Source organism: Myodes glareolus, chromosome 1, assembly GCF_982192425.1.
Source record: "Myodes glareolus chromosome 1, mMyoGla1.1, whole genome shotgun sequence".
In the NCBI taxonomy this organism is placed as follows: domain Eukaryota; kingdom Metazoa; phylum Chordata; class Mammalia; order Rodentia; family Cricetidae; genus Myodes; species Myodes glareolus.
In genome coordinates, this window is record NC_142026.1 from 57877240 (window position 1) to 57947076 (window position 69837).

The following is a 69837-nucleotide window of genomic DNA, read 5'->3' on the forward strand; positions in this document are numbered from 1 at the left end:
GAAACTGAAGAAGACACAGGCAATGCTTAACAAAACTTAGTAGACTGTAGGACCCAACAGAAGTCAGAGCGGGATAGAATGAAATCAGAATATCCGAGTGTTAGGTGAGAACATTCTTTAAAAAAAAAAAAAGATACATTTATTTATTACATATACAGTGTTCTGCTTGTATGTATACTTGCATGCCAGAAGAGGGCACCAGATATCATTACAGAGAGATGGCTCAGAGGTTAAGAGCACTGGCCAGAGGTTCTGAGTTCAATTCCCAGCAACCACAGGGTGATAACATTCTTGACTCTGAGAAGATGCAATCTTGTAAGCAATGGTACTGGTTTACAGATAGAATGTCCCGCACAGGTTCATGCCCTAGCGCCTCAGTTGGTGGCGGTGTTTAGAGAGGATTGGGAAGCTTTAGGTGAGCCTCCCTGGAGGAAGAGAGTGGTTGAGGATGAGACTATGAAGTTATGCCAGGTACCCACCCTTCCCAGATCTGTGCCACTTAGCCATGTTGAGGTGAACACCCTCCTCTTCCTTTAAAGCAGCAGTTCTCAACCTACGGGTCGCCCCCCCCCCTCCGCATGTGGGATATTTACATTACAGTTCATAACAGTAGTAAAATTACAATTATGAAGTAGCAACAAAAATAGTTTTATGATTGGGGTCACCACAACACGAGGAACCATATTAATTGGTCACAGCATTAGGAAGATTGAGAACCTCTGATCTACAGCATGAAGTGAACACCCATTGACTAGAACTTACTGCCTTCTCCCTGGCACAGAGTCAACAGAGAAAAAACAAAAACAAACAAACAAACAAAAAAACCCACAAAAACCATCAGGCTGAAATCTCTGAAGCTGTGAACTAAAAGAAACCCTTCCTCCTTGTTTTATTTCTGTCGAACATTTGATCACAGAGACAACAGAGTCAGAGAACGGGTACTGTCTCAGGAGCCTGCAAACACCGGAGGATGGGTACTGTCCCAGGAGTCTGCAAACGCGGGAGGATGGGTACTGTTCCAGGAGCCTGCAAACACCAGAGGATGGGTACTGTCCCAGGAGCCTGCAAACGCGGGAGGATGGGTACTGTGCCAGGAGTTTGCAAACACCGGAGGATGGGTACTGTCCCAGAAGCCTGCAAACGCGGGAGGATGGGTACTGTACCAGGAGCCTGCAAATGCCGGATTCGATTTCAGGGTTAGCTTTTGCCACTTTGAGGGGAAGGGGTCTTTCCTTCCTTCCTTCCTTCCTTCCTTCCTTCCTTCCTTCCTTCCTTCCTTCCTTCTTTCCTTCCTTCCTTCCTTCCTCCACTCAGCACTTATCATAAAATCCTGGAAAATGCAACCTGATTCATAAAGACAGGAAGTAGATTGTTGCTTCTAGAGGAAGAGATGCGACGGTTAAGATGTCAAGACTCATCGATGATCTATGTAAAATGTGTGCAGTTCATTGATGTAAATCACACACTGATGCAGCAGCAAGTGACGTTCCAGTGCCAACTCAGATAGGCTATGGGATCCAGTTATCCCATTACACACGCAGCTGGCTGCTCTGGGAGAGGCCTTCCAGAGCCATTAAACCCACAATCTGGGGACTTAAAGAAAGATTAGCCTCTGTCCTCTGGATGGACTTCAGCCAATCAATTGAGAGGCCTTAACGCAAAGCCAAGGTTTGCCTGAAGGAGGAAAATTTCATCTGTGGCCTCTAGCATGGTTTCTCATATAGGCCGAGAGCCTGTGTTATCCCTCTTCCTCTCCTCTCCTGGGGGTGAGCCCAGGGCCTTGAACAGACTAAGCAAGCACTAACCACTGAGGAGCATACAAGGCTGCCTTTTACTCTTCATGTATTTATTTATATTTACTTTTTTGAGACTGGTCTCATGTAACCCAGGCTGACCTTGAACTTGCTATGTAGCTGAGGATGATTTTGAATTCCTGATTCTTTTCCTTCCACCCCAAAGTGCTAGGATCACGGGTGGGGACAGGGTCTCAGGAACTCACTCTGTGTCCCAAGCAGACTTGAACTTTGGTCCTTGTGCTTCAGTCCCCTGAACTGTCCACTGTGCCCCCTCCCCCACTACCACCCTCAATTCATTTTTAAAAACTGTTTTTTTTTGTTTTTTTTGCCTGGCATAACACTGACTAATATACTGAATAAAGCTGTTTTTCAAAATCCAAATGAAAGTCTAAAGGCAGCTAGGTGAGACGAAAAAAAAAAAGATCTCAAGTTCAAGTCCAGTCTGGGCTACAAAGCAAGACTGTATTTCACAAAGCAAGGAAGGGGCCTAGAGAGATGCTTCAACATCCACAGCACTTGCTCCTCAGCCAGGAGCAAGTTCAGTGCCCAGCACCCATGTCAGAAGCTCACAACCACCTGAAACTCCAGCACCAGGGGATCTGCTACCCTCTTCTGGGCTCCAAGGGCACACACAAAAGTAGTATCCACCCACACCAACACATACATAAAAATAAATCTTTAAAAGTTTTTTACATTTATTTATTTGTGTGTGTGTGTGTGTGCATGTGTCAAAATGTACACAGATGGAGGTTAAAAAATATCTGTGGCATCAATTCTGTCCTTCCACAGTGTGTTCTGAGGACCAAACTCAAGCCATCAGGCTTAGAAGCAGAACGCCTTTGATGCTGATGACTCGTGATCGTGTCAGCCCATAAATATTTAATTCTTTTAATAGGGAAGGGGACTGGCCAGGAGGTGGTGGTGCAGACCTTTAATTCCACTCAGAAGGCAGAGGCAAGCTGATCTCTGTAAGTTCGAGGCCAACCTGGTCTACAGAGCTAGTTCTAGGTCAGCCAAGACTACACAGAGAAACTTTGTCTTGAAAAACCAAAGAAGAAGAAGAAGAGGAGGAGGAGGAGGAGGAGGAAGAGGAGGGGGGGGCAAGGTGATGAGCTGGAGAGATGGCTCATCAGTTAAGAGCACTGGCTGCTTTTCCAGAAAACTTTGATTCAATTCCCAAAGCCCACATGGCAGCTCACGACTGCCTGTAACTCCAATTCCAGGGCTTCTGACACCCTCATACAGACACACATGCAGGCAAAACACCAATGGACATACAATTTTTTAAAAAAAAATAAAAGAAAGCAGAGGATTTGTCAGGCATGATGGCACACACCTTTTGTCCCAGCATTCAAGAGGCTAAGACAAGTGGTTCTCTGAGTTTGAAAGCAGTGTGGTCTACATAGTGAGTTCCAGGCCAGTCAGTAATAAAAGAAGGAGAGACCGGAAATGACTCAGTGGGTAGAGTGCTTTCTGGGCAAGCATGAGGACCTGAGTTCAGATCCCCAGGGCCCATGGAGAGAAAAAGAACGCCAATGACGGATGGGGTGTGCGGTAGTAAAGACAGGACAGTAGCTTGCTGACTAGCACATCAACATTCTGGGTTCAGTGAGAGGCCCTGCACCAAGCAAATAAGGCAGAGACAGAGAGGAGGGTACTTGGCGTCTTCCTTTGGACTTGAATGCTCGTGCACATGGGCCCAGGCACCTGCACACTCACACATACACCACACACACACACATAGATGCAAAGGAAATCAGGAAGGAAGGGACGATAGCAATTTCTATTTTTTAAAGATTTATTTATTTGTTGTGTATATAGTATTTTGCCTGTATGTATGCCTGCAGGCCAGAAGAGGGCACCAGACCTCATTACAGATGGTTGTAAGCCACCATGTGGTTGCTGGGAATTGAACTCAGGACCTTTAGAAAAGCAGGTAGTGCTCTTAACCACTGAGCCATCTCTCCAGCCTGATATCAATTTCTGTTACACTCAAACTTTTTTGTTGTTTTTGTTTGTTTGTTTTTCAAGACTGGGTTTCTCTGTGTAGCCTAGTTTCAATGTAAACCAGACTGGCCTCAAACTCACAGAAATCTGCCTGCCTCTGCCCCCCAAGTGCTGGGATTAGTGGTGTGTATCACCACCTCCCAGCACAATCAAAATTTAATTACAAGTAAAAACACCTATGTTAGGCAATTGTTATGTTCTAGGCATGGTGTTAGGCCTAGAAATTCAGCATGGACCCAGTATGTGTCTCTTGCCATCCACATTCTAGTCAGGGAGGGTGAATAGACAAGAAGAACGCTAGTGTGTGTCAGGTAGGGGCTGGCAGAAAACACCTGCCTCCTGGAATGAGTTCGTTCTCCTAAGAGCATGCTGTTCTCAAACAAGGCTTTCTTGTACCCTTGGCTCCTTCTACATGAAGCTGTTAATCTTTCCATTTCTTTCTTTCTTCTTTCTTCTCTCTCTTTTTTCTTTTTTTGGTTTTTTGAAACAAGGTTTCTCTGTAGCTTTGGAGCCTATCCTGGAACTAGCTCTTGTAGACCAGGCTGGCCTTGAACTCAGAGAGATCTGCCTGCCTCTGCTTCCTGAGTATTGGGATTAAAGGCATGTGCCACCACCTGTTTTCCAGTTCTTTGCCATGTTGCGATACCACCAATGGGTCAAATAGATAGTATTCTCTAAACCTTGGCCTTTTAGCATCTAGGACTATAGAGAAAATAAACCTTTTTTCTTTAGCAAGTACCCAGCCTTCAGGGTTGTGTTATAGCCAGAGAAAACTGGCTGACATAGAGAGTATGGATCATGTTTTTATTTGTGTCCATATGGAATGTACAAATAGCTGGGTGGTCTGAGTACATGTGGGACACAGAGGCCACCTGGTCTGCTAAATGGAAGAAAGTAATATGATTATTAAGAAATACCAAGGGGCCAGCCGGTGGTGGTGCACACCTTTAATCCCAGCACTTGGGAGGCAGAGGCAGGCGGATCTCTGTGAGTTCAAGGCCAGCCTGGTCTACAAGAGCTAGTTCCAGGACAGGCTCCAAAGCTACAAAGAAACCTTGTCTCTAAAAACAACAAAAAGCAAACAACAGAAAGAAAGAAAGAAAGAAAGAAAGAAAGAAAGAAAGAAAGAAAGAAAGAAAGAAAGAAAGAAAGACCAAGGGGCAACAGAGAAACCCTGTCTCAAAACAAAAACAGAAGGAAAGAAAGAAACGAGATGATGGGCTATCAGAGTGTGACCAGCAGAGCAAAGTTCTCAGCAACAGAAAAAGATCCCAGGTGCAGGTGGAGCAAGCAAATGGGAGGTGCATGGAGGAGGGTGGCACTGAGGGTGGGGATGGATCTGGGAGTTGGAAAGGACAGCTGTAGGAACCTCGGGCACTTTGGGTGCAACTTGAGCTAGTTGGATAGGATGAAGACTTCCTTAGCCTCCTGATCACATCTCTCTCTCTCACACACACACTCATGCACACACACACACACACATGCACGCTCCCCTTCCACCCTAACATGTATGCACTTGGAGCTGGGGAGAGGGCATGAAAACGGTCACTAGGATAGCTTCTGCAGAAAACGTCTAGACACCCTGTGGCACCTAAGTCTAGAGGGGAATACTCAGCATGTGGGGGTCAGGGACACGGCCAGGACAGCTGCCCCTTCTCCGGTGTGCGTTCCCCTCCTCCCACCCAAAGGAACCACAGAGAGCCAAGCAGTGGAAAGGCCAGAATCCTTGCTTTCTGGTCAGTCACCCTCTATACTGCCGGTGTCCCTCTAGCACCCTCTACTGTCCAGACAGGCTAAGTTTCTAGTCTACAAAGGATAATACACCGGGGTTGGGGGAATGGGGGGTGGGGGTGCAAGTGTGTGTGGCAGAGGCAGGCAGATCTCTGAGTCTAAGGTCAGCCAGGTCTTGTTGGGGGGGTAGGAAAAAAAACAGAAAAAAAAACTGAGATAGAAGGGATGCTGAGCCGTGCATGGTAGTATGGGTCTGTGATTCCAGGGAAGAAAAAGGAGGATCTGAGTTAAATAATGAGACCCTTTTCCAAAAGAAGGGTGGAGGGAGGCCTGGGGAGATGATTCAGTCAGCAAAGTGCTTGCTGCATAAGTGCGAAGACCTGAGTTAGCCCTCAGCCTCCCACATGGAAAGCCAGGGAGGAGGAGACAGGCAGCAGCCTGGAGCTTGCTGGCCAGCCAGCCTATTTGTCCAGCAGCAGGCCAGCGAGAGGCCCTATCTCTAAAAAAAAAAAAAAGAAAAGAAAAGAAAAGGAAAGGAAAGGAAAGGAAAGGAAAGGAAAGGAAAGGAAAAGAAAGGCAGAAACCGGGGAACCAGGGCTGGAGAGATGACTTAGCGGTTAAGAGCACTGACTGCTTTTCCAGAGGTCCTGAGTTCAATTCCCAGGAACCACATGGTGGCTCATAACCATCTGTAATAAGATCTGGTGCCCTCTTCTGGCCTGCAGGCATACTTGTAGGCAGAATACTGTATACTAAATAAAATAAAGTTTAAAAAAAAAAAAAGGTTGCTCTCTGAGTGTGTGCATGTGCTCACACATGGGTCTATAAGAATAAAACCCAGGGCCAACAAGATGGTTCAGCAGGTAAAAGTAGCTAACTTACAAGCCTAATGACTTCAGTTCCACCCCCAGAACCCACAGAAAGATGGAACGAGAGAACCAACTTCACATATATGACCTCTGCATGTGCACCAAGGTCCACACACACCCACACTCACATGCATAAAATGACGCACGAACACATACACAATTAAACTATCTTTATGTATTCGTGTGTGTATGGACAGTTGGGGTAGAGGGTAAGGTTGTGCAGTGCCCCTGGAGGCCAGAAGAGGGCATCAAAACTGACGTTACAGGTGGTTGTGATGGGCATGTCTATACTGAACATGTTGCGTTGCTTTTTTTTTTCAGTTACTTTTGTGTAACTGTGACAAACACCTAATGGCTGGGAATGGGCTCAGTGGGTAGATAGCTTGCGTAGCTGGGAATGGGCTCATGGGTAGGCAGCTCGCCTAGCTGGGGATAGGCTCATGGGTAGGCAGCTTGCCTAGCATGCACAAAGCCCTGGGTTCCAACCCCAGCGCACTATAAACCAGGTGTGTTGGCACGTGCCTGTCTGAGATCCCAGTGCTCTGTAGGTCCAGACAGAAAGAGCTGGAGTACAAGGTCATTTGTGGGTTATCGATTGAGTGCTAGTCAGCCTAGACACCCAGTCTCAAAAAAACAAACAAACAAACAAGCAAACAGAAAGCTAGCAGAAACAATCCCAGGGATGAAAGATTCATTTGGGCTCCTAGGCTGGTAGGGTTTCAGCAACCCACCCGTGAAGGAAAAGGCAGAGTGGATCACCAGACAGTGGGAGCCTGCAGTGACAGCTGCTCACACAGAATAAGATCCGGAAGCAAGGAGGGCCCGAAACTAAGGCCAGACTATAATCTTTAAAGGTCAGCCCCTAGTGACCTGCACCTGCCAGACAGCACCCACATCCTAAAGACTCCATAGCCCCACAAATAGCCAGGGAACAAACACATCAAATAGGAGCTTGGGGAAAACATTCAATTCAAACCATAAGAAAGGTTTTTATTTCTTTTTTCTTCCTTCTTTTCTTCCTTTCACCCAAGCTGATTTCAAAACATGATCCACCTGTCTCAGCCTCTTGCATGCTGGGATTATAGGTATAGACCACCTCATCTCATGTGTGTGACTCTGGGGCTGGAACCAACAGTCTTGCCTACCACTGAGCCACACCCCAGCCCCTCACTGGGGGATTCTAGGCAGGGGCTCTACCACTGAGCCACACCCCAGCCCCTCACTGGGGGATTCAAGGCAGGGACTCTACCACTGAGCCACACCCCAGCCCCTCACTGGGGGATTCTAGGCAGGGGCTCTACCACTGAGCCACACCCCAGCCCCTCACTGGGGGATTCTAGGCAGGGGCTCTACCTCTGAGCCACACCCCAGCCCCTCACTGGGGGATTCAAGGCAGGGACTCTACCACTGAGCCACACCCCAGCCCCTCACTGGCGGATTCTAGGCAGGGGCTCTACCCCTGAGACACACCCCAGCCCCTCACTGGGGGATTCTAGGCAGGGGCTCTACCACCGAGTCACACCCCAGCCCCTCACTGGGGGATTCTAGGCAGGGGCTCTACCATTGAGCCACACCTCAGCCCCTCACTGGGGGATTCTAGGCAGGGGCTCTACCACTAAGTCACACCCAGGCTCCTCATTTATTTCGTGTCTTTCTTCTCAAAATAACACTATATAATAACGATTCACAAAGCATCAGCAAATGTGCTGAGTATTGCACAGAAATCTAAAGTTATCTGAGTGTGCAAAAGCAGGACATGGTGGCACACACCTGTAATCCTGGCACTTTAAGGGTAGAGGTAGTAGACTCAAAAGTTCAAGGGCATCCTTGGCTAAGTATTGAGTTCAAAGTCAGCCTGGACTATAGGAGACCTTATTTCCAAAACAAGAGGGAGGGGAATTAAGGCTGTAGCTTAGTGGCATGCAGAGCACTTGCTAACTTGCAAAAGGTTAAATTTCCAGTAACATATGTGCACACGTGTGTGTACACACACACATACATACACACAGAGAGAGAGAGAGAGAGAGAGAGAGAGAGAGAGAGAGAGAGAGAAAGAGAGAGAGAGTTTGTTTTTAAAAATTAGTTGGAAAAAAAGAATTTGGAGCCAAGAAGCACAACATTGAAAACCCATAACATACATATGCCGCCCTACAGGGATAATATGAGACCTAGTCTTCCTTTTTCTCAGTCTTCCAGAGTCCTGGCACCTGTGAAGTAGTTCTGCAGGCACGTGACCTAGGACTCAGCCAATCATGCACATCCACAGCAGATTGGATTTAAAACCGTGGAAGGGGAGGCTCTCAGGTAAAGTGACACATCTGTAGTCCCAGAGTTTAAGATGCTGAGGCAGCAGAAACAGGAGTTCTAGACAGCCTTCCCTACAGTGCAAAACCCTGTCTTAAACAAACTATAAGCAGGGCATGGTGGGAGTGCCTGAACTGTCAAGCCTTTGGAAATTAGAGGCCAGAACAGGAGTTCGAGGCCATCCTCCACTACCGGTGAGTTTGGGGCTATTCTAGGCTATATGAGCTCCTGTCTCAAAATGCCAGTGTGTGTGTGTGTGTGTGTGTGTGTGTGTGTGTCTATGAGGTGGACCTGTGTGGTGTGGGTGTGTCTGTATGCTGTGGGTCTTTGTGTCTGTGTGTTTGAGCTGGAAGGATGCCTTCACGTTTACAGTGACATTTCAATGCAGACTGCACTGCATAAGTCTATCGTGGGGATCTACATAATTATAGATATAAAATGTTTATCGTGACTGAAGGTTCGGCTAAGTGGGCAAGTGCCTGCCTAGCATGCAGGAAGCCCTGGGTTTGAGCGGGGTGGGGTGGTTCAGGCCTGCAATTCCAGCACTCCAGAAGAGGAGGCAGGAGGATCAAGAATGTAAGGTCATTCCTGACTACATAGAGAGTTCAAGTCCAACGTGGACTACCTGGGGTTTTGTATAAAAGAGGGAGCAGGGAGCTGCTGGTGGCACAGGCTTTTAATTCCAGCCCTCAAACAAAGGGAGAAAGATCTCCGTGAATTCCAGGCCAGTGTTCTACATAGAGAGTTCCGGGCCAGGCAGGGCTCCGGAGTGAGACCCTGTCTCATAAAAAAGAAAAAAAGAAAAGAAAAGAAAAGAAAAGAAAGAACCTAAGGGGAGGAAAAAAAGAAAAAAGAAAAAACCGGCTTCTAGCACATTTCATGAGACACAGTCACCGTCATCATTATTTATTACTGGTGTGTGGCACAAGTCATCCAAACCTATCATCTTTCTCCTGGCACCCCCCCAAAACTCCTACATGTGTCCCCTAAGATTCCAAGAAAGGCCTCCTCCGTGCCCCAATTTCTTTAAAAACATCTCCCTCCTTGCTATGTGCCTTCGCCATCGCTAGAAATTTGGGGTGAGTCAGGGCAACTTCCTATCCTCCCACCATCCTCTGGGTTCTGAGGATTTTCCAATCAGGGTTCCAAGCTTGGCTCCAGTCTCCTGGGTTTCTCTTTCCGATCCGGTCTTCTGTCCGTCATTGTTTGGCCCCGCCCACCAGGCATCTCCCCACCCCTCCCTAACTGACCCCGCCCTCCGGTTACGTCAGCAGAATGGTCTCCTGGCCCCTCCCTGGGGAACTCTTTAGACAGGGATAGGGAACACCTGGGCGACAGTCCCAGAGGCGTGACTAGTACAGTGGCCATACCCCACCTCCAGGTCCTGCAATCCAGAGAAGGCTGGAGGCCTGCCTACAGCACGGACGGGGGAACACGGCCTCAGAACCATTCAGAACTCTCAGGAGCTCAGAGAACGTGCGTGCGGAACAAGATCCCAGGTGACCCACGCGGTGAGAATCGCTGCGGTGGAGAGAGGAAATGGTTAAAATAATTCATGTTCCTAGTGAGGAAGGATGAACCTGTGCCATTTGCAGGAAAAATGGGTGGGACTTGAAAGCCTCGTGTTGAGCGAAATAAACCAGACTCAGGAAGGCAAATATCACGAATTTTCTCCCTTATGCAGAATCTACATTTAGCACTGTATGTAGGAAAGCCATAAAAGCACAAGGGGAATTATTTGGAACAGGAAACAGAACAGTGTGGGGCGTGAGGGGGCACAAGAGAGACATAACCACCTGTAACTCCAGTCCCAAGGAGGCAACGCCGTCCCTCCCCACCACATACACAAACACAACCACATAATTACAATTAAAATCAAGGGCTGAGCTGGGTGGTGGTGGCACACGCCTTGTCTTTAATCCCACTGGGGAGGCAAAGTAGGTGGATCTTTGAGTTCGAAGCCAGCCTGGCCTAAAGAGGGAGTTCCAGAACGTCTAAAGATACACTGATAAACCCTGTCTGGAAAAACCAAACCAAATCAAACAAACAAAGACAAAAAACAAGGGGCTGGAAAGATGGCTCAGCAGCTAAGAACACTCGTTGCTCTTCCAGAGGACCTGGATTCACTGCCCACATTCTCATGGCAGCTCACAGCCATTGGGAACTCCAGTTCCAAAGGCTCAGAGCTCTTCTTCTGACCTCTCAGGACACTGAGCGCATATGCTGCACAGACATGCATGGAGGTAAAACACCCATACACACAAAATAAAAATAAATAAATCCTTTATACAAATCAAAAATAACATATTTTAAAAAATAACAGAATAGAAATAAAGCAAAAAATGACACATGTAATGATGTCATAATGGAACCCATCATTCTGTATACTAACTAAAAAATATTACCTAAGGGGAAACGCCTTCCTCCCCCAAAAGGGTGGCTCACAGACCAACAACAGCAGCATCCTCTGGTGAGAGTGTCAGGAGAGTCTCTTGCTAGGCACAGAGACCAGAAACCTGTCTAGGAAGAAAGGAAGGAAGGAAAGAAGGGAGGAAAAATAAGGTAAAATAAAATAAAGACAAAGAAAAGAAATTCTGGCAAGATGGTTCAGGATCCTGCCACCAAGCAAGCCTGACAACCTGAGTTCAAATCTGAGAACCACATGATGGAAAGAGAGACCTGACCTCTGCACACCACACACACACAACACAAACTCACAAATGTAATTTTAAAAAGAAAGAGAGGAGGGGAGGACACACAGAGAGAGGTGTTGTCACCTGACTGTGGCATCCTATTTCCTCCAGGCGGGTGTGAGAGAGCCCCTTCCTTCCCTCACAGCCCCGACAGAGTCTATCCCTGTCATTAGCAGTCTCCTAGTGGAAGCTCAGCCGGGCTTTGCATTTGTATTCTCACTGATGGTTTCCATATGGCTTCCCAGTGTTCTCTTCCTCCCGTATGTCTGTCTGCTCTTGTCTTCTGCCTGTTTCCTTTTGGGTTGTTTGTTGTTGTTTTGGCACAGAGTTTTGCTATGTATCCCAGGCTAACCCCAAACTCATACTCTTCCTCTTTTTTCAGCTTCCCTCATGTTGGTATTACAGGCATGTGCTCAGCTTGGAGAACAGGTTGTTTTGTTTTGTTTTTTAGTTCCTGTGCGTGTACATGTTGTGTGGTATGCATGTGTGTGTTCAAGAGTATGTACACCTACACGCAGAAGCCAGAGGCTGACGTAGGGTGTCTCCTCCAATCACTTTCCTCCTAACTTTTTTTTTTCTTTCTTCAAGACAGGATCTCACTCTTTAGCCCTGGCTATCCTAGAACTCACTCTGTAGACCAAGCTGAACTCGAACTCACAGAGCTCTGCCTCCTCTGTCTCCCACGTGCTGGGACTAAAGGTGCATCACTTTTCTTTTCTTTTCTTTTCTTTTTTTTCTGAGACAGGGTTTCTCTGTGTAGCTTTGGAACCTGTCCTGGCACTCACTCTGTAGACCAGGCTGGCCTCGAACTCACAGAGATCCGCCTGCCTCTGCCTCGCAAGTGCTAGGATTAAAGGCGTGTGCCACCACCACCTGGTTTAAAGATGCATCAATATACCCAGTCTCCACCTAACTTTTTTACAAAGTTCTCTTTCTTCCATCCCCAAGATTTAATTATTTTTATGTGTATATGCCTGCCTGAGCTCATGTGCACCACTTGTGTGCAGGAGTCCAAGAAGGCCTGAGGAGGACATCAGATCCTCAAGAATTGGAGTGACAGACAGCGTGAGCCACCATGCGGGTGCTGGGAACCCAGCCCAGGTCTTCTGCAAGAGCAGTACATGCTCTTAACTAACCACTGAGCCACCTAATTTTTTGATACAGGGGTCTCTCTCTGAGCCTGGAACTCTCCAATCTGGCCAGGCTGACTGCCCGGCAAGCTTCTGGGATCCTCCTGTCTCTGCCTCCCCAGTACTGAGGTTACAGGTATGTGCCGCTGTGCCAGGCTCTGTAGGTGAGTGTGGGGTTCCTAAGTTGTTCTCACACTTGCAGAGCAGGTGCCTTGTCCACTGAGCCATCTCCCCAGACCCTGGATCAGTTTTGAGAGGTGAAGGCAGGGGTACAACCAGCTGTGAGGCCACTTGCTTGTATTCTCAGCACTTAGAGGCTAGGGCAGCAGATATATGAGCTCAAGGCTCAAGGTTAGTCCAGGCTACACTGTTTCGAAAAAAGAAGAAAAAAAAAGTAAAAAAAGGAAAAACCTTTGTACAACTTCAGTACAGATACAATTTTTCTTTTTCCAGTCCACAGTTGGATCCAGTGGTGGCACAGACCCATAATCCCAACACTCAGAAGGTTGAGGTAAAATGATTACCCATAAAGTCAAGGCTAGCCTGGGGTATAGGGTGCGTTCCAGGTAAATCTGGGCTACAGAATGAGACAAAAAAGAAAAAAGAAAAAGAAAAGAAAACAAAAGACAAAGCCCAGAAGACATGACACTCACCTTTAACCCCAGCATTTGGGAAGAAGAAGCAGGCAAATCTCTGTGAGTTCAAGATCAGCCTGGTCTACACAGTGAGTTCTAGGACAACCAAGGCTACACATCCAGACCCTGTCTCAATTAAATTAAAACAAATCCACAGCACTCCTCAGTGGGTTGACTCTGTGGCTGTGCTTGTCCACATGCAGAGCTGACTATACTGTCCCGGAGAGGACAGAGACACAACAGCTCCATCATTTGGGAAAGTTCTGATGAACATCACCAAGCAGACCCTCCAGACACAGGTGTGACCTGTGACCCCATGACATCATAGTCCTTCTCCTGAGTATGCATGTGTGAGTCTGAGTTCTCTCCCAAGCCCAGGAGACAGGAACACAGGTGTGAGAGAATGCCCCCTCCCCCCAAATGGGTCGAGAACCGAAGCACAGAAGCACAAAGACCTTCAAGAATCAAGGGGGCGGGGGCTGGAGAGATGGCTCAGGGGTTAAGAGCATTGCCTGCTCTTCCAAAGGTCCTGAGTTCAATTCCCAGCAACCATCTGTAATGGTGGCTCACAACCATCTGTAATGGGGTCTGGTGCCCTCTTCTGGCCTGCAGGCATACACACAGACAGAATATTGTATACATAATAAATAAATATTTAAAAAAATAAAAGAATCAAGGGGATCTTTAGGGAGGGACAAATCCAGGAGGCGGTTGTTGGGCAGGGAGGGGAGACTCTTGGGTGGAGCTGCCCAAAAGCTGTGCAGGGAACTCCAGGCATGCAGCTCTTTTTTTTTTTTTAATGTACATTGGTGTTTTGCCTACATTTATTTCTGTATGAAGGTGTCAAATCAGTTTGAGCTGGATTACAGACAGTTGTGAGTTGCCATTTGGGTGCTGGGGATTGAACTCCAGGGTTTCTGAAAAAGCAGCCAGTGCTCTTAACTGCTGAGCAATCTCTCCAGTCTGGCATGCAGCATTTATGAGTCCTCATCCATGCTGGGGTGGGCTTTTCTGTAACGCAGCTTCAAGGGGGTTTCCCTTGGAATCTCGTGACTCCCAGACAACTCTGGTTCCCCAAGCTGGACTTGGATGGGCTCCTTCATTGGTCTGTCATTGCTCCCTCTGTCTGGGTTGAACAGGAACAGACTCCTCATGAAGCCACACAACAGGCACAAGCTGGAGTAGTGGGGGAAACTTGCCCACCCCAAGAGTGAGCGCCCTAAATTCTACATCTTATGCCATTCATTTCTCTCACCCCACTCCCAGCCCTTGGATGATTTTCAGTTTGACAGAGAAGCATGTGTTTAAATTACACTTATTTTTATTAAATTACATTATTTATTGTGGACGTGGAATATCAAAGGACAAATTGCAGGAGTTGGTTCTCCCCTTCCACCATGTGGGTTCTGGGTTTTGAACTTGAGTTGCCAGGCTTCGCGGCAAGCGCTTGCACCAACTTGAGCTGCTCGCCAACCTGAAAGCTGTAATATTTAGCTTCCGGCTGCATCCCTGGGTAGGGATTGTTCCTGGAGAAAGCACTAATGGTACTTCCACTTCCGGTCTGCTCAGCATCCACACAGAAAAGAGACCTAGAGGAGCAGGGAGATCCAGGCACACGGGTGGGAAGCTGTCGGTGTGTGGGGACTGCCCACCCTTTTCACGAGTGAGTGCGAAAGTGCGCCCATGGGATGAGGTGGGAGGGTACCAGCTGGTGGTTGCAGCAGCAGACTCTAAAAAGTCTCCCACACGGAGGACAGGTGTGGGCCTTACGGGAACGCGGAGCTGGAGGCGACCTAAATGCCCATCTCTGGGCGAGTGGGTAAGCACAGCCGCTGTGGGCGCACTGCCGCAGTTACAGACAGGGAACTGGTTGTCCGCAGCTGTGTGGGGAGATCTCAGAAATGAAGCGTTAAGTGTTAATTTTTTTTTCAAAGTTAGTAGATTTATAGCACAATCTCATTTGTGTAAATTGGAAACGCAGAGACACACAAAGTCACAAATTAAAACGGTGCCTCTTGGCAGTTGTATATCAGGGCCCGCTGAAGGGGGTGTCTGGGAGGTGGATGGGTAGGGGTGGGGATGGGAGAGGAGGAGAGTCTTTTATGGGTCAATTGTGATTCTGTGTTGTGATCTGAAAAGTATGATTAATGACCTCGGGCACTGAGGGCTAAGGAAAAAGGAAGAAATAAAAACTGCAGACACATCGCAGCAATTGCTTTCTGGTTATGCGGATCCGATGACTCCAGAGGTGACGGGCGACATCAGGGTACCAGACCCTTCCCCAGCCTTTCCTAGGAATTGCCCTTGTCCCCAGCAAATGAGGACCTTCTTCCCTGTTTCATATTACCCAGCAGTCAGAAAGGAGACACCTTAACTGCTGAGGCTTTGTGTGTGTGTGTGTGTGTGTGTGTGTGTGTCTTCTTCAGTCACTCTTCATCTTGTTTTTTGGTCTCTCACTGAACTGGGACCTTACCAGTTGGTTAGACAGGCTAGCTAGCTAGCCCCAGGGAGCCTTCTGCTGTCTCCCCCAGCGAAGCAACTGCAGGTGTGAAATATGGTACTGGTTTTTAGTATGTGTCCTGGAGATCAAACTCAGGTCCTGCAGCTTGTGAGACAGCAGTTTTCCTAAGCAAGCCGTTCCCTCAGCCCACCTCTGTTACGTTGGTTCTGGAGATGGTCTTGCTGTCCAGCTAGTCTCTTCCTCCCATCTCCTGCATGCTGGGAGTAGGAGCTCCTGACAGCACACCCAGCTCCAGCTCTGTCCAGGCTCTTGCCCCATCTCTCAGCAGCAGGCACAGCGGGGGTGAAACAGAGAATTCTGTACACACACTGGCCTGTTACTGACCACTAGAGGGACCCCCAAAGAAGTCATCAGAAAAGTGGGGCAACCATTATCTGGATCAGGGTTCTTCTGAGAGGCGGAATCCTTGGACACACAGTCACGTACCCCTCAACAGCACGCAGCCAGTCATGGACCACCATGCCCAGTCAGAGAGTGTAGAGGGGTTTTATTGTTGTTGTTTAAAGATTTATTTATTTTTATTTTATGTGTACTGGTGTTTGTCTGCATGTATGCATTTATCATGTTTGTGCCTGGTGCCCGCAGAGACAGAAGAGGGCATAAGAGACCCTGGAGCTGAAATTATGGACATTTGTGAGCTGTCGCGCGGATAACCCATGTGTTGTAGAAAACAGCTGATAGTCTAATGAAAAACGGAACAGCCAATAGCAAGACAGGAGAAAGGATAGGCGGGGCTGGCAGGCAGAGAGAATCTATAGAAGGAGAAATCTGGGAGAGAAAGTTGTCAGAAAAGAAGGAGGACATCAAGGGTCAGCCACCCCGCTATACAGCAAGCCATGGAGTAAGAGTAAGGTTTACAGAAGTAAGAGAATGGAAAAAATCTCAGAGGTAAAAGGTAGACAGGATAATTTAAGGAAAGTTGGCTAGAAACAAGCCAAGCTAAGGCCAGACATTTATAACTAAGAATAAGTTTCCAAATGTGATCTATTTGGGAGTTGGGTGGTGGGCCCCCCAAAAGATCAAAAACAACAACACCTAGGTCCTCGATGAGACCAGTAAGGAATGTGGATTTCTTTTCCTTTTTTATTTTTGTTTTTTTGAGACAGGGTTTCTCTGTGTAGCTCAGGCTGTCCTGGAACTCGCTCTATAGACCAGGCTAGCTTCAGACTCACAGAGATCCGCCTACCTCTGCCTCAAAGTGCAGGGATTAAAGGTGTGTGCCACCACCATGGCCTGGCCAGGAATGTGGTTTTCTTACAGTCAAGAGTGCTCAGCTCCAAATTTCCTCCTATCAACGCCCTCGTTCTTCAGGAGGCTCCTTCTTCCTCATACAGCCCACTGACTCACAGGCCTGCCTCTTCCCCAAACACCCTCAAGTACCCAGAAAGGAATCCTTTCCAGCTACCTCCCGAGCATGACGACACCCAAAAAATAATCCTCACAATCGCAACAGCAATTACTCACTCACAGGAATCTTAATGAGACATCCTTCCCAGTCAGGGAGCCTGTTCCGCACCCGCCCACCTCTCGTTCCCACTGTGACCTCGAGCCTTCTGCCCATTCCCACTACTGCCCCCCATCTCCAGTGTAGATCTAATTTGGGGAGCCCTGCCCTTCGATGTTCTGAAAGAGATGGTTTTGCAGGCTCCCGACACTGGATTCTGTTTCTCTTTCCTTCCTGGAACAACATCACACGCCTGACCACACCCACACCTGCTCACCTACCTGGCCCAGGAATTGGCTCCATCGGTTGACTATGCCTCTGAAGAGTATATTTTGGTGTCCCTTTACCTTTTTTTCACTTTTTTTTTCTGCTAAAAAGCAGAGCCATGAAGCTCGGGGGACACTTGGAACTTGAGAATGGCTACACTATTGCTGCTGGGTCTGGTGACCATGATGCTGGGCTTGGCCACAGCTGGTCCTGTCCTTTCTTCCAAGCCCACTCCACCCAGAACAGGCTGTCGCATTGGCATTTCCCAGTCTTTGTCACTACAGGAGCTAGAAGTCTCCAAGAAAGGCAAGGATGCTTTGGTGCGTTGCTGTTACCATAATGGACTACCCTCCATCTTTCCTACTGGGATGAAGACGGCAGCCTGGCACTGTGGGCTAACCTCTGACCTTCTGCTACCGGCTAGGATTGAGTCTCCAAGCTATGACCTGTCTATCCTTCCCGTCATTAAATCACCTCAAACCCTCCCACCAGGCCAAGAGTCACTCTTGCTGCTGAGAACTGGGCCCTGTCTCTCTGTATGGGCTAACCTGTGCCTTTCTCTTCAGGAGGAACGGCTGCTCTGGAAGGCTGCTGCTGTCCAGAGCAGCACCAGTCCCTTTCCCAGCAGTCAGAAACTGGAAGCCAGGTGAGGGTCACCCCCTTGCCCTATCGCTTCCGTCCTAAAGCAGCTCCTTTGCCCGTCCCAGAACCCCATGTCCCTCAAGTGCCTCTGCCCTCCCATGCTTATCAGCTCCTTCAGCCCAATCTCTTTTGGGGGCAGGGGGACAGAGGGGTCTCACTATGTAGCCCAGGCTGGCCTCAGTCATGAGGTCCTGGAGACCCTCAGCCTCAGCCTCCTGACTATGCTGGGATCATAGACACATGGCACCATACCTGACTCATATTTCTCTCCCTTCCTCGCCCAGCCTGTCTGGCACCCATGCCCTGTTCTGTTCCCTGCTTCTCCTCCACCTCCCCTACCTCGCTATTCTGTCCTCTTCTCCCTGCTCTGTTAAAGCTCTGTGAACCCGGAGTCCTGTTTGCCTTTCACCAGTCTCCTCCCTTCCTTTTCCCCTCACCTGGACCTTCCTCATCTCTGTTTCTCCTCAAACACTCCTGATCTCTGGATCCCTCTTGTCCACATCTGTCTCCACCAAGTGTCCTGCAACACCTTCCCCCTATGTTGTATTCCCTACACAACCCGACTTACCTCTGCCTTTTGGGGTTTGGGACAGGTGTGTATGTGGTTATAGGGACTCAATTCAGGTCTCACATAGGCTAGGTAAGTCCTCTACCACTGAGCCACACCCTAGCCCCTCACTCCAGGATTCTAGGCAGGGACTCTACCACACAGTCATGCCCCCCACCTCCTTACTGGGTATTCTAGGCAGGGGCTGTACCACTGAGCCATGCCCCAGCCCCTCACTGGGAGATTCTAGGCAGGGGCTCTACCACTGAGCCAAACCCCCAGCCCCTCACTGGGAGATTCTAGATAGGGGCTCTACCACTGAGCCACATCCCCACGTCACCTTGGAAGATTCTGGTCAAGCACTCTGAGCCACACCCTCAGCTGGTACCTCAGCTCTCTTACCTGTTTCTTCTGAGTACCTGTTATTTCTCGCCTCTTCTCAGGTCCAGGAGCGCCCCAAAGCCCTGCAGGCTGAGCTGGCCCTGACACTGGAGGTTCTGGAGAACGTGACTGACTCAGCCCTGGGCCCCATCCTGCACCAGCCTCTTCACACACTGTGCCACATCCAGTCCCAGCTGCAGGCCTGTGTGAGTCCTGGGTCCCCGGTTCCTCCACATTGTACCTCCAGCCACGGGGACTTCCCCTGTGTCCCAGCAGCAGGCTCACAGTCCCCTCCTCTGTCCACAGACACAGTCTCAGCCCACAGCAGAGCCCGGGTCCCCGAGTGGCCGCCTCTTCCTCTGGCTGCACAGGCTCCAGGAGGCCCAGGAGAAGGTGAGTCTGGAGAGGGACCTGGATCTGCAGAGCCTGGGAGCCCTGAGCCCCGGCAGTCCCTGAGCCAACCCTGTCCTTTCAGGAGACCCCCGGCTTCCTGGTGGACTCTGTCACTTCCAACTTCTTCCGCCTGCTCATGGGGGACCTGAAGTGTGTGGCCAGGGGAGATCAGTGTGAGTACAGTGGCCCGACACAGCGCATCCAAGATTCTGGACTCCACACTCGGTCCCACCCCTCCCTTAACTTATTTCCTCTCACTTTTTATTTATGAAGCTGCGGTTCAGGCTGGGTTTATTTTTCCTATTTTTATACAATATATGCAAATAAACAGTGAGAAGTTGGACCCTTCTTGTGATCCTTGAGTGTGTGTTCGTGTGTGACTGTGGCATGCAACTGAGTGTGGATGACTGTGTGGTGCAGAGGACACTCGAGATTGCATTTGTGTGTCTGTCTTCTGTGATGTGTATCCAAGGGACCATGTTTCCAAATCAGCAACTAACCAAGGATGTGTCACGTCACTGTGGCCTGTCCATGTTCACACATGTTTACAAACATGCTTATAAGTCTTTCTCTAGTCTGTATGTACCATGTATCTCTTTTAAACGTCTCTGGGACAGATGGGGGGGTCTCTCTCATTCAGGAAGCTGTCATCTTATAATAAGAAATTGGAAAACCTAACACGAGCTGCAGAGTTTGTACAAGGGTGAGAACTTTAGGTTTGATCCCCAGCATCCATGTAAAAAGGAAAAAAAAAGATACAGTCAACTTTGGAAGTGGACACAGGACAAGGATCCCTGGGCCTAGCTATCCACCCAGTCTAACAGTTGGTAAGCTTCAGATTTAGTTGTAGACCTTGGCTCAAAAATAAAGTGAAAAACAATTGAGAAGACACATAACACACATGTCAGGCCTCCATGCACAGGCGCATGTACAAGCAAGTACACACACATTAAAACATGCAGACCAGGGGCTGGAGAGACTGCTCAGCAGTTAGGAGCACTGGCTGCTCTTGCAGAGGACCTGAATTGGAATCCCAGCACCCACATCGTGGCTCACCACCATACATACATAATTCCAATCCGGGGGATATGATGCTCTCTTCTGGCTTCCATGGGCATCAGACATACCCTTAGTGTATATACATATATGCTGGCACTCATGTGTGTGCATAATATAAAAATAATCACATGCTTACAAAAGATAAAAATCAATTCAGAAGACAACTGGTGTTGATCTTCGGCCTCCACATGCACATATAAGCTCATACACATGCAAGCAAAACACAGACACACATACATCTAAAGAAAACCCAATTTGGGGCTGGAGAGATGGCTCAATGAGTTAAGAGTACTGGCTGCTTTTCTAGAGGACCTGGTTTCAGTTCCCAGCGCCCACATGGCAGTTCACAGTTGTCTGTAGTTCCAGTTCCAGGGGATCCAGCACCCTCAAACAGACATGCAGGTAGGCAGGCAAAACACCAATGCACATAAAGTAAAAAAAAGCAAAAAAGAAAAGAAAAAAGAAAACCCAATTCATAAGGCAGAAATAAAAGGGAATTTGTCATCACACACAAGAACATGTGTATTGCCGGGCAGTGATGGCACACACCTTTAATCCCAGCACTTGACAGGCAGAGGCAGGAGGATCTCTGTGAGTTGGAGACCAGCCTGATCTACAGAGCAAGTTCCAGGACAGCCAGGGCTACACAGAGAAACCCTGTCTCAAAAAAAGTAAAAAACAAATGTATTGTGCTCCACAAGATTGTTCAGCACTAACATTGTGGACATGAGCTTGGTAACCAGGAACCACACAGTGGAAGGAAAGAACTTACCCTCCAACTCATCCTCTGACCCCAACAGCCACCTTAGAGTGTGTACATTTTAAAATTACACCTCCTGTGTATGGTGTTCTGGTGTGTCTGTGTGTCTGTGTACCATGTACATGCATTGCCCACAGCGGCCAGAAGAGGGCATCGGATCCCCATAACTGTGGTTACAAAGGATTGTGAGCCACCATGTGGGTGCAGGGAATCAAACCCAGGTCCTCTGGAAGAGAAGACAGTGCTCTTAACCACTGAGCCATCTCTCCAGTCCCCCAAATGTAATTAAATAAATACATAAATAAGAGAACATGTGTATTATTCTGGGTGTAATGGTGGTGCTGTAATCTCAGCCCTGAGAAAGTGGAGGCATGAGAAATCAGCAGTTCACAGTCATCCAAAGCTACACAACCAAGAGAAACCTCTATTCCCGACAATCTGTCCCTAGAAAGATGAATGCCATTAGACGGTGAGGTGGTCAGGGCAACATTCTATTGAACACAGACCTTGCAACTTCATGCTTGCTTATATATGTGTGCTTGTGTGTGTTCATGTGCATGTAGATGTGCTCGTGTGTGAGTGCACCTGAGGGACAAAGGTGCACTCAGGACCTCAGCTGCCATCCCTCAATAACTGTCCACCTAGTTTTGTTTACTTCCTAGTTGTCCTGTGGCTTGTCAATTAGGCTATGCTAGCTGTACAGTGAGCACCACAGACCCTCCCATTTCTGCATCCCTGGCAGTGGATTACAAGTACATGCCTGACTTCCCTCCACTCTGGAGAACTGAACTCGGGTCCTCATACTTGTGGGGCTCGCACTTTACTACCTGAGCCAGCCATCTCTCCAGCCCCAAGAGTGTATCGCTTCTATCATCAAAATATGGAAATACATAAGTTTGAACTCAGCCAGGACTACATAGTGAAACTCAGATAGATGATAGATAGATAGATAGATAGATAGATAGATAGATAGATAGATAGATAGATAGATAGGATAGATAAAGAGCTGGTGGGATGATTCAGTGAGTTAAGGCACTTGTCACTAAGTTTGATGACCTAAATTCAATCCCAGGGACCCACAAGGTGGAAAGGAGAAAACCTAATCATGCAAATTATTCTTTGTCTTCCACATGCACCACATGCACACACAATGAATGACTGAATGGATAATGAATGAATGAGTGTATGTAGTTTAAGAAAGAAAAGCCACAAGTACAGTGGCTCATGCCTATAATCCCAGCACTTTGGAGGTAGAGGCAGAAGGATCATGAATTTAAGGCCACCCTTGGCTACATAAGATCTTTTCCAAAAAGCTGGCATGGTTAGTGGACACCTTTAATTCCAGCACTTTTGAGGCAGAGGCAGGTGGATTTCAGTGAATGAGTTCAAGTCCAATCTGGTCTACCAGGAAATTCTAGGTCAGCCAGGGTACTATAGTGAGACACTGGGGCAGGGGGTAGATGACAAGAGAAGCCAGCTAATATGTTTTAAATATTTGAAACATTGTTATGGGGCTGGAGAGGTAGCTTAATATTTTAGAGTACTGGCTGCTCTCCCAGAGGATCCGGGTTCGAGTCCCAGTGCATCCATGCCAACAGTTCATAACCATCTGTAACTGCAGCTCCTTTTCTGGCCTCCTCTGGCACCAAGCACAGACATTGTACACAGAAAGGCATGTAGGCAAAATACCTATACACATAAAATAAAAAAAAATATATTAATATATTCTGGTGTCATCTGACTCTATTTGGAGTCTAGGGGTTTGTCATAGACCTGTTTTCCTGTGTTTTCCTCTACCTTCCTTTAAAAACTAATGATAGTCTTACATTCTATTCTCAGGGCTGCATGGCTACAAAATGGCTGTGGAAATTGCAAATCTCTTATCTTCATAACCAATAAATTAAGCAAAAAGGAGAAAAACAAATGAAAATTCTTTTCCTTTCTTTCTTTCCTTTTTTTTTTGTATATTGGGGAAGAAAACAATAACTCCAGGCTGACTTCAAACTTACTATGCAGCAAACAATGAAAAACTTCCGATCCTCCTGCCTCAGCCTCCTGAGTGCTGGTTTCATAGACCTGCTCCACCAGGACCATTTCTTTCTTTGTGACCACTTTTATTTTATTTTATTTTTTCAAGATAGGGTTTCTCTGTGTAACAGTCCTGGCTGTCCTGGAACTCTCTGGCCTCTGCCTCCCAAGTGCTAAACTGCAGGCATATGCCACTATGCCTAGCAGCTCATCTATCTTATTCATTGCTAAGGCTCCTACCCTGGGTCAGGCATAAGGTACATGCTCAGTAAAGCTTATCCACTCATGAGTTGCAGGGCAACCACAGCTACATATTGTGAGCCCGCTTCTTATGGGAGTAACCACCTTTCGTTATGCTATACTGACTCACATGTTAGGCAGGATATGTGAGCACAGGGCCCAGCTGGTGGGAGCATGCCATACCTAGGTATCATTGTGAGTGATATGTATATTGGGCCAGTGGGTGAGGGATCCACCTGGCCTGGAATTCTCCGGAGCTGCTGTCCTTGCTGCCTCCCACCCTCTCTGCCCAGACCAGCTTCCTCCCTCTGGCTCTGATTCTATTTCTGTCTTGCTTTCCTCCTCCCCAGGCCTCAGGGGGCCCCTGGCTGGCTTGACGCCTTCTTCATTTTTCCCCAGAATTAGGAACAAGTCTTCATAGCAAGGTATCTGCAAAGACTGAGATGCCCAGAGCTCCTACCATACCCCAAAACACTTTCTCCCCCCAGGCAAGTTCTTAGCCTTTAGTGAGCCCCTCCTCCCTCACCGTCCACTGCTCCCAGCAGCCCCTGCTTCACTTACCTCTGTCTTGCTCACACAGGTAAGCAGAGCTCTACTCCCTTAACAGCAGGCTTTGGAGACTCAAGTTTAGCTGGGGTCACTGAAGCCATTCCCCAGCCTCCAGACACAACTCTGAAGGCAAACTGCCAATTCCACTTTCTTCATGGGAAGCAGACCAGGGTGGAGCTCTCTGACAAGAGACTTCCCTTTCTTCTGGTTCTACCTTCTGTCTGTAAAATAGGACCATGGATATCTATCCTCCACAATTTGGGCAGCCAGGAGGGGCAGTAACTGCCCAGCTGAAAGGGCTTAAAGTTGAGGGTGGGTCAGAAATTGGTCTGTCTGCCTTTTACTATTATTGATGTTTGCAGTTTTGAGACAGTGTCTAGCTATGTTGCCCAGGCTGGCCTCAAACTCCTGGGCTCAAGAAATCATCCTGCCGTAGTCTCCTGAGAAGCTGGGAGTCCAGTTGTGTCATCTTGCCCAAATCCACCTGCCTTTTTATTCTTTACTTATTTTGGCAAAAGCAAGCGGAAAAAAAAAAAAACTAAAACAACAACAAAATCAGGGTCTCATGTAGCCACATGCTGGTCTCAAACTCTGCATGTAGATGATAGTCTTGAACGTTTTATTCTTAAAAAAAATTTGATTTATGTGTGTATGCCCGTGCATCACACACATGCCCACAGAAGCCAGAAGAGGACATGGGATCCCCTGAAACTGGAGAGCTGCTATGAGAGTGCTGGGAATCAAACCTGAGCTCTCCATGAGATTAGCAAGTTCTTTTAACACTGAGCCCCTAGTCTTGAACTTTAAAAACATTTTTTTTATTTACTTGTTTACTTGTTTGTTGGGGGTGTACATTTGCTATGGCACGTGGGTCCAGGGGTCAAATTTAGATTGTCAGGCTTGGTGGCAAGTGTCTTTACTCACTGAGCCAACTTGCCAGCACAGTCTTGAACTTCTAACTCTACCGCTTCTACCACCCAAGATTATGGGCATGCTCCACCATGCCCAATTTCTACCGCACTGTTAAATCTGTTTTCCCAAGATATATACCCATACACCTGGCCCTCCAGAGGTTTAAGGGAGGACAGCTGAAAGTTCAAGGCCAGCCTGGGCTACATATATCAAGATCCTATCTCAAAAATAAACCCTGCTAGTTGTGATGTTGAATGCATACAGTCTGCACTCAGAAGGCAGAGACAGAGCAGGACTACCACACATTTGAAGCCAGTATGAGACCAGGCATGGCAGTGAAAACCCACAATCCCAGCATTTGATAGAGGCAAGAAAATCACAAAGTTGGGAGGTTAACCCACCCTCTATAGGGGGTTTTCAGAGAAACCCCGTGCTACATAGGAGACCCTGTCAAAAACTATATACACACACACATATAAGCATACACACACTCCCATATGTATATATAGGTGTGTGTATGTGCCTGAGATGTCTCAGTTGGTAAAATGTTTGTCATGCAAACATGGGGCCCTCAATAAAGACCCCCAGCACCCACATAAATAACACATCTATAACTCCAGTGCTGGAGGCAGAAGTGAATATCGGAGAACCCAGGAGTTCCCTGGCTAGCCAGTCTAGTCAAATTGATGAGCTTCCATGAGAGACTGACTCAAAAAATAAGGTGGGAATGTAGGAAGAAGATAGCCACCATGTACCTCTGACCTCCCCATTCACACATATGGATGAGTGTACCAGCACATACATGTTTTACACACACACCAAATAAGTAAATAAATACTATGTGGAATTACTTTTTTGTTGTTTTGAGATAGACTTAATATGTAGTCCTAGCTGGTCTAGAACTCATTATGTAGACCAGGCTGAACTCGAGATCACAGCGATCTGCCTGCCTCTGCCCTGCAAATTGTGGGATTAAAGGTGAGGATCATTATGTCCAGCTGAAATTACCATTAAATAAACTCATCTCAATTTTCCACCTTTCTTGTTATGCAGGGACATGTTGTCTAACCCACCTGGCCTCAGTGTCCTCACCTGCAGACCGAGCTAACGGTACCGACTTCCTGGGGTTACTGTGAGGATTGGTTGGCTTAAGGGTTACCCACACCTTGGCCACCTGTCAGTCATTTTTTGCTACTTCCCGCCCCCGAGTCTGCCTGCCAGTTTCTCGATCCTCACTGTCATGCTCTCTTCAGTCTGATTCAGAGTCCTCCTCCCTCGAGACAGACGCGCGCACACACCACACACACACACACACACACACTGGTCAGCAGAGCCGCCTCAGACACAGAAAAAAGTTTAATTCTGCTGCGGCGGAGGGTCCCGGCTCCGATAGAGGGATTTGGTTTTTGGATTTTGTCTGTGTGGGGATTTGTTGTGGGGACAAGGAAGGCAGAGGGAAGAGTCTGGTCCTTTGTGGGACCTGCCCGGGAGATGGTGAGGAGAGGGAATCAAGAGAGACAAGGACACAGGACAAAAAATAAATAAACTAAAAAATCAACGGCGGTCGGAGGAAGAGACGACCATGGGACAGAAAAAAGGAAGACAAGTACAGACAGACAGACAGACAGACGACAGTGGGCAGGAAAGACGAGGACACAGAGAGGAGAAAGGAGAAGCCCCTCCCTCCAAACCAGACTAGGTGGGACCAGGGAGGGGAGTGGGGTCGAGGGGACTGGAGGCTTTGGAGGCCGCCGCGGGGCAGAATGAGATCTAGTCCAGCCAGATACAAGGAATGGGCCCCTCGCCCCTGCCCCAGGGTCCCAGGTGGGGGGGAGGGGACTCGTGTCTCAGTGCTGCAGTGTGGGGGGGCCCCGCCCCTCCCCGCGCTTCGCTGTGTAAGGCACCGGCTCCGGCAAGGTCCGCGAGCGCGCGGGGGGCGGGGCGGAGGAGTAGAGTCGGAGAGGCCGGCGGCCCACCTCCAACCACGGACTCGAGTGGGCTCGGCCCTGACTGCGGCTGGCCCCGCCCCTCGCGCATCCCTTCTCTCCAGCCTTCCCTGCATCTAGCCGGGCTGGGCAACTAAGTGCGGCCCCACAGGCGTCCCGGTGCCCGTGCGCCCGCCGCTCACACGGTACTCTCCAGCATCCATTCGGTGCTGGTGAAGGCCAGGCGTGCCCGGGCGGAGCCCAGCCCCAGGTCTCCATCTTCCCCGGCCGCGCCCCCTCCGGCCCCGTCCAGGTGTGGCGTGGACCGGTGGCGCTTTGTCCGGCGGGCGCGGCGCGGGTAACTGTGGCTCTGGAACAGCGCTCCGTAGTCCCCGTCAAAGGAATAGCGTTGTTGTGGCCTCGGTCGGGCCGGGGCTCCCCCAGGAACCAGAGCTAGCGTCGGGGGCGCTGAAGTTGGAGGCCCCAAGGCCCCCGAACGGCTCCTTCGAGGACCAGTTACGGCTCTAGACTCCTCCCCAGAAGTTTCCTCGGAGGGCAGCAAGCACAGCGAGGTGGCCGAGCCACCCAGAGAGCGTCCAAGCACCACCTCTAACTCAGTGGAAGTCGCCTCCGCCTCGGTTGCCTTTGCCTCAATGGCTGCAGGGACCGCCACCTCCCGCAGCGCCTCGTAGCGGTCTGGAGCCGGTGGGGCAGAGGGCTGCTGCGAGCCCGAGCCGGCTCCGTTGGTCTGAGAGCACACGTGGCTGACCCGAGGGGGCGACCTGGACGTGCCCTTGATACGACGGCTGTCCCCATCGCCGTACACCTTGTAGCGAATCATGAGTAGAACGATGAAAACGAGGACCGAGGCTACGATGACGCCCCCGATGGCGATGATCATGGTGCCGCCCAAGAAGTGGGCCCTCAGCGGGCGGCATGGTGCGGGATCTCCCGCCGTGGTGAACTGCACACAGCCCACCACTCTGGTAGCCGGCAGAGCGGTGGCCCCGTCGTCGTAGACTGCCAACACACACAAGTCATAAGCGCGGCCAGCCGCCAGATCATTCACCAGGAAGGTCTGGCTGGTAGATGGAATCATCCTGCGGAAAGGGGTGGGATCAGGACGGATCTTAACCACACCCCATCACTTTATGCCCCGACCAAGGGAAACAATGCTACTGGTGTCTACAGCAGCCATTTGAGGCCCTCCACCATCAATAAAGTCAGCCTTTCTGGATCGTGGCTCAGGACCACGCCCCCGTATCTACGTGCTTTGCCTTCAGACTGACTTACCTTGAGCATCACCTACTGGGACTCTCTACTCGCAAGGTGGACAATTGTCATCTGCATATGTCTACCATTTAAGGAGCTCAGTGTTGTGGCCACTCCCTCTAATCTACATGTCCTTCCTTCGTTCAGATGGATACTGACGTCAATAATTGATTTATCCCTGCGAGGGCAATGGCTGGACTTTCAGTCCCTGGTTTTCATCCTGTCTCCACCTCCTGAAAGCTGAGATCTTAGGCTTACAGACATGCACCTCCACATCCTCTTTGTTTGTTTGGTTTCGTTTTCTGTTTGTTTGTTTGTTTGTTTTTTGGTGAGGTAGGGATCAGACCCCGGTCTTCCTTTAAGCATTCTACCAGTTTAGCTCCATTCCCAGCCATAATTCCACCTTGATCTACATTCTTGCCTTTGCAGGAGGAGGCATGCTGCAGAATATACCCCAACTCTGGGTAAAAGCTCTGGCTCCTAGCTCAGGTTCCCAAGCACCTCAGCTACACTTTCCCATTCATTCCCCTTCTAATTGCACTCTGGTTTACAAGTCTTGTCCCTTCAAGTCACCTTGAGACAGCTCCTCTAGAGGCAACCAGCTGCTATATGTATGACAATCACTGTACCACCAGAATTCCAGAAATCAATTCGTTGACCCATACTCCCCAAATCTCATCTACAATTGACTAAGAAGCATGGGTTTCTTTTCTTTTTCTCTTTTCTTTTTTTTTTTTTCTATAGAGCAGTCTCCTCAAATGAGGTACACTGTATAGCAAAATTCTTCAGTTAAACATCTGGGAGTCACAACTCTGGGATAGGATCTCTTCTCTGCCTCCCCTACTCCCGACAATACACAAGTTTCTTAACTTTTCTGTGCATCATTTAACATTTCTAATGGGGCCAGTAAGAATCCCCACATCCTAGTGATAGCATGGGGGATGAATGAGCTAACATCTAAAACCTGATTATCTAAAGCTAAGGACCTTACTAGGAGCTAATATCCCATCATGTTGCTAGCAGCTCTTGTGGGCTCCCATTCTAAGGCTACCTGCCCACTTCTACCTCTCTCTCTCTCTCTCTCTCTCTCTCTCTCTCTCTTTTTATAAATTACATTTAGTCTACAGCAATACCATCCTTAGCAGGTCTGACCTCATCTAAATTACATTTATTAATGTGTGTGTGTGTGTGTGTGTGTAGTGTGTGTGTGTGTGTGTGTGTGTGTGTGCGTGTGTGTAAGGAGGAGGTCAGAGGACAGCTTGCAGGAGTAGGCTCTCTCCTTCCACCATGTGTGTCCCAGGGATTGGGACTCAGGTCATTAGGCTTGGTAGAAAGCATCTTGACCCCCTAAGCCATCTCACCAGCTGCATCCTCTATATTCCTCTATGATCCACTTTAGGGCACTCCCTCCCAGACTTTGTTCTCTCTTGTTGATGAGCGTATCTCGGCACAGTCTGTTTTGGCAACTTCCAGCCTCAGGGAACCCAGGAGTGTGAAGTGCACCCTGAGTGACACACCCAGCACCCAAACCCAAAAACTCTTCTCTCCTGCCAAGGACCTGAGTGGCTAACCGGGGATGAGCTCCGCCTCTTCCTCTGTTTGAGACCCTGGAGAACAAGTCCCGCCCCTTCTAAAGTCCTGTCTCATCCCTGCCCATGCTTACCTGTCAGAGCTGTCGCCAGCCACCACCCTTCACTCCACGACTTCAAGCATAGGTCCCACTGTATCAAAGAGGCACTTGATTTTCTCATTAGGATCTTTGCTTTTTATAGGCCACCCACCTCCAGCTGCCCTGACCTCCTTCGTGAATTAACTTTCCCTTTTTCTCTGCCAGAGGCTTAGATTCCCTTGTTTCTTCTCCCCAAATAACCAGTTGCTAGGGGCTTCCCCCTTCTCAAGGACAGTCACTGGCTCCTTAAGAAAGCCAGAGCCCACGAGCTTCTCATTGGCTGCCAGACCAAAGCAAGCAGCCAAGCAGGCTTCTCGTTGGATATCACCTCAGCCCATGGCTGCAGAGAGGAAGTTAACTCCTGCAGTGCTGGTCTATGTACAAGCATCTGCAATGGAGGATGCAGGGCAGAACTGAGGCCCTCTGGAGAGAAGAGGAGGCCTGGGAACTTGTCCAGGTGGGGTCATTAAGAGCTGCTAACAGGCTGGGTTTTAAACATTTTCCCACCCTGTCACAAGGTGGCTGTGGATCAGAGAGGAACAGTGAAGAAAGATGGGGAAAACACACACACAATCTGAATGACTGATAGAAATGCATCATCCATTCCCCTCCACCCCTGCCTGGCAAACACTAGGTATTCAATAAGTGTGCATTCAAGCACATGAAAAATAGCTCTACCGCTTTCTGCATCTGAGAGCAAATGATCTCTCCCACAGCGCCTCAACTTCTGTGTCTGAAAAGAAAGAGAATGGAGGGTGTGGTAGAGCCCCTGCCTAGAATCCCCCAGTGAGGGGCTGGGGTGTGGCTCAGTGGTAGAGTCCCTGCCTAGAATCCCCCAGTGAGGGGCTGGGGTGTGGCTCAGTGGTAGAGCCCCTGCCTAGAATCCCCCAGTGAGGGGCTGGGGTGTGGCTCAGTGGTAGAGCCCCTGCCTAGAATCCCCCAGTGAGGGGCTGGGGTGTGGCTCAGTGGTAGAGCCCCTGCCTAGAATCCCCCAGTGAGGGGCTGGGGTGTGGCTCAGTGGTAGAGCCCCTGCCTAGAATCCCCCAGTGAGGGGCTGGGGTGTGGCTCAGTGGTAGAGCCCCTGCCTAGAATCCCCCAGTGAGGGGCTGGGGTGTGGCTCAGTGGTAGAGCCCCTGCCTAGAATCCCCCAGTGAGGGGCTGGGGTGTGGCTCAGTGGTAGAGTCCCTGCCTAGAATCCCCCAGTGAGGGGCTGGGGTGTGGCTCAGTGGTAGAGCCCCTGCCTAGAATCCCCCAGTGAAGGTCTGAGGTGTGGCTCAGTGGAAGAGCACCCACCTAGAATCCCTAAGTAAAAGGCTAGGAGAATTATAGATTGCCCAGGACATGTGAGGGCCTGGTTTCAATCAATAATACTACAAAGAAATGAATGAATAAAAATAAAATAAAATAAAATAAAATAAAATAAAATAAAATAAAGGCTGGCAAGATGGCTCAGTGGGTAAGGGAACTTGCCATCAAACCTATCAACCAGAGTTCAATCCCCAAGGGTCACATGGTGGCAGGACAGAACTGATTCCCACAAGCTGTTCTCTGATCACTACATGCATGCTATGACACAAATGCCCCCACACACACAAATAAACGAAAGTTAAAGAATGTTAAGTGACCCACATACACAAAAAGAAAAAGTAATTTTAAATTATTTAAATGAAATAAATGGGAGTGATGGCAACTGCTTCATAGCAGAGTTGGAAGTAGAACGGCCACAGACTCGGACGGAGTTTATGAAGGCTTCTCTTTGGTGCCTTGGTTTGCTGACTGCTTGTAAGAATGGGTCAGTCTAATCTATCTAGGGAGGGCATATGAGAGAGTCAGCGATGTCACCAGTGCTTGACAGTCAGAAGTAAAAGGAGGAAGTGTGTACTTGGTATAGTCCCTGAAATCTCAGCATCCAGAATTCCATGCCAGCTTGGGACTACACAGTCAAAAACTAGTCTAGACTACCAGGGTGAAAGCGTGTCTCAAAACCAAAAGACAAGCAGAGCCAAGAGGAAAGAGAGGACGCTGGAAAGCCAAGAGGAAAGAGAGGCCCCTGGCAAGCAGAGGTGGCAGCCAAGAGACAGGATTTTTTGTAAAGGGCTGAGCACACTCAAGTTGTTGGGATGACCACAGATGGGGAAATGGTTCTAGATCCTCTGACAATCCAAAGAAGAGAAGCAGGGGGCTGGGCACTCAGCAGCCATCTACAACGCACAAGAAAGGCAAACAAGATGTGTCTATGCAGTCAGCAGCCCTTTACCAAGTGCCCACTGTGTGTCATTCCTGCTGCGTGCCAGGGTCTGTGACTGAGAGCCACACTGACACACTACCAAGATGGACAGACCACAGGGCTCAGGCATTGATCCACAATGGGCCCCTACCCACTGGACTCCTCAACCCAAGTACCAATGGTCACACTGGAAGCAGCTAAGCTGCCTCTTTTTAATTGTTTTGTTTGTTGAGACAAGATCTCGCTATGTAGCTCTTGGACTGACCTCAGCCACTACATACTATGGACTGACCTTGAGCAGAAGATTCTCTTGCTTCAGCCTCTCAAGTGCTTGGATCACAGGCATGTGCCACAAGGTCTGCCTCAGAGCTGTCCTTTGTACTCAGAAAACACACATATTGAACACCTACTGTTTCCCAGGTAAGGATGAAAGCGAGGTAGGTAATTATTTCTTTACAAGTTCTTATTTTCAGGGCCGGGCGGTGGTGGCGCACACCTTTAATCTCAGCACTCCGGAGGCAGAAGCAGGTGGATCTCTGTGAGTTCCAGGCCAGCCTGGTCTACAGAGTGAGCTCCAGGACAGTCAGGGGTACACAGAGAAACCCTGTCTCAGATAATAATAAGTAAAAAATAAACTAATGTCTGTACATTTCCAGCTTACCCTTCTCTTTTCTTCTCTATAACCCACCGTCACACCCAAGTCAGGGCCCTGTGCAGTGCTGAGCCTAAACAAGCGATGGAGGAAGAGAAAGTAGAGGCCGATGGGGGGGGGGGGGCAACAGACCCTTACCTTGCCTGGAGACGGCAAGGAAAGCAGCTGACAGCTATCCATGGTGCAGGCCTGTTCTACCTCAGACAATGGCGGAAGTAACTTGGAAGTATTCATTAGACTTTTGGCAACTTGACACAAGCTAGGGTCATCTAGGAACCTCAACAGAGGAAATGTTCCCATCAGATGGTCTGTAGGGAAGTCTGGGGGGCATTTTCTTGACTAATGATTGACATAGAATGGGAGGGCCCAACTCAGTGTGGGTGGGGCCAACCATGGACAGGAAGTCCTGATTTGTATAAGAAAGCATAGGGAGCCAGCTGGTAAGCAGCACTCCTCCATGGCCTCTGCTTCAGTTCTTGCTTCCTGGTTCCTGCCTGGAGTTCCAGCCCTGACTTCCCTCAGTGATGGGCTGTGGCCTTAGAGCTGTAAGAAAAAATAAACCCTTTTCTTCACAAGTTGTTTTTGGTCAGGGTGGGTTTTGTTTGTTTGGTTGGTTGGTTTGGTTTGGTTTGGTTTGGTTTGGTTTGGTTTTTGGTGGTCATAATGTTTTTTATTTTGTTTTGTTGTTGCTTTGGGACAAGGTTTCTCTGTGTAGCCCCGGCTGTCCTGGAACTCACTCTGTAGACCAGACTCAAATTCAGGGATCCGCCCGCCTCTGCTTCCTAAGTGCTGGGATTAAAGGCGTGCACCACCACGGCCTGCCTTGGTCACAGTGTTTATTGCAGTAATAGAAACCAAACTAGAACATTACTTTCTATTTTCCTCATGCTTTTTGCTTTATGTTTCTATAATGTATCTGATTGGAATAGTACTAGTGACATAAATAGAAACATAACCATAAACACGTGTGCTTTATGTGCCATAATGTTTAACTGATGGAATTCATGATGAGAGGCCTCTGGAGAGCAAGTGATGCTGTCCATGAACCTTGTGAGATATTTGTTGTATGGTACTGGGAACGGAATTCAGTGCCTCCCCCAGCTTAGCAGGTGTTCCACCCCTGAGCTACCCCCCAGCCCCTCACTGGGAATTCTAGGCAGGGGCTCTACCACTGAGCCACGCCCCCAGCCCCTCACTGGGGATTCTAGGCAGGGGCTCTACCACTGAGCCACACCCCAGCCCCTCACTGGGGGATTCTAGGCAGGGGCTCTACCACTGAGCCACACCCCAGCCCCTCACTGGGGGATTCTAGGCAGGGGCTCTACCACTGAGCCACACCCTCAGCCCCTCACTGGGGATTCTAGGCAGGGGCTCTTTCTCCCTATAACTGAGCTCCAACTTCAGTCCTCTTTTTTTCTACTTTTATAATTTTGAGACTGAATGTCTCCAAGTTGTCCAGGCCAGCCTTGTCCTTGCAATCCTCCTGCCTCAGCTTCCCAAAGGCTAGGATCACAAGCTTGAAGCACCAGGCCCTGGTCACTTTTATAAATCCATTGCCAAGCCGTACACTGGCTCATATTGTTTTCCACAAACATCTCCTAAGTTCAAGAAACACAAAGACAGTACAGCAGAAAAGGAGGCAACTACAGGTCTATCCAAAGCCCCATCTAAGCAAGGTTAACGGGATGGATGAACAGATGGGATAGGGTTAGAGAGGAGTTCCTGGGGCTGCAGCACCCTACTCACCTGTAGACCAGAGAGTCATCCGCAGAGCTGTTGTACTGCACTTGGTACATGCGGATGCCAGGCACTGGCCTCTGGGCCGGCCAGCGGATGAGCACAGAGCTGGATGTGAGTTCAGCAGCCACAAGCCGGCGATCAGTGGCTGAATCATTGGCACCAGGTCGGCCTGGTGTGGCGATGTCAGAAGAACCAGGCTCAGTGAGAGGCGGTGGGGCAGCAGGCGGGGGCGCCATCAGTGGCAGAGGTACCACACATACCTCCACTGGTGCAGTGGCTTCCCCGGCAGCATTGGAGGCTATGCAAGTGAAGGTACCGCTGTCCCTCAAGGTGGTGATGGTCACATCCAGCGTTCCATCCCCACGAACCCGGGTCCGGCTGGAGTTGCCCAGCAGCCTCCCATCAGGGGCCACCCAATGCACCACGGGTTCAGGGTCACCCACCGCCCGACAGCGCAGGCTGACAGCCTGGCCCTCTACTACCAGGGCCTTGCCCCCTGCCTGCCGCGTGATGAGCGGGGGCTCACACAGAAATTCCTCCTCCGGGATGGACCAGAAGTAGCGGTCAGTGAGATGCTCAGGCGTGGCACATGTCTCCAAGTCATCCTCCCTGGTCAGGCGCCGCAGCCAGAGCAGTTCACAGTTGCAGTGCAGCGGGTTGCCACCAAAGCTGACGGTCAGTGGGGTGGGTGGCTTGGGCCCACCACCCTGGGACCTCAAGAAAAGCCCATCGGGGGGCAGTTTATGCAGACGGTTAGAGGTCATGTCCAAGCGCACGAGCTTATGCAGCTGCACGAAGGTACCCTCCGCAATATGATCAATGAGGTTGTGGTCCAGCGTGAGGGTGTTCAAGTTCACCATCTGACCCACCGCCTCCCACGGTAGTGCCTCCAGGTTATTGTAGGACAGATCCAGATCCTCCACAGTGGACAGGAAGGCGTCAAAAGCTGCCGACTCCACTTTACGGATCTGATTGTTGCCGAGGATCAAGTGGCGGAGGTTACCCAAGCCCCGGAGCTGGTCCCCGCGTACCTCTGCCAGGCGGTTGCTGTCGAGGTGCAGGGCCCTGAGAGCACGAAGGTCAGCAAAGGCGCCAGCTGCCACCTGACCAATAGTGTTGCGAGATAGGGTGAGGTGGACCAGGCTGGTCATGTTGGCAAAGTCTCGACGACGCACAGCCGCAATGAAATTGTCAGTGAGCCGCAGCTCTACCACGCGCCTGTCAATGGCCGGTGGCACGAAAAGCAGGCCAGTCTTGGCACACAGCATGGTCAGCGTTGGTGCCACGTTCTGGCAGATGCAGCGACCGGGGCAGGGCTGGCCGCGAGATGCCCCTGCCCAAAGCAGCAGCAGAAAGGGGAGAGCAGCAGGTGTTGGCGAGAAGAGCCCTGGAGCCATGGTGCAGGGGGGAGGCAGGAGAAGCAGGAGGTGATACCTGGAGGGGAGGAAGATAGTCAACCAGGCTACCTGGCTTGGTCGATACCCTTGCAACCCTGGGATGTGCTGCTGAAAGTCAAACTGGATCCTTTAACTTCCAATGAATGAGTTCTGAACAACAGACTTCAAAGCAGCTGGCATACACGGCCACCTTTTTTAAAAAAAATTATTCATTCATTCATTTATGAGGCAGGGTCTCACTGTGTAGCCTGAACTGGCCTGAACACACATTGTAGATCAGGCTGGTCTCAAACTCACGAAGATCAGCCTGCCTCTGCCTCCCAGAGATCAGCCTGCCTCTGCCTTCCATGAGCTAGTATTAAACTTTAGGGCCACTACCTAGCCTTTCTTTTTCTGAGACAAAGTATCATTGCATCCCAGGTTGGCTTTGAATCCATGATCCTCCTGTGTCTGCCTTCTAAGAGCTAGGATTAGAGATCTGGGCCAAAACACCCAGATCTGATTACAAAATTCCCATAGTAATTGGCAAATCACCACCTCGCTACTCTGAAGTCTTCTACTCTCCCACCTGCCATGCTTCTAAGAGCTCCCAATTGCCCACGACCTCCCAGCCCACCAAATATTCTCAAATCACTGTTGACCAAAACTTAGGACCAAGGATGTCAAACATACACTCTTAGTTCGAGTTCCAGCTGTGACACTTACTAGCTGTGCAACCTCGGGCACGTGTCTGAACCTTTCTGAATCTCGGTTTCTTCATCTGTAAAATGGAGAGAAGAAACAGGTCTTACTTTGGTGAGAATTATGTACACTCAGGATCGCAGCTGTTAGAACAGCGCCTGCCATGTACAATGGGTTTAACACATACTAAAAATTATTAGCTGCAACACCACTGAGTGCCTAACACATAGCAAGCACAGAACTGTGTACGATGCTAAGAGTGGGTGCTTTCGTTTTAAATATTATTAATACTGTGTACGTGTGGCAGGATCAGAGGACAACTTTGTGGAACTGGTTCTTCTACTCCACCTTCAAGCAGCTCGCAGGAAGCAAACACAGGTTGCTAAGCTTGTACAACAAGCTCCTTCTCTGATGGGCCATCTTGCCGGCTGACAGGTGCTTTACAATCAAAGACATCTGAGTACAAATTCTGGTTCTCTCATTTACTAACTCTAGGAGACCACAGTAATGATTCCCATACCTAAGCCATAATTTCTTTATTTTTCTCCCCTTTTTAAGTAAGTTTTCATTGTTATTTTTCACTTGTTTGTTTGTGGTGGCATGGTGGTGTTACTATGTAGCCCAGGCTGGTTTTGAACTCACAAATCTAGCAAGTTTTGTTGTTACTGAGACAAGGTCTCACTATGTAGAACAGGCTGGCCTTGAATTCAGAGAGCCACCTGCCTGCCTCCCAAATCCTGGGATTAAGGGCCTATCCACCACATCTATCTTGATCTTTAAGACAGGATAGTATGTAGTACACACTGTTCTACAACTTGCTATACAGTTGAGGCTGGTCTTGAAGACTGGATCCTCCTGCTTCAGCCTTCCAAGTACTGGGATCACAGGACCATGCTACCACACCCGGACAGGCTAAAATTTCAGGACTGTGTACATCTCCACTGAGTGTATGCCTGGGAACTACTGAGTAGGGACAGAGCCCAGCACACAGTAAGCACACCATGAATGTTAAGGTCCTCCACCTAAGTCGGTGGACAAAAAACCAAAACAGAACAGAAAAGGTGGGAAAAGTTATGAAAAAAGCATCAGCATCAGTCTGGGGAAGACCTCCTCTGAGTACAGTTTCTTTCTAGGTCCAGCTGAGCTCCTGAGCAGGGGTGACTGGTACCAACAGCAGGTACACAGGAGACCTATACATGCCTACAGGCACATGCGTGCACACACACTATGCCTCTGCTCCAGGCAAAACCTTCCGGCGGGGATTCCCCCTCCAGCAGCTGCAACCCACGACATGTCAGCTCCCATCACAACACAGGGTGGGCGGTAGAGGGGGGGCAAAGAGGAAAGGATGGGAAGGGGGCGTCCTTGAAGCTATTTTCCTCCCACCCTGCCCTATGCTCCAGCCCCTGTTGACCAACCTCCAAGGAATCTGTGGGGGGGTAGAATGTGTGGGCCATGTGTGACCTTGATCTTTTAGCTCAGGGAAAGAAGACTGGGATCAAGAAAGCTGGAGAAAGGCTGAGAGAGTCAGAAGGACACAAGTGGGGAGAAATGGATTGACAGAGAGAGCCATTGAAAGGGAGCAGAGCAAAAAGACAAAGCAGCAACCCAAGGCAGTGAAGTAGGCTTCAGGTATGGCTCATCAGAACATGTGCCTGGAATCCGCCAATGAGAAGCTGGGGGCGTGGCTTGGTGGTAGAGCCCCTGTCTGGAATCCCCCAATGAGAAGCTGGGGGCGTGGCTTGATGGTAAAGCACTGCCTAGAACCCAGCAATGAGATTGGGGGTGTGGCTCAGTGGGAGAGCCCTTGCCTAGAATACAGCCAAGAGAGACTAGGGGTGTGGCTCAGTGGTGGCATGCTTGCCGAACATACTTGAGGTTCTGGGTTTCCTCCCCAGCACTGCAAATAGGGGACAGCCGGGTATGGTGGCAGACGCCTTTAATCCCAACACTCAAGAGGTTCAAAGATGTAGGCTAGCCTGGGTTACATATGGAGACCCTGTCTCAAGAAACCAAGGAAGAGATGAAAAGACAGGTAAGAGTGGAACAAAGAATTTTAAAAAAAAATCTCAGTGAAGAAGAAAAGAGAATAAATCAGAGAGATGGACAGAAGAAAGAGGAAGGGAGAGACAAGCAGAGGAAAGAGCTGGAGAGACAAACAGGGGAGGAAAGAAACTGAGGCAGGGCCAGGGCAGCCCAACATCTCTGAGCACCCCACCCCCATTCTGCCTTCCTCTCCCTCTAGGCTGCAGTTCTGTACTGACGAGAGGCCCAGGTCTGGCACGCGAGCCTCCACCACTGGCAGCCCTGCAGGCACCTGCTTGCTTTGTAGGTCCAGAACCCTGTTCTCTGAAACAAGCATAGAGTTTCTCCTTGCACAGCTGCAGCAGACTCATAGGTAGGACAGCTGCAATGAAAACAGCCATCTGTTACCCAAAGGCGCTGTAGCCCCTGGGGTCAGAATCCCGTCCCTCTGCGAGAGTTCACACCCCAGCGCCCAGCTGTGTGTTACTTGGATGAAACAATATCACCCTCTGTGGCCCCCTGCACTCATTTGTGACAATGATGACACCCAGCTACCTCACATGGCTTTAGAGGGTTCAATAAAAGTATTTTGTAGCTGGGTGGTGGTAGTGCACTCATGCCTTTAATCCCAGCACTCAGGAAGCAGAAGCAGGCAGATCTCAGTGAGTTCGAGGCCAGCCCTGGTCTACAAAGTGAGTTCCAGAACAGCCAGGACTGTTACACAGAGAAACCTTGTCTTGAATTTATATGTATATAATTATATATAAATTATAACATTTTTAGCCTATCTTTAGACTATATACATGGTACATAAATGTTAGATGACACAAACATTGTGTGTATGTGTAAGATGCTGGGGATGGAAACCCAGGGCCTTGTGCATGCTAAGCAAATGTGCTATGGGATAAGCCACACCCCTAGTCCCTCACTAATGGATTCTAAGCAAATGCTCTACAAGTATGCTATTCCCTCCTCCTTCTTTTCCTCTTCTCTTCTTCTCTTCCTCCTGCCTTTTTCCCTCCTCCTCCTTCTTTTTCTGTAACTGGGTTTCACTGTGTAGCCCAGGCTGGCCTCAAACTCACAATCCTCCTGCCTCAGCCCATTGAGTAATGGGATGACAGGCTTGTATCACCATACTGGCAGGGGTTAAACCACACCTAGAAACATTTATGAACCCTTACTGATAAAATGGGACCCCATTTTCGTGACCCCCTTACCTATCTTGAGAGATGTCATATCCTGACATATGGGGCCCCTCTGAGCCTCCTAATCAGTATGAGATGAACTCTCACCCAACTACAATGTTCAATGATTTATTGCTACTCTTGAGTGGGAATGGGCACCTGCCTCCCTGGACACTGTGGCATGCTGCACTTAGATACACTCAGGTAGAGCTCTGGGCCTGGGCTTGCTTGCAATGGGTGCCATCACCCCACATCCCTTTCCCAGCCCAAGGCACTATACTTACCTCTCTTCAAGAAGTCAGGGCCTGGGCCGGTACCTGTAAAGGAACAAAATCACTGTTAGCATCTTCCAGCTTCTTTCTAGTCTTTGAGGCCTAGCTTGGAGAGCATCTGAGTCAAGGGAATCCCTACAGTAATCACTTTCTCAGGTTCCCTGATACAGGAGCTTCAGACTCTTAGAGGGACCCAAAAGTCATGTCCAAACCTTTGGAGACTGAGCCACACCCCAGGAGTCCAGGATGTTGAGCTTTGACCTCTGGTGTCTCAGAAGCGCTGGGCCCTTACCCCCTCCCCCACCTGCATCAGTTTTCTGGAGTATGGAATCTACCTACTGCTCTTAGCAGCTCAAGAATTCTAAATTCCCAGGCTTCTCTTTGTGAGCCCCAGGAGTCTGGACTAGACACCTATCCTTTAGAACTCAAGAGTTCTCACATGGGCTCCCCAACTTCAAAGACTGAGTGACACCTGGAGCACAGAGGCATCAGGCTGTTCCTGTCACGCCATCACATCTGAATCCACATCAACATTGGTGAGCCCATACCAACCCAAGCTCTACAGGGGCATCACCCCAGTCTGGGTGCTCCCTACCCTCCAGGGCACAGAGCCCAGGATACTGTCACATTTGAGTTCCAGGACCATAGACTATGCCTTGCATGCTATATACAGGCCACACTTACTAAACCCAGAAATAAGGTCAATCTTGTGCCCAAGGCACAGATGCAAGGTACATGCCTAAACATACAGCACCTGATCCCCAGAGACTAGAGTAGAAGAGGACTCCCAAGAGAGACACACACCCTCATGGACTGCATACACATACACACAGAGAGAGAGAGTCTCCCTTACACATTCACAAATGTACAGAAACAGAGAGACCTATATGCCCCTTAACAGAGAGCCAGGCATCTGCATCTATTTAGCTCTTGCACACTTGTCAACACACAGTAGTTCACACACACTAGACTCACCTGCACAATGAAAGATACATAGGTGCACACTCTTACACACCTAGACATATTCATGCAACTTCACATATTCCCACTGTGCAGTCCTGAAGCTGAAAAAGCACCAACAGACACACAGGTACAGCAGACACACACTTCACACATGTACACAAAACCTTTAGCACGAGCACACACTGACAAAGCTGAGAGCCGTGAACAAGCACATGGGCACTTTGCAGCCACTCTGAGAGGCTCACACATCACAGATACACTCACACCACAGTCCCGTGAGGAACTAGTACACTTGTAAATGCACACAAAATACCAAAGCACAGAGCACAGTCAACAGCCCAAACAGCTCCACACTCACTGTGGCTGCCACCCGGTCCTCATGGCCCTGAACTCCTGCCCCACCTACTTCCCAGGCCAAACACATTCTAACACCCTTTACACCCCGCCCCCAAAAGAACTAGGTACAAGCCAGGGTCAAAGTTCATAGTTCAGCAGGTGGGACTTCACAGGGAGGGGAAGGGGTTGAGTCCCAAAGCCCGGTTCCTAAAAGATCCTGCCACCAGCAACCCCTAGAGTTTCCCCAGCCTTGTCATCAAGATATAGGCAACTGAGGCCCTATCTGCAGATACCCGGCAGGTGGAGAGTTAGGGTGGAGTGGGGTGGGAAGGGCCAGGTCTTCACCCCCACCCTCCACTCGTCAACCCTCACCCCCCACCCTAGGGCCCATCTGTCCATCCCCTCGGCCTCTCATCCCTCCATCTGTCCACCTCCCGGCCTCCCATCCCCCTCCCCAACCAGCCACGGAGAAGAGGAGGAAGACATGGCCGTCTCCCCCAAGGATCACTGAGGACCCCCCCCCAGTTGACATGGACCGCGGGAACAGCCAAGCCCCCCCCCCATCCATACAGAGGCCTGGCCCCACTATGTGCTGAGCCTCAGCCCCTACCCCAGCAGGGTACCTGACACAGAGGCACACACACACACACACACACACACACACGCCCTCGGAGACATCCAACCCGCATCCAACACACACATACACACACACACACACACACACACACACACACACACACACACACACACACCACGGATGGATACCCGAGCGAACACACCCGGCTCCGCAGCCCCTCGGATGAACATCCAACCCCGCCGGACACAGACCCCCAACGCAGCCAGCCGCACGCGCGCACAGGCCCACTGGGAGCCCCGCACACCTGGGCGCACAGCCCCCGCACACACCTGCACACAGCCCCTCGGACGGGCGCGCCACAGCCCCCCAGATCCGGCGCCCCGGAGTGTGTGGGACACACGCGCGCACACACGCACACATGCATACATGCACACGCACGGCCGACCGCGGCCCCGCACACGCCCGGATGGCCACACCGGCGGGGCGCCGGGCACACACAGGGCCGCAGGCGGGCGCACGCCGGGCCCCGCCGCAGCGCCGCGGACACACGGGCACGCTCGTCCCCGCGCCCCCGCCCGCCGCTTCCAAAGAGCCCCGGGGACCGCCGCGGGCCGCGCTCACCCAGCCCGAGGGAGGGGGCCCGGGGCCCGGCCCCGCCGCCGCCGCCGCCGCCGCCTCGCGCCGCGCCATGGTGGGGGGAGGGCCGGGGGAGGGGGCGCGGTGCCGCGGGGCCGCCTCCCGCCCGCCTCCCGCCTCCCGCCCGCCCTCCCGCGCGCCGCCGCGCTCCGCCCTCCGCGTCGCCGCCGCAAGGGGGGGAGGGGGCGCCGGCCCTAGGTGGGGCGGCCACACGCACGCCCAGGTCGCCGCAGACCCCCTCTCCACTGCGGAGCGCCGGGGTCCAGCCTGGGCCCTGGCCCCACCTCTGTCCCTCCAGACCACGCCCCAGCGGCTACTTGGACACCCCCCCCCACACACACACACACACCAGCTCTCTCCATCACACCCTCGGAGTGGCGGGTCTTACCTCCTTTGAGACCCCAGACCATGTTGGTAAGCCACCTGGAAGCAATACTATTCTACTCTGTTTCGTGACCTCAGATGGGGGCTGGGGGTGGGCACACCCTGTCAGGAAACCTAGACCATACACCTCTAATTTCAGTGGGACCTCAGATCATATCATAGCATCCCAGGGGATCCAGATCCCACCCCACACCCATACCCAACACTCAGATGGCCCCCAGACCACACCCCAAAATACACATAGGACTCAGACTATATGTCAGTGTCCAGAAAGAGCCCACCATAGGTTGACTCTTTGGGGAACCCTGGGAAACCAGATCGTGTTTCATAGCCATTCAGAGAAAAAAAACTAGGTCCAACCCCAACAATGTCCTTCCTCCATCAAGGACCTTCATTTCCCTGCCCACCAGGAGGAATTGTAGATGATGGCTAATACCTAAGGGACCCCAAACTTCTCTTCTGCCCATGGAAGACCCTTAAATGCTCTCATTTCCCCAACTATACCTCAGGTCATCATCCAACACCCTTGGGGACCTTGGAACTGTCACCGTTCCTTTCAGGTCCCCCCCCCCTTGGTTTACCTGCCCCCATTTGCCATAGGTTCTTTCCCACCCATCCCCAGCAATCAGTCCTGCTGCCTTCAGCCCTTGCGACCTCTGTGACTCCATGGATCCCAGAATACCTTGTTTCTTCCTTCTTTCCACCGTTAACGTCCAACTCCTGCCCTGTGCATAGCTGACCTCCACTTCCTTTCCTCAGAGCCCATGAGTATCCAAACTCAGCAAAGCCTTCCCTCAAAATCTGATTTATCTTTTTGCAGCCCCAGTGTCTCAAACACTTCCCATTAGCCCCCCCCCCCCCCGCCATGGACCTCCTCCCCCAAGCCCTCTAAATCCTGCTGAGGCACACTCCCAGAACCAACTCACCACCACAGATCTCTTCTTCTGTCAATGATGGTTCAAGTCAAAACCAAGAGTAGCCCCAGGGGAGCTCCTAGTCTCCCATCTCCAGACTCCACACCCTCCAAACACCAACTGCACTCCACCTTCTAGCTAGAGCAAGGAGGTACAGATTTGAAGAGACAAAGTCAAAAGAGGGACTGGGGAGATCATTCAGTCTGTGAAGCCCTTGCCATGTAGCACAGGGAGGATGGTGGCTGAGACAGGCAGATCCCTGGGGCTTTTTGGCCACCCAGTGTAGCCTAACCTGCCAGCCCTAGGTCCCAGTGAGAGAATCTGTCCCATAAACAAAGTAAAACCTATGCTGGAGAGATGGCTCATCTCTTAAGAACACTGACTCCAAATGGACCGAGGTTCAATTCCTACCGCCTACCTACATGGCAGCTCACAACTCTCTGTAATTCCAGTTTCAGGGGATACAGCTCCCTCTTCTGACCTCTTCTGATAGGCAAGTGCTACACAGACATTGCACCCGTACACATAAAATGTTTTTTGTTGGAGCCTGGAGAGATGGCTCAGTGGTTAAGAGCATTGCCTGCTCTTCCAAAAGGTCCTGAGTTCAATTCCCAGCAACCACATGGTGGCTCACAACCATCTATAATGAGACCTGATGCCCTCTTCTGGCCTGTAGGCAGACACACAGACAGAATATTGTATACATAATAAATAAATATTATTAAAAAATATTTTTGTTTTGTGCTGGGATTTAAGTATCACCATTGCCAGACATATAATTTTTTACAGTTAAAAAAAATATGTACCACTCCTAAGAAAGAACAGCTGAAGCTGACCTCTGGCCAATACACACACTCACACACATGTACATGCATGTACCACACATAAGGGAGCAGGAGAACCACAGCAGCAAATGTGAACATAGATGCAACAATACTGTGGGTGGCAATGGTTCTGGGGCCTTTGGCTAAGGAGGAGTTGCCCTGACTACCCCCATTTCACAAATGAGAATCATTGAGGTAGAGAGAGGCTTAGTCCCTTGTCTAGGGTCACACAGGTCGGTAATAAGGGGCAGCAAAGCATAAGAATGAAAGGACAGGAGGGGTGAAGTCAGGCCTGGGCTGGAGGTGCATGGAAGAGGGAAGATAATGGAGAGTCTATGAAGCAGGCAGGGGTATGGACCGCTGAAAGTACACACTGCAGTTCCTAACTGGGGCTCTAATTCTTTTTATTTTTTTTAAATATTTATTTATTTGCTCATTATGTATACAGTATTCTTTCTTCAGTTCAGAAGAGGGCACCAGGCCTCATTACAGATGGTTGTGAGCCACCATGTGGTTGCTGGGAATTGAACTCAGGACCTTTGGAAGAGCAGGCAATGCCCTTAACCTCTGAGCCATCTCTCCAGCCCCTGGGGCTCTAATTCTTGCAGCAGACTTCCAATATAGACTGATAACCAAGCCTAGAATTCTTCACCAATTCTGGTCCTACCTGCTGCCTCTTAGGCCCCTCCCCAAAGCATAAATCCCACTCTATATAATGGGCTGGCCCCAAATTTGTTATGTCAACCAAGTTGGCTTTGAACGCAGAAAGAGATCCGCCTGCCTCTACCTCTCAGTGTTTGGACTAAAGGCGTGTGCTACCATGCCCCGCCTGAAGCTCTAGATTCTTAGTAAATAATATCCATTCTAGGCTCCACCCACAAATACAAGCCCCACCTCTTCTGAGTAAGCCACACCCTCCATCTTTGCCTTCTTGCCCAAAGAATCCTGACTTTCAGCCTAGGCTGAAAGTCTTTATTCTGTGCTAAATCCCTTCTGAGCTTCTCAAACATAAGCCCTGCCCCATGTCCAAGAATAGAAGGAAGTTGCCCTGGGAAACATAGAGTGCAGATTCAAAACGTAGAGAGCTTGGGCTGGCGAGATGGCTCAGTACCCACTGGCACCTCTGGCCAAGACTAAAGATCTGAGTTTGATCCCTGGAGCCCACAAGGCAGAAGGAAAGAACCAACTCCTGAAAGTTGTCCTCTGACTGTCCCGCATGTACACATGAATACACACACACATACACACACACCCGTGCACACACGCACATACATACATACATACATACATACATACATTAATAAAATACATTACATCAATAAAAAGCCCCCGTTATACTGACTCCTCATTGGATAATCTGTTCTGGACCCTCTGATTGGTTCTTGCTTTCCAAACTTGCTCTTGGTTGGGCGAGTGCCATACATTACAACCTAAAATCAAGTTCAACTCTGAAGGATAGGGTAGGGAGGAGGGAGAACGGGAGGAAGGCAATGGCTACTGAGATTCTTTCCTAAAACAGTGCAGTGTAGCCCTTGGCTGTGTGATAGTCTGTGGCTTCAGCTTCTGTGCCTCGGCTTGAAATTGAGGTTAATCATGGCCACCTCTCCACTGTGCATTGTAGGAATTGAGCTGATGCCTGCATGGTACCTGTACTTGTCAAGCATTTGTGGTCACAAGTGTGTAATCTTGCACAAGTCTCATTGCCTCTCTAATCTTGGCAAGCCAGGGGTTCCTTGACCTCTTCATTAGGTGCCCCTGTGATCCCCAGACCTCTCTTTCTCAGCCTTTGGGAACTGACAATGTGATCAGAAGTAACTTGGGACCAGGTAGTGGTGGCACACCTTTGATCCCAGAACCCGGAAGGGAGGCAGAGGCGGGTGGATCTCTGAGTTTGAGGCCAGCCTGGTCCTCAGAGAGTTCCAGGACAACCAAGGTTACCCAGAGAAACCCTGTCTCAAAATTTAGGGGAGTGGGGCTTCTAGCAGGGAGGAGACAAGCTTGATCCAAAAGCCCCCCAGAACACGGAAGGCTAAAGACATTTCTCCAGGGCCCAGTTTAGAGATGATATGTTATCCAGAATTTCTCTGGGAAGGGCTTGTCTTGACTGGAGACAGGGAAAGAAGGGGCAGGGTGGGGTGAAGAACCTGAGGGCTTGGAGGGAGAGGCAGGATATGAATTCCCTTTTAGGCCCGCCCCTAGGAGCACCAGGGTTGGGGGAGGGACAGCCCAGGACCAAGGTCACTGTGTCATTGTTACCATGGAAACGGCCGCCTCTCAACAGGGAACCTGGAAAAAGGTGGAGGGAGTTCCAGGGGGCCCCCGTGTGAGGACTGAGAAAATGCGGGAGACAGTGAGTTGAGCACAGGAAGTAGATCTCACGACGGCCAGTCTCAGAGCCCTGTATACCCTGGGTGCTGAATACATGGCCTTCAAAGAGAGAGAGGTCTGAGAGAATTCAGTGCCCAGAGGTCCTGGAAGAAAAGAAAGAGAAAAGACAAGAGCGTGGGGAGTCTCCCCTTCCCTGAGTCTTCAAGCCATCTGGGGTTCACTGAGTCCTGAACCCTTTTCACCACCTACAGTCCTGGGCCTTCAGGCTCGTCCAACCTTGAAACTATCCATCCCCTAGCATCCTCCTGGTGCCAGAAGCAATTACATGTTGATATTTTGATATAGATATATTGGCCTTTAAATTCTTCCTACCTGAGGGCTCGTCTGAGACACATAGCATTTAGTACCAAAAGATACCTTCTAATCCCAGAGTGGAAGAAGAGGGGAAGAGAGAGGGTACTGTACTTTCTCCTCTCAGGGGCCTTTTCCCTCTTAGGAGTGACCCCTTCACAAATTCTAACATTCCCCAAAAATTCCCTAAGGGAAGCCAGGCCACCCCAGTTTCCCATTCCATCCCAGGAGATTCCATAGTCCCCTCCCTCGGTGTCTAAGAAACAGGTGTCTTTTCATCCCAGGGCCAGTTTTGTTCCACTGGAAACGTTCGCCCCCTGCCGGCCGCAAGCTGGAACTGCAGGGACTGTCGACCCGCACCGACAAAGAGGCATCAGAACCGCATCAGAGCCGAGTTAAGGGTCGCTAAATTCCTGATTTTTTAACTTTTATTTAGCTCTTGGATGTTCATCAGCCTAGGAGTCTGAGTATTCAAGCATAAGGATTCCATATCCCTGGCTCAAAGGTCAACGAAAGAAAGCTAACTTTTCTTGAAGCCAGGACTCCGTGAGGTCGTCTGTGGTGCGGATTTCAAACACCTGGGTAGAAAGAGGTGTCAGCATTATGATCCAGTGAAGCTTCCTGACCCCTCGGACTAAGGAGTCCAGATCCCAGCCCTCCTCTTTCAGACCCAGGAGCCCAGACCATGTGCCTCCTCCCTCAGACCCTGGAGTCCAAGCCCAGCTCTTCCCTCAGATCTGAGGATCCAGGCCCACCCCTCCTCTCTCAGATCCAGGGGTCTGCTCCACAATCCCAGGGGTTCAACCCCTGGCTTCCTCCCCCAGACCCCAGGGTGACCCAGCCTCTCCAGAGCTGGGGCCCCCTCTGGACCTTCGTAAGCTCCGCCGTCTGCACCAGTCTGTTTTTGCTCCCCGCGTACATCATCTGTTGCTCTGGCTTGCAGCCTATGTGGAGAGAAGAATCCGTGTGACTGGGAGCCCGACTCCGGGCTGGTAAACTCTAGCGCTCAGGCAGACACTGCAGTTTAAGGAGGACTGTAGCAGTACTCTGAAGGCTGTACTCAGGGTTTCTAGGTTTGTTTAGGAGCTTCAGGTTACAGTGAAGGTGTCTGGGAGAAGGAAGATTCAGGCCTCTGGTGAGGATTTCCTGGTAACATGAACAAGAATGTGTGCTCTCTTGAAGAACCTAAGTGCCTACCTCCACTTCACAGCTCCCACATACAACTGTACCCCACACATACAGCCACATGATTACACTTTTTTTAATCTTAGACAGGGTCTCTCTATGTAGCCCAGACTGGTCTTTAACTCACTATATAGATAAGACAGGCCTTGAATTCACAAAGATCTGCTTGCCCCTGCCTCCTGAGTGCAGGAACTAAGGGCTTGAGTCACCAAGCCTGCCCTGTTTGTTGTTCAGATAAGGTTTCACTCTGTAGCCCAGGCTAGACTGGGACTCACGCTCCTTCAAGCCTCAGCCTCCCAAGGGCTGAGACTACAGGCAGAACACAACTATGTCTAGCTACAGTACCTTCAGGGTACTTTTGTGGAAGGGGGTTGTTTTGTGTTTGTTTGTTTGTTTGAAACAGGGTCTCTCTCTGTAGCCCTGGCTGTCCTGGAACTTACTCTGCAGACCAGGCTGGTCTTAAATTCACAGACAGTCTGTGTGCTGGCATTAAAGGCATACACCAACATACCCGGCTACTATTATACCCTTGTGTTCATTTTTTAATTTTTTTTGATGGTGCTGAGGATAGAACTCAGGGCTTGTAGTATACTGGGCTGGTGCTCTACCCATATCCACACTTATAGGTGCCTGTACCCACATAAATACACCTCCATAGCCATAGCACGCCCTGCTCCTCGGCATCTAAGACCTTTTCCTCAGGACAGTTAGAGCTGTGTCTCACCCACAGGGCTGGAGAAGATGAAGCACAGAGGGTAAGACACCCTGCCATCGGCATGCACGTACTTGTAGCTGTAAACCACGAACCTACGGCAGAGAAAGAAAAGTCACGCTCAGGACCCAGGAAGCAGTCCAATTGCTGTTCTTTGAGTTCATGTCCTTGAATCCAGAGCTGGTTGTGGCAGCACCCACCTGTAATCCCAGCACTTGCGAGGGATACAGGAGGAGCTGAAGTTGAGTTAACTTCAGCTACACAGCGAGTTTGAGGCCAGCCTGGACTTCATCAGTTCCTGTCTCAACTACTTAAAAAAAAAATGCAATTTAGCCAGGCAGTGGTGGCACGTGCCTTTAATCCCAGAAGAGGCAGATGGATCTCTTTCAGTTCAAGGCCAGCCTGGTCTATAGAGTGAGTTCTAGGACTCGCTCCATAGCTCCTGAGAAACCCTGCCTTGAAAAACCAAAAAGAAAAAAATGTAAATTAATGTTGAGCTTTCTCAGCCACGGGGATACTCACTTGGAGCGCAGACGCCTAGGGAGATGCCCTGGAACATGCGTGTGATGTGAGATTCGTGCTGGGCCCCACGCTTCCCTATCCCAGCAATGGGACCTGAGGGCACAGCAATCACAAGGAGATGCTGAGAGCTGGTGCCTGACCCAGGAGGTGGGACTGGGTGTGAATCAAGATACTAAGCACCACCGTCCAACGGGTCAGATTTCACACAAAAAAACAAAGTCTAAGATAAGACTCGGAAGAACATCAGCATTGAACCTCCCAGGGGTGAGGCCCAGTTCTGGGCCCTAGGTCTTTACAGTCATCAAAGGTCCCTGAGCCTGGAAATGAGGTCCAAAACTGGAGAGACCAAAATAGAATTGAGTTGAGATGAAAGATGTGGACAGACCAATTTGAGTCAGGCACAGTGGCACAGGCCTGTGGTACCAGCACTCAGGAGGTTGAACCTGGCACGGGCCTGTTGTACCAGCACTCAGAAGGCTGAGTAAAAAATGGATGGAAATCAGAGAGGGCAGGGTGCATTTGGGAGGTAGAGGCAAGACCTGGAATTCATTTATTTATTTTGTATACCATTTTCTGCCTGTATGCATGCCTGTGTGCCTGAAGAGGGCACTGGATCTCATTAAAGTGGGTTGTGAGCCATCATGTGGTTGCAGGGACTTGAACTCAGGACCCCTGGAAGGGCAGTCAGTGCTCTTAACCTCAGAGCCATCTCTCCAGCCCAAGACCTGGAATTCAAAGCTGTCTTTGGCTAGATATTGAGTTCAAGGTCAACCTGGGATACCTGAGACCATTTTTCAAAGGAACAGCAAGAGGGGCTGGAGAGATGACTCTACGGTTGAGTACTTTTTTTTGTCCTTGCACAGGACAGAAGATGAGGTCCCAAGACCCATACCAGGTGACTCACATACACACATATACATAAATAATAAATTAAAAATTTTTTTGGTTTCTTGAGACAGTTTTTCTCTGTGTAACAATCCTGGTTGTCCTGAAACTCACTCTGTAGACCAGGCTGGCCTCTCAGATTCACTGAGATCCACCTGCCTCTGCCTCCCGAGTGCTGGGGTTAAAGGTGCACACCACCAGCACCTGGCGAATTGCTGGAGATATGTCCCAGCAGTTAACAATTTTTGCTCTTACAGAGGACTAGGTTCAGTTCCCAGCACCCACAAGGTGGTTCACGACACTCTGTTCTAGGGCATCCAAAGCCCTTTTCTGGCTTCTGAGTACGTGTAGTGCACAGACATGCATGCAAAACGCCCATACACATAAATACAAAAAACTTTTCTGAGACAAAAGCTCACTATCTAGCCCTGGCTGTCCTGGAACTCGCTCTGTAGACCAGGCTGGCCTCTGACTCACAGAGATCCTCCTGCCTCTGCCTCCCAAGTGTGGGATTACAGGTGCTGTGCCACCAAACCTCGCCTTAAATATTTTTTTTTAATTTTTAAAATGTCCTCCTGGTTTGTTTACCCTTTAAAAACTATTAGCATAAGGACTGGAAAGATGGCTCAGAAGTTAAGAGCACTTTCTGCTCTTTCAAAGACCTAGGTTCCATTCCCAGTACCCACATGGTGGCTCACAACCAAGTCCAGAAGATCCTGTTGTCTTCTGATGTCTATGGACACCAGGTACTCATATTGTACATAGACACAACTGCAGGCAAAATACTCATGTACAGAAAACAAAATAAATGGATCCTTATCATACTAGTGTAAAATTCTGTAATAAAATATTATCAAATCAACAAAAATTTCTAGACTATGACTTCTTGGCTTTAAACTCAGAGATCCTGAGCACATAGACAGAATTGGAGCCCCATGGCTCCCCAGTTTGTAGGTCTTTTATCACTCCCTACCCATAGTCCTCCACACCACCCCTTTCCCCAGGATACCTACCTGGGTTGTCTCTCTGGCAACTCAGATCTGAGTTCCTCTGGAGAAATGTTCTGAGAGAGAACAAATGACCATCATCTGTTCATTAAATGAGCACTTGAAACGTGTGGGATCATGTTCTAAGAAGCGAAGTATGTGCAGATTCATTGAGTTTTCTCAGAACCATATGGGGAGGTCTTATGCCCACTTGCCAACTACAGAAACTGAGGCACAGCAATGTCAAGGGACTTGCTCCACATTGCACAAGATGGTAAATGCCGGAGTTCTGATTTGAATCAGTGTTCCCATGGTAACCACTCCACTCTACTTCCTTTCAGGGGGCCCAAGGAAGCCCAGCTCCTCCTAGTCAATACCCTCCCCTGCCAAGAGCCTCAACCCCAGAAAGAAGGAAGGAAGGAAGGCTAATGCGGACAGAGAGGCCACAAAATGGAAGGTTTATCCAGTTATACAGGGTTGTTGGTGGCTTTGAGCTACCTTATCTAGAATGAAAGCCGTAGGTGCTGGCTAGTTTTATGTCACCTTGACATCTGAGGGGAGAAAACGCAATTGAGAAATTGTGTCTATTAGAAGGGCACTTTCTTTAGTGGTAACAGGAAGACTCAGACCATTGTGGGTTGGGCCACTCCTGGGCTGCTGGTCCTGGGTTCTATAAGAAAGCAGGCTGAGCAAGCCATGGGAAACAAGCCAGTAAGCAACTCCCTCCATGGCCTCTGCCTCAGCTCCTGCCTCCAGGTTCCAGTCAGCTTTGAGTTCTTGCCCTGACTTCCATCAGTGGGACTGTGATTCTGGATATGCAAGCCAAATTAACCCCTTTCTCCCCAGGTTGGTGGGTCATGGTATCACAGCAATAGTTAACCCTAGCTAAAATACCTGGCTATTTTTTTAAAGGCAGGGTTAAGGCTTGAACTCACTATGTAGGATCAGGTTGGCTTCCAAGAAACAGAGAGAGCTACCTGCCTCTGCTTTTTGAGTTCTGGGATTAAAACCAGAGCCACTGTGCCCAACCTTTGTTTGACTTTTTGATACAGGGTCTCTTGCAGCACAGGCCAGCCTCCAGCTAACATTGTGGCCAAGGATGACCTTACCTCCTGGCCCTCCTATCTCTACCTCTAGAGTGCTGGCATAACAAGCATGTGTCATTGTACCTTGTTTATGAGGTACCCAGGGAGCAGTCTACCAACTTTGTCCCCAGACCTCTTACTGTATTTAGGGGTCCCACATCCCAGCCCTCACCTGGAATTCTTCCTCCAGCACCACCATCTGCCGGTCTTTGTCCACTTTCACTGGAGAGGGATAGAACACAGGTTACAGGTCCCTCCCATCCCAGGAGACACTAGCCCAGCCCTCCCTCCCTGTCACCCCTACCCCACCCTTCCATAGGGCAGAAGTCACTGACTTATGATGGCTGCATTGTCGGTCTCTTTTCGGAAGCGGAATTTCCTCAGCTTTTCCTTTAACTCCGGGTCCACTTCACACACCACCAGGGAGTCCGACTGCCAATGGGGAAGGGAGGAGTTGAACTAGCTAGGCCTCTACCCTGGCTCCTTTCCTGACTCAGTTTCCCCATAAACCAGGGAAGAAGCTGAAGCTAACCCGTGTGAGAGGACTTTGGCAAACACCTCAGTGGGTGCCAGTCACTGGGGCACACGGCTCAGCTCTGGGGTATACACAGAGGGCAGGTTCTACCTTCCTGGTAGGTACTCATAGATTATTCCAGAAGACCCAAGGATCTGCTTGCTTGGGGCCAAAATAAAACCACCACCTCTCTGCCCTAGCTAGATCCTTTGCCTCAGCTGGGTACCTTCCTTCCCTGCCTGTGACCTTCATCCACCAGCTGGCCTTCATCCAGGCACCCTCCTTGTCCCAGTCCACCCTAAACAGCAGGCCCTTGCCCTTCCTTGCCACCCAGGCCCTCTGACCATGGCTTTTCTGTCCTCAGGCCTCCTCTCAGTTCCGCTGTCTTCTAGGGGTGGGGACCCAGGCTGAGGGGCGGACTGGGAAGGGGAAGGTTTCACCTAACACCACATCCTGTTTATGCCCAGCCTGGGACAACTGTCACAAAGGGCTCCTCCCCTTCCTTCCTTCACTGCATCTGCCAGAACCCAGGAGGCCTTGTGGTCACTAAGATGGAGGTTCGAATACACAGTGAGGCTTGCCTCACTGTCCGGCCCTAGCTAAGGAAATCCACGACTCTGGTCTGGGATCGCTGTGAAGATACATAGCTTCAGCTATGCCCCAGGTTGATAGATGTGCCCAATAGTTAGCAAGTTCAGTGTTGTGGAATACACCTTCAGTTCCTGCATTTAGCAGGCAGAAGCAGGTGGATCTTGGTGAGATTGAGGTCAGCCTGGTCAATATAGTGAGTTCTAGTACAGCTCTTTCAGGGCTACTATTAGAACACAGTCCAGGGATGGAGCTGTGTGAGGATTCTGAGTGCTCATGACAAACTCCAAGAAAACTAGATAGGCATCTTACGACCTCTGTTTCTTCAAAACATGGTTTTTGCTTGTTTGCTTGTCTGTTTTTTGGTTTCTCGAGACAAAGTTTCTCTGTGTAGCCCTGGCAGTCCTAGAACTCGCACTGTAGACCAAGCTGGCCTCGAACTCACAGAGATTCCCCTGCCTCTGCATCCTGAGTGCTGGGATTAAAGGTGTGTGCCACCAAGCCTGGCCAAAATGGTTCTTAGAAAGTGTTTTCATGCTCCTCCCAGCCATAGGGGCTAGGAGTGAGTTTGCTTCAGATTACTGCTTGCTGCTTGTACTCAATTATATACTTCTATGGAAAAACATGTTTTGGCCACATGGGCTTGTCCTTGTGATTGTATACAGTTTGAACTCATGAGAACTATATCCATGTGACCATTTTAATCCTCAGAGCTAAATTGGCTCAGGCTCTGAATAAAGTGGGCTATTTTTTTTCTTTTTTTGAGATAGGGTTTCTCTGTGTAGCCCTGGCTGCCCTGGAACTCGCTCTGTAAACCAGGCTAGCCTCAGACTCAGTGAGCACTGGGATGAAAGGCCTGTGCCACCATGACTGGCTAGGTCTGCCTCTTTTATCAACTTCACTCTCCCAAGATATCACAGTTTCTAGAGTGGTGACTGACTACAAAGAGAGACCCTGTCTCAAAAATAAATAAAAGTGGTATATAAAGTATATATATATATATATATATATATATATATATATATATATATATATTCCAGCACTCAGGATGGCTGTAAGTCTGAGACCAGCCTGGTTGACAAGAGTGAACTCCAGGATAGGCAGAGTTACACACAGATGCTACATACCAAAAGACTGAAATAGGACCTGTGAGATGGCTCAGTGGGTAAGGGTAGTTGCTACCAAGCCTGAGGAACTAGGTTCAATCCCTGTGACCCAAATGGGGAAGGCGAGAACCAATTCCCACAAATTATTCTTTGATCTCCACAAGTGGGATATGGCATTTTCATGTATATACAAACATAAACAAACAAAATACAATCTAATAAAAAAATTAAAATGAGGGCTGAAGGGATGTTCAGAGATTAAGAGCATCGACTGTTCTTCTGGAGGTCCTGAGTTCAATTCCCAGCACCCACATGGTGGTTCACTACCATTTATAGGGGGATCTGATGCGCTCTCTGGCATAAAGTTGTACATGCACTCATATACATAAAATAAATAAATCTTTTGAAAAATTTAAAAATGAAAGAGTAGATACTAGTAGGGCATAGTGATACATGCTTGTAATTCCAACACTTGGGAGGCAGAAGCAGGAGGGTGGAGAATTGCAGGCCATCCTGGGCTACATAGTTCAGCTTTTTGTCAAATACAGCAAAATAGAGCCAGTCCTCCCACTCTAGCCTTTGGAAGATAAAGACAGGCGATCAAGAGTTAAGGCCACTTGTGGCTACATACCAAGTCTGAGGCCAACAAGGACCACAGTGAACCCAGCCTAGACCTACATGAGATCCTGTCGAGAGAGAGAGAGAGAGAGAACAAAAAATTAAAAAACAAACAAAACAGACAAACAAACAAAAAACAACAGGGTTCCAGAGATGGCTCACCAGCTAAGAGCGGTTAAAAATATTGGCAGCCTGGAGGTGTTGGCACACACCTTTAATCTCAGCACTCAGGAGGTAGAGGCAGGCAAATCTCTGTGAGTTGAACCCAGCCTGGTCTAGAGAGCTAGTTCCAAGACAGCCAGAGTGACACAGAGAAACCAACACCAACAAAACAAAAGAGCACTGGTTACCCTTGGAGAGGATCAGGGCTTGATTCCCAGCACCTACACGCTAGTCCATGATCATTGTAACTCCAGTTCCAGGGCATCCAACACCATTTCGAACCTCTGTGGGTACCAGGCATACAAGCATGTATGTAGGTAAAACACTCACACACAAAATAAAATAAATCTTAAAGAATAAAAAGAAACAACAAGCAAAAACTTCAGAAAATCTGATAAAACAAACAAAGGAGTGTTGAGGGGTTGAGTGTAGCTCAGCAAAAGCATGTGTTAACACACACAGGCTGGCTTTTTGTTCTCATGCAAACACACACACATACACACACATGAAGTGTTCATATTCCCGTTCCCTTCTTGAAATGGAATCCTGGGTAATATGACCTACTTAAATGCATAAGTTAAAAAAAATCAATTAATAAACTCAACTGTCCTATAAAGAAGCAATACAAACAAAGTACTTTATGAGAAAATCATATGTATTTTAGTGAAGAAATACAGGCAAGAAAAAAATATCCCTAATCCCTAGCTCCACGTGGCTTTCTGTGGTGGCTCTTCTTTCCAACAACGGACAGACCCCATCACTGGTCTCCACCCTACCTGCCAGGCCATCTCTACAGCTATTCTCCAGCCCTTCCTTGTAATCTGTCCCTGTCCCTTGATGACTCTTCCTCTTAGGTCTCGTGAAATGTTAGTTCTTCCACTTTCAAAATGAACAACTTCGTCTTCAGCTGTGTGTGGTGAGACACGTGTAATCCTCAGGAGGCTGAAGCAGGAGTATTGGCCAGCTAGGGGTATATAACAAGATACCATCTCTAAAGACCAAAAATAAGGGGTGGAGGGATAGAGCAATAGTTAAGAGCACTGGCTGCTCGTCCAGAGATCTCATGTTCCATTTCCAGAACACACATGATGCCTAAGAACTGACTATAACTCTACTTCCAGGGGATCCAATGCCTTCTTCTGGTCTCCATGGTCACCAGGCATGCATGTGGCACACAGAAAAACATGCAGGCAAAAGACCCATACACATACAATAAAAACCGATCTATAAACAAACATTAAAGTAATCTAGCTGGCACTATAGCTCAGTTGGTCAAGTACTTGTCTAGTATGCATGCCCTGGGCACAATTCCCAGCACCATATAAACTGTATAAAGTAGAACACTTAATGGTCTAGAGGAGCGGGCAGGAGGTCTACAGTTCAAGGTCATTCTTAGCTACCTGGAGAGTTAAGAGGCCCATCTGGGCTGAGATGTCTCAAAAATAAATAGCTGAGTTCAGTGGTGCATGCCTTTCATCCAGGTACCCAGGAGCCAAAGGCAGATGGATCTCTATGAAGCTGAAGGCAGCTTGGTTTTCATAGCCAAGTTCCAGGACAGCTAGGGCTACCCAGTGAGACCCTGTCTCAAAACAAACAGGGTCACAGAGTTTGCTCAGTAGATTAAGATGTGTGGTGCAAAGCCTGACCACGTAAGTTTGAGCCCACATGGTAAAAGAGAACTGATTCTTCTTGTCCTCTGTCACTTGTATGGCTTGGCAACCACATCTGCTGCTTATTTTATTCCAAATTTTCCCAAAACAATTGTCTATACCTGCTGTTTCCCAATTTCCTCTGAAACTCCATGCCACAATGCTAGCTTTTTATTTATTTATTATTTATTTTTGGTTTCTTCTTTCTTTCTTTCTTTCTTTCTTTCTTTCTTTCTCTCTTTCTTTCTTTTTTGAGACAGGGTTTTTCTGAGTAGCCCTCACTGTCCTGAAGCTCACTTTTTGTGGACCAGGCTGGCCTCCAACTCAGAGGTCCACCTGCCTCCACTTCCTGAGTGCTGGGATTACGAACATGCACCACCACACCTGGCTCTTAAACTATTTTTAAACTTTTTATGTGTGTTGTTTTCCTGCAGAAGTCAGAAGAGGGTGACAGATTCCCCTGGAACTGAAATTACAGTTGTTAGTCTCCATGTGGGTGCTAGGAATTGAAGCTAGGTACTTTGGCCTAGCAGTGAATGCTCTTAACTGCTGATCTATCTTTCACCTCAGAAAAATGTCTTAAAACAAAGCAAAGTTCCAAGTAAGGGGGGTGGGGTGGGCGGTTAGCCCACACTTGAAAGGAGAAGTGCAACTTGTCTAGTATAAGAAAAAGTCTAGGCCAGTCACGACTAGAATGAGATCCTAATTCAAAAACTCCAGACCAAGTCAACAGGTGGGACTTGTGATGTCCCCTTGCATGAAATGGCCTTTTCTTACCCTTTTTACACTCACTCTCTCTCCCTCGTTCTCCCTCCCCTCCCTTCCCCTCCCCTCCCCTCCTCTTCTATTTTTGAGACAGGGTCTCATTATATACATAGACCAGGCTGGCTTCTAATTTACAAAGAAGTCCCCCCTGCCCCTATGTCTTTGTTGGGATTAAAGGCTTGCGCCACTAGGACCAGTTCCTTCTACTCCTTCTTGCTGCCACTTCACAGTCTTCCTTTAGTGTTCATTTCTTTTTTCAAACTAAGGGTCCTCATTTTCAGAGTTCCGTCTGATCCTAGTCTTCATTCATCCCCCATACACTCTTTGGGAATGGTCACCCACTCCCAAAGCTTCAATTACCATCTTTAATGATCCTTAAATCCTGGTCTTCAGCCTCAGTTTGTGGCTGGGTGGGGCAATGCTCTTGACTTTGCTGTTGGGCGTCCGACACTGAGCTTCTTCTCTGGGACCCGATCTCCCAGAGGGCTTTGTCCTGGACCTTTCTCTTCCTCCCTGGGGCCAGCCAGTGGCAAAAGGCTAGTTCAGAGGGCCACCTAGGCGTCTCTCCCATCTCCTCCCCTCCCCAGCGTCCCTCCCAGATGCAACCCCGCCCCAACTACCCAGGTAGCTCCCTGGATTTCTCCGAGTCCCGTTCCTTTCCATCCCACCTCCCTGTGTAAGCCAGAGGCGCCGCTTCTAAACTCCTAACTCATGACCTCCCCGGTCTTGAATCCCTTCCGCATCCCCCAAGTCACTTCAGCACAAGTGCAAACTCCCTCCAGTGGCCAAACATCTGGTCGCAGCTCATTTCCTACTACTGCCACTCCACCCTGACTGTATTTCTTGGAGTTCTCAGAACAAGCCACATTGCTGTCATTCTTCTGGAGCGCCGGCTCCTTTCCAATCAGTTCACCCCGACGCAGGACAATTTGAGGACGGACTAAGATCATGACAAAAGTGACGGAAGCGATCTCTATTTATTGACGGTCTCTTTTGTGCGGGGGTCTTCTCTTCTTTCCACCCTTAAAGGGCCGACCTCGCTCATCTGTGTCACTGTAGGAGCGGCCGATCCGCACCAGGAGCCGGAATGCAGTATTGTCACCCCAAATGACGAAGGCACTACACGGTACAGACCTTGGGCCGGGCGTGACCGAGGGGCGGGGAGGAGGGGGCCTTGAACGCCAGAATGAGGAATTGTGACTCGGTTCGCCGCCGCTGAGTTAGACGGCCGCGAGGCTGCCCCCTGCGGGCCCGGAGGCCCAATCGCGGGCTCCGCCAGCCTGTTGCCCGGGGCAACGCGGCGCGCGCCCCTCCCCTTCCCGGCCCTCTGCCCTCCGCCCGGGGCCTGGCCGTCTGCCCGTCACCCCCAAGTTCGACCAATCGCAGTGAGGAGAGGGCGGGCCTCCAGGCCTCTTTCCAGCCCCGTCTCTCCCTTCCTGGCCAGAACCCCGCCTTTCTCGCCGCACACCTCCCACCCTTCGGGCTGCCCTCGCCGCCAGTTGGCTGGGTTCGCCGTCCGTCGATCGGGTGTGAGCTAATGCTGGCGCGCAGTGTCCCTCCGGGGCGGGGCCAGGGGCGGTGACGCACGGCGCGGTGACGCAGCGCGACGACGGCGGCGGCGGCGGCGGCGGCGGCGGCGGTGGTGGTCGGTGCGGGAGGAGGGAGGGTAGCTCTCGGGCCGGAGAGGGGGCGACGGCGGCGACGGCGGCGACGGCGGCGGCAGCGGCGCGGGTGGCGGCGGCTGCCTGAGGAAGCGCGGGTGGCGGCAGCGGCAGCGGCGGAGGCCGAGGTGGTGAGTCTCGGGCAGGGCCGGGCCGGCGAATGCGGGGCGGCGGCGGTCGAGGCGCGCGGCGCTCCCCTCAGGGCGACCCAGGCCGCGCGGCCGGCCCCGCCCCCTCAGGGACCCCGCGTCGCTGGCTGCGGCGGGCGGCAGACTCGGGCCTCGGGAGGCCGGGGGAGCCCGGAGGACCCCTTAGGACCCCGCGCTCAGCCCACTTCTTCCCATCCGGGCCCCTTCCTCAGCTTCTCCCCCAAACCCTCACGCCCCGGGGATAGTCTGTCTTGACCCGGCACACATCTGCCTGGTCCTCCCGCACGGCTCCTGTGGCCTCCCCGGAGACCACCCTCAGCTTTCAACTGCCTCCTCCGGGGACCTTCCCTATGGATCCCCGCCCTTTCGTCCCTGCTTCTGCCCCCCCCCCCCATCCTCCTCCTGTATCGCAACACATTTCTTGGTGGGTACTCCTCGTCAGTCTCCGCAGCATAGATCTCAGGCATCTCCCTCAGGAACCTCCCTGAAGCCCCCAAACAGCCCCCAGACACCCCTTCGGCCTTTAGACCCCTCCCCAATCTCATCACATAGTCCATCCATCTCCCTCATACTTCCTCTTCACATACCCCAGGAATTTACCCTCCCACCCTTCCTCATTCTAGAAATCTTAAGAGATTTTCGCTCTTATCCCCCAAATCCTTCAGAATGCCCCGGTGAACCCTACATCTTACTTGAGAAGATTGCTTGAGAAGCTTGCGTATCCCAGAGCAATCTTCTTCAGATACTACTGAAATGCTCATCGATCCCAAAACCCACCTGGAGGACCACTCCTCTCATTGCTTCCATCTCTCATATGCACCCCACCCCCTTGTCATATCTCTTGGACCCTTCTATAGATTTCCAAATCCGGCCCAGAGACCTCATGTTCTGCAAATCTTTCCCACCTTGGAATGCTCTAGACTAGATCACCTCTATGTACCCCAACTATTTTCTCCTGAACCCCTACACCTACTAATCTTGGAAGTCTCCAGAGAGCTCCTCTCATATTCCAAAAACCTCTTCCAAATCCCCTTTTATGTATCCCAATTCCTTTCCAGTAACACACACCACATATTTTTAAAAATTGTCTAAGGACTCCAGAAAGTTCTCTCACAGCCTCTGTATTCTCTAGAACTCTTCTTGGATAACCTGAAAATCTGAAACTGCCCCCTTGTAGCCTTGGATAGCTTTCTCAAGCTCCTCTGTACAACCCTGAAATATCCCTCTGAGATACAGCCTTCAGGATGCCCTAGCAGCAGAAACCCCAGTAACCCTAAAACGGCCCTTAAAATACTACTTAGAGACCCTGACATCCCTAGGACCTTTGGATCTATTTCTCTGACTGTCTTACTAAAAGACTTTCTCCTAGCTATCTCTTCCTCAGAGCCCCCACCCCCACTCTCCATAACCATCTTTAGAAAGCCTTCCACACCTACCTAATCTTCCTTCAGTATAACTGAACATCCAGAATATTTTGTGAAAAGCCTACTCTGATAATACCAGGTCTTCTCTAGGAGTCCTGTCCCACCCCATCCCCTGTGTGTTCTTTTTAGCTTTACTTGAGGTTTCTCATCAAAGCCACCGCCCCCCCCCCATGTGGGGTGTGTGAGTGTGTGTGCGTTTGTGTGTTTGTGTGTTTAAGGATCCCTCTGTCAGGACCTCTCTCAGAAGACCACTCCTTTCCCCAAGATACTCTTTAGAGAAATTTCCTCCCAAACTCTGTGTCAGTAATCTTTGACACTTTCTGGGAACCCTCCCTCAGCTTTCCCCTCTGACATTCCCAATCTTATTTCAGGGCTCTGTTAGATTTATCCCAATGAGGATAAATCTGTTCTCACTTTCTCTTATCCTCCCATTCTCATTCCTTTGAAATCATAGACCCTTCTGGAGTCTCAGCCTACTTTCCCCACTATTTCTTCAGAGACCCCAGCATCCTTCAGATTCCCAGCTCCCAAATTCCTCTACTTCTGGAAATTCCAGTGCTTGGAGACTCTTCTCTCAGATTGACTGACTGACTGACCTACCTTCCTTCTTTCCTTCCTTCCTTCCTTCCTTCCTTCCTTCCTTCCTTCCTCATCCTCATAGGTCTCTCTCCTTTCAGACATGGAAAGATCTTTCACACCCACTTAGAGACTTGTTGAGGACTTTGCTTTCATCTCTTTCATTTTTTTTAATATTTATTTATTTCTTATGTATACAATATTCCTTCCATGTATGCCCGCACGCCAGAAGAAGACACCAGATCTCATTACAGATGGTTGTGAGCCACCATGTGGTTGCTGGGAATTGAACTCAGGACCTCTGGAAGATCAGCCAGTGCTTTTAACCACTGAGCCATCTCTCCAGCCCCCATCCCTTTCATTTTTGAAGAGCTCTTACTGAAGAATTCCCTTTCCCTTCTGTCAGCGGCTCTCAAAGTACAGTTAGAACTGCAGCAGCACTGGTTGGGTCTTGGTTCTTACTCAATTCTTGGGTCTTACTCAGACAGAATCAGAAAACTTCGGAGGAGAGCCCAGCAATCTGAGTTTTTAACAAATGATCCTGTTGTTTCCTATGTATGCTCAAGTTTGAGAACCACTGCTTCTAAGAGGTTCTTTCTCTGTTAAAAAAAAAAAAAAAGTCCTTCTATAAGAGCCCTAAAGATGTGCCTCTAAGCGCTGCTATGCATCCCTATTTTCCTGGGAATCTACTGTGTGAAGTACCCATCCTCCAGAAAGACTTCTTACCCACTTTGAAGGATCTTGGCTTCTCCACAAGGTTACCCCACCCTCTGAGTAATTACTTCACATTTGAATGGTTTCCTTTCAGCTCTTCCTCAGCACTTTCTCCTTCTACCTGCCCCACTGGCCCATCCTAGAGCCTTTGCTGTTTTTGCTTTAGATTGCTACTTCCTTGCACACACATGTCCCACTCATCTCATTTCTCTCTCTCCACGTGGGCAACTTCAGGTCTTCTGTGTCTTAACTGCCAAGGGCCCTCCGTGAACTTCATAGAGCACCAGTCACTTTCCTGCTTGTAGTTTATATTGACTTGCCCACTTACCCTCACTGGACAGGAAGCTAGAAGCACAGGCTGTATCTGAATGTGCCAGGTGTTCCAGGGAATTAGCGAGCAGTACACTGTCCCTGCCCCTTTCTCCCTTTCATCCATCACTCTGTTCAGTCCCCTTGTCTATCCTCCTGCCCACTGCTTCTGTTCATGGAACTTTTCTTGGTGCTGATTCTGAGCTGTCCTGTGTTCTCTGGTGACCTACCTCACCTCTTCTTGGTTAGCTTCTCAGTCTCTCTAAGTTTCAGATCTCTCTAGTACTCTCAACTTTTCCCAAGAGAATCCATTCCTCTGTAGGGCCAAGAAAAAGAAATAGAAAAGCCCAAGATAAACTCTGTCTTTAGGGAGCTCACTGTCTAGTATAGGTCTTGGACAGGTGCATCACAGAGTACATGAGATGCAGATTATATGCTGTGGGGATTCAGCTATTTGGAAAGACTTCATGGAAAAAGTATTTAGGTGAGATAGTGTTTCATAGGAATCAGGACCACAATGAAGGGCTCCTAAACAGGGAACACAGTTTAAATAAACATTATGCTTTTGTTTTTATGGTGCTGGGAATTGAACTTAAGACCTGGGGCACAAAAGACAAATGGTTAATGACTGAGCTACATCTGAAGCCTCAAGAAAGCGTCACTTTCACTCATAGTTTCTTCTGTATATGAGCAGAGTTGAAGGAAGAAGCACTCTGTCATTTGCATGGTATTTTATAGCTGCACTAGGGTGACCCACAGATGTAACAGGGGTTGCTGTTTACTGAATACTTATGTTTGCTAGGTACTGTTCAAGTGCCTTGTCCGCGTGGCCTCATACCCAGGGGACCCTGAGGTAGATAAACTACGATTATCTTCATTTTACATATGATGAAGTGAAGGACATGTAGGACTAGTAGAAGGTCTGTGGGCCCTGCCCATTCCAAAATGATAGTGCCATGTGTCAGAGAGTTGGATTTTCTATTCAGATAGGGGTTGGGGGCAACCCTTATGTTTGCACAGCTGAGAAAACTGAAGAGGATAATGATATCTTACTCTATGGAATAAGTTAATGGATGTAAAGTACTTAGAACAATGTCTTACACATGCTTGAGTGCTGTGAACAGAAAGTAGTTAATGCTAGCCAAGGCCCTAAAAGGTAGAATCTTAGCACAAAGTAGTTTAAAAGAGAGATTTTGAGCTCCAACAGGCATGGGAGGGAGGTGTGCAGGGGAGTGGGGTGAGGGTTAATTGGCCCATATTACTGAAAAATCCAGACTGCTTATAGCTGTATCCAGAGGTTCAGATAATAATCCTGACCTTCACATTTCTCCACTGAGTTAGTAGCTTCTTCCTTAACAGGTTTCTGCTTGTGGTGACAGATACTGCCCTCAGCAACCCCAGCTTTAAACTCTACCTCTTTAGCAGCCGCAGTGGGTGGGTGGGGGGACTCTTAAAAGTCCCAGTTTGAAACAGTTTTATGAGACAGTAGTTATGAGAGAGTTGATGATACTTGGCTGTGTTTGAGGTTCTGTGCTCTGCAACTGGGTCTCTTACTGAACCATATAGGATTGTGAGTCTATCCCATGAGCTTTATGAGTACTGTTGATTCCTCTTTTCTCTCTCCTCACCTCCACTAATCCTCTGCTCTGTGATTATTTGGGTCCAAAGAAATATAATGGCCAATATGATCCTACAGACTTTGTTTCTGGCTCTCATTAGGAGAGGCAGGAAGGAGATGAGTGGCTTGATTTGCTGGCTTTAGAATATAGAATGTAATAGTCTGGATTTCTAGGGCCTAGAACTTTGGAGAGGTTTTGTTTGTTTTAGTGGAAACTTGTCAAATAGATTGTGGTTGAAAGTAGGTTATAAAACAGCAGTATATGAACTATGCAAGAGTTTTTCTTTCTTTCTTTTTCTTTTTCTTTTTTGTGAGGAAGGATTTTTTTCTGTGTAGCCCTGACTGGCCTGGAACTCAGTCTATAGATCAGACTGGCCTTGAACTCAGAAATCCTCCTTCCTCTGCCTCCCAAGTGCTGGGACTAATGGTGAGCACCACCACTGCTCAGCAAACTAGAACTATGCAAGGCTTAAATATCCCTATCAGTGAGTGATCATTAAATAATCTATAGAGGGAGATATTTTAGATATTGGAGATGTAGCTGAGAATGAAACAAAGACTTGAAACTCACAAAGTTCTTATTTTGGTGGAGAAGAGCAAGTACTGCATTAAAAGGTGGCTCATTAGGTAAAGACATTTGCCTGGCAACCTGAGTTTGATTCCCAGAACCCATGTAAAGGTGAAAGGAGAGAGTACTGACACCACAAGTTGTCTTCTGACTTCCACATGCATGTTGTGGCAATGTGTGTTCACACAGACACAAAACACTAACATTTTAAAAAGAAGTATGAGTGTGATATGTACTATGAAGGAAATGAACGAGTGTAAAGGTGGTCACTATAGATAGTGGCCAGAAATGGCCTTGTTGAAGAGGTGACAATTGAGCCTGATAATCAGGAAAGAGGAGTGCACCAGTTGTGGGAAGACCAGGAAGTGAGACGTTCTAACCTAGCCTTGCTGCATGCAGAGGAAGGACTGGTGCACGGTGGAGAAATGCATCACAGCTGTTTCTTGAGAACCTGCTCTTTGTCAGATGCTATGATGCAGCCGTGGATCACGAAACCACAACTTTCCCTTCCCTCGTGCCTCTTGAAGGAGCTGCAGCCTTTGAAGAAACACTACCTGTGAATGTATCAGACTCCTTTTGAGGAAAGTGAGGGAAATTGGGACAGGTCTGATCTGAAGTCTGTTGAGGAGGATTGGGAACATTTATTTTATGTGTTTATGAGCAAAAATGTTAATGTACTCATGTGAAAGTCAGAGGACAGCTTGTGGGAATTGGTTCTTCTTCTACCATGTGAATTTCAAGGATCCAACTTGGGCTGTCAGGCTTTCTCTGTAGCTTTGGAGCCTATTCTGGAACTAGCTCTTGTAGACCAGGCTGGCCTTGAACTCACAGACATCCACCTGCCTCTGCCTCCCGACTGCTGGGATTAAAAGAGTGTGCCACTAATGCCCGGCTGGTAACAAGCATCTTAATCTGCTTAGCTATTTTGCTGGCACAGATAAGAACATATGTAGTTGCCATTAAGAAAAAGTATCTAGGGGCTGGAGAGATGGCTCAGCAGTTAAAGATCACTGGCTGTTCTTCCAGAGGACCTTGGTTCGGTTCCTAGTACCCACATGACAGGTCACAACCATCTATAATTCTGGTTCCAGGGGATCTGACACCTTCTTCTGACCTTTTCTGCTATTGCACACTTGCAGGCAAAAACACCCACACACATAAAATGAAAATAAAACAAATCTTTAAGAAAAATACAGCTAGACAGATAGTCCTCCTGTTGCTGCCGTACCTGCTGTACACTTGTATGCTCAATGAACTTGGTTTTGGGGGTTTGTTTATTTACTATTACTATTTTTGTTTTCCTTTAAAATAGAACAAACAAACAAAAAAACAGGTGGGTGTTCATACCTGAAATCCCAACATTCCAGGTCTTGGGAGGCAGAGGCAGGAAGTTCAACAAAATGAGTTTAGGGACAACTTTGGCCTACATGAGTCCCAAGTCATCCAGGGCTAAATAGCCAGACCCTATCCATTTCACCCCACCCACCCCACCCCATGAAAAACATGAGATTGTGGGGCACATGCCTGTCATCTCAGCACTCAGAAGGCAGGGAGATCTCCAGTTCTAAGTCAGCTCAACTTTATAACAAGACAGTGGTTCTGGGACTAGGAGCGGGGGTGGAACTGCATCTTCAGGACAGTAAAGAAGCTAAGATGACAGAAGAGTCTGAGATGTCCACAGAGGTGACGATTTACTTACAGGAGGATAAGGGAGTAGGGAATGTTCTGTGGGAGATAGTCAAGAGATTTAGGGATAGGACAAGGAATAGCAACTTCCCCTTGTACCCTAGGGTTTCCCAGAGTGCCTATGATGCACTTAGCATCCGGTGGCCCTGCTTGACTTCTCTCCTCTGTTTCCCTAGGACAATTCATTAACAGAAAAGGCTCTTTTTTTGCTGAGACAGTGTATACTTTTTTGTGTGTACATATTTTTGAAATTTCTAAAAACAATAGTTCCTACAAAAAATACTTTGGATTCTTTTGTCTTTTGACATACTCTGGTTTGGTAACTAGCCTATTTGTTCATAAAATATGTGTTTCTCAAAGCCTGGGTCAAGAACTATAGAAGAACTAGGCACCAGAGGTCTGGTGTTAAAGGATAACCCATAAGCCCAACTTCTGGGTATCGATAGGGACTTCCGGGAAGCTTCAGCATCTTTATTGAGAGCAGGAGGTCTGAGGCTGGAGAGATGACTCAGCAGTTTATAGAGTACTGACTGATCTTCCAGAGGACCTGAGTTCAATTCCCAGCAACTACATGGTGGCTCATAACTATCTGTAATGAAGTCTGGTCAAGAACACTGTATACATAACAAATAAATAAATCTTGAAAAGAAAAGAAAAAAAGAACAGGAGGTCTGAAGGCATAGTGTTTGGGCCCTGCAGATCTTACGCAGTCATAAGTAGTGCCTTCCCTTCTGTCTTATTTTTCCCATTTATAAAAGGCTATTTATGTCTCATAAATGTATGTGCCATATATGTGTTATGTATGTGTGTGATGATAAGGATTAAATCACAGGCTTTTCACATGCTTTGACAAGCACAGTGCTATTGAGTTACACCCCTCTTACCTCAAGCCTTACATATATCTTTTAAATTAGATCCCAAGCACTTGAGAAACTGAAGGAGGGGTATCTCAAGTTCAAGGCCAGCTGGAGAACCTGTCTCAAACAAACAGTAAAAATAGATGTCTGGGGATCCAGGCAAACTCACCTGTGAAGAGCTGTTAGAATAGGACTTGTAAGGGGCGGGACGTGATGCAGGGGCAAAGTCTTTGGGCTAGCTGTCTTCCTATACGTTGTTTAGTCTTGGTCTTCTTACAGCTTTACTGAAGAAGCTGAATTATTTGCCAAAAGTCATAGTAGCAAGTATCAGTGAGCGAACTAGGGTTTGAGCCAGGTTCCTTGACTACCCAGTTCTGTTTCTAAATGAAGAGAGCTGGCTGAACACTTGTCTGTGGACCCCGTCTTACTTTTGGACTCAGGAAAAAAGCCTGGGGGAAGTGTTCCCTGGAACATCTCGACTATTTGCTTGGTTCCAGTTTTCACCTCTGGGGTTGGTAGGTACTTCCCAAGAAAGTTACACATTCTAAATCTGGTCAGATGCCAACAGTGTTGCTGGGTGTCTAGAAGCTTGCTATAGTAGGCCGTCTCTTCAGGCTTTCCTCAAAAATAGATTCAGGTTTGACCATGTGAAGACAAAGAGACCAGAGCAGCAATGGATGCAGTTTTACATTTAAGTAGCCAAGACTATTTTAAGTAATAAAAATCCAGTTTAGACAGGCCTAAGGAGTATATTTATTGGCCTCTGGAACTGAAAAGTCTAGCCAGTAAAGAGTCTTCAGGCTCTGTGGACCTTGGTCTTCTCCCCTCACCTCTTGGGGATGCTCCATCTGTATTGGCTTCATTCAGAAGTAACTGCTAGCCGCACGATAGCAGAGGTAATGACTAATAACCTAGAGCTACTTTCCTCAGTAGTTAACGTTGAAAGTTCCAAGAGAACTTGTTCAGGCTCTATCCCATGTCCACTTCTGCAGCCAAGAAAAACAGCTGAATGTTCAAGGGGAACTCACTGTTAGAACCAGAAGATGGAATGACTGACAAATGACCCCATCATAGTAAGATGGATGGTACTGCCAAGAGGTGCCATGGGAGAGTTGATGCTGATGCCTTGTCCAATGCCTTGTACTTTCTCGCTGCAAACAAGCAGCTATGATAGAGGGGCTGAGGTCCTCTGCCCTTAGTGAAAAGGGGCCATCCATTTAGTCTCATGAATTACCTACCATCTATACTCAACACTCAGCTCCCTGCTGTCTTGAAGATAGAGGGATCACTCTTTTTTTCTTTTTTGTTTTATCTCTTTGTGTGTTGTGCATGTGCTATGGCAGGAATTAAGAAGTCTGAGAACAACTTTGAATATTGGTCCTTGTTCTCTCCCTTGTTGAGAAAGGGTTGCTTCATGTTCAAAGAAGCATTTGAGCTTCTGGGGATTCTCCTGTCTCATCTCTTACAGCACTGTAGGAGCACTAGGATTACAGACAGGGATTATCACTTCTGACTTTACCTAGATTCTAGCAATATGAACTCAAATCCTCAAGCTTGTGTGGCAAGTGCCATACCCCTGAGCTGTCTCCTACCCCAAGGTCACTACTTTTAGGTTAGGTTTCTTGTTTGTTTCTTGTTTTGTTTTTTGAGATAGAGTCTTAATATGTAGTCCTGACTGGCCTCAAACTTGCTGTGTAGCCCAAGTTGGCTGTAAACTCATGGCAGTCCTCTTGTCATTCTTTTCCAATTTTTTTTAAAGGTTTATGTATAAGAATGTTTTTGTCTCCTTAGTATATGTGTACCACATGCACAAGTATTTGCAGAGACCAAAGAAGGCATTGAACTTCCTGGAACTAGAGTTCCAGATGTTTGTGAGCTGCTGTATAGGTGATGGGAACCAAACCTGAGTCCTCTGCAAAAGCACCAAGTACTCTTAACCACTAAGTAATCTCTTCAGCCCCATTAGGAATGGCTTATTTACTTTTATTTCATTTTATTTTTGAGACAGTCTGACTATGTAACCCTGACTGATTTAAGTTCTAGGTAGAACTTGCTACATAGATCAGGCTGGTCTCTAATTCACAGAGATTTTTTTTTTTAAAACAAAGCAAAACTTTATTGGATTATATTTTACTTCGTGTGTGTGCACGCGTGTGCGCGCAAGCATGTGTGCTATAGTGTATGTGTGTGTCAGAAAGAAAACTTGGACTTGTTCCCATCACATGAGTTTTGT

At 49.0% G+C, this 69837-nt stretch overlaps 4 protein-coding genes across 14 annotated transcripts in view; 2 read left to right on the plus strand and 2 right to left on the minus strand.

Annotated features, from left to right (window-relative positions):
- The first annotated feature begins 17579 nt into the window (after positions 1-17579).
- On the plus strand, positions 17580-19703 carry LOC125404933 (interferon lambda-2-like). Its single transcript, XM_087910040.1, has 6 exons — positions 17580-17717; positions 17964-18043; positions 18724-18775; positions 19003-19173; positions 19274-19360; positions 19443-19703. Exons 1-6 carry the CDS (start codon positions 17580-17582, stop codon positions 19629-19631), a joined length of 717 nt encoding a protein of 238 aa, XP_087766166.1. The 3' UTR covers positions 19632-19703.
- A 6543-nt stretch (positions 19704-26246) lies between these two features.
- On the minus strand, positions 26247-42533 carry Lrfn1 (leucine rich repeat and fibronectin type III domain containing 1). 4 transcript variants are annotated; one of them, XM_087907246.1, is made up of 6 exons: positions 42450-42495; positions 39965-39997; positions 38789-38878; positions 36496-36550; positions 34400-35827; positions 26247-27933 (listed from the first exon to the last, which is right to left on the minus strand). In XM_087907246.1, exons 5-6 carry the CDS (start codon positions 35788-35790, stop codon positions 27033-27035), a joined length of 2292 nt encoding a protein of 763 aa, XP_087763372.1. In that variant the 5' UTR covers positions 35791-35827; positions 36496-36550; positions 38789-38878; positions 39965-39997; positions 42450-42495; the 3' UTR covers positions 26247-27032. The 4 variants fall into 4 exon arrangements, with proteins under 4 accessions (XP_087763372.1, XP_087763362.1, XP_087763366.1 ...); XM_087907236.1 differs by lacking the exon at positions 38789-38878 and having other exon boundaries at positions 42450-42533; XM_087907240.1 differs by lacking the exons at positions 38789-38878; positions 42450-42495 and adding an exon at positions 42158-42204.
- Positions 42534-47675: 5142 nt separating this feature from the next.
- Positions 47676-63039, minus strand: Gmfg (glia maturation factor gamma). 6 transcript variants are annotated; one of them, XM_085694866.1, is made up of 8 exons: positions 55817-55912; positions 55480-55534; positions 52976-53072; positions 52813-52862; positions 51583-51632; positions 49175-49257; positions 48136-48209; positions 47676-47843 (listed from the first exon to the last, which is right to left on the minus strand). In XM_085694866.1, exons 1-8 carry the CDS (start codon positions 55891-55893, stop codon positions 47772-47774), a joined length of 558 nt encoding a protein of 185 aa, XP_085550992.1. In that variant the 5' UTR covers positions 55894-55912; the 3' UTR covers positions 47676-47771. The 6 variants fall into 6 exon arrangements, with proteins under 6 accessions (XP_085550992.1, XP_048296014.1, XP_048296030.1 ...); XM_048440057.2 differs by lacking the exons at positions 55480-55534; positions 55817-55912 and adding an exon at positions 62895-63039; XM_048440073.3 differs by lacking the exons at positions 55480-55534; positions 55817-55912 and adding an exon at positions 58403-58588.
- Samd4b (sterile alpha motif domain containing 4B) overlaps positions 58881-69837 on the plus strand; it is a 39866-nt gene continuing 28909 nt past the window's right edge. For 2 of the 3 annotated variants that reach the window (XM_085694851.2, XM_085694852.2), the window contains exon 1: positions 59678-59834. The gene's annotated coding sequence lies outside the window, so the exon portion shown is untranslated. Of the gene's footprint in view, positions 59169-59677; positions 59835-69837 lie in introns of those variants that run through there. The other variant, XM_048439992.3, reaches the window with a different exon arrangement.

Coding starts and splice junctions, on each gene's coding strand:
- LOC125404933 (XM_087910040.1), top strand. CDS start 17,580: ATGATGCTGGGCTTGGCCACAGCTGGTCCTGTCCTTTCTTCCAAGCCC. Junction 18,776..19,002: donor GCCCCCCACCTCCTTACTGG/GTATTCTAGGCA, acceptor GTTTCTTCTGAG/TACCTGTTATTTCTCGCCTC. Junction 19,174..19,273: donor AGTCCCAGCTGCAGGCCTGT/GTGAGTCCTGGG, acceptor CTCTGTCCACAG/ACACAGTCTCAGCCCACAGC.
- Lrfn1 (XM_087907236.1), bottom strand. CDS start 35,790: ATGGCTCCAGGGCTCTTCTCGCCAACACCTGCTGCTCTCCCCTTTCTG. Junction 27,934..34,399: donor GATGACTCTCTGGTCTACAG/GTGAGTAGGGTG, acceptor CCCTTTCCGCAG/GATGATTCCATCTACCAGCC.
- Gmfg (XM_085694866.1), bottom strand. CDS start 55,893: ATGCCCTGGAACTGGAGTTACAATGATCATGGACTAGCGTGTAGGTGC. Junction 53,073..55,479: donor CCTTGTTGGCCTCAGACTTG/GTATGTAGCCAC, acceptor CCCCATTGGCAG/TCGGACTCCCTGGTGGTGTG. Junction 49,258..51,582: donor TTGCCAGAGAGACAACCCAG/GTAGGTATCCTG, acceptor TCTCTGCCGTAG/GTTCGTGGTTTACAGCTACA.